This window comes from Polypterus senegalus, chromosome 10, assembly GCF_016835505.1.
Source record: "Polypterus senegalus isolate Bchr_013 chromosome 10, ASM1683550v1, whole genome shotgun sequence".
Lineage (NCBI taxonomy): Eukaryota > Metazoa > Chordata > Cladistia > Polypteriformes > Polypteridae > Polypterus > Polypterus senegalus.
In genome coordinates, this window is record NC_053163.1 from 7,798,754 (window position 1) to 7,870,842 (window position 72,089).

General features: G+C 43.3%; 3 protein-coding genes across 5 annotated transcripts; all 3 read left to right on the forward strand.

The window, feature by feature from the left end:
- Window positions 1-2,902: 2,902 nt before the first annotated feature.
- Window positions 2,903-25,726, forward strand: LOC120536656 (perforin-1-like). 2 transcript variants are annotated; one of them, XM_039765089.1, is made up of 4 exons: window positions 2,903-3,094; window positions 17,646-18,240; window positions 19,412-19,550; window positions 22,775-25,726. In XM_039765089.1, exons 2-4 carry the CDS (start codon window positions 17,693-17,695, stop codon window positions 23,855-23,857), a joined length of 1,770 nt encoding a protein of 589 aa, XP_039621023.1. In that variant the 5' UTR covers window positions 2,903-3,094; window positions 17,646-17,692; the 3' UTR covers window positions 23,858-25,726. The 2 variants fall into 2 exon arrangements, with proteins under 2 accessions (XP_039621023.1, XP_039621022.1); XM_039765088.1 differs by lacking the exon at window positions 2,903-3,094 and adding an exon at window positions 15,595-15,784.
- Window positions 25,727-30,011: 4,285 nt separating this feature from the next.
- LOC120536176 (perforin-1-like) lies at window positions 30,012-41,587 on the forward strand. 2 transcript variants are annotated; one of them, XM_039764502.1, is made up of 3 exons: window positions 30,012-30,084; window positions 36,747-37,311; window positions 40,040-41,587. In XM_039764502.1, exons 2-3 carry the CDS (start codon window positions 36,767-36,769, stop codon window positions 41,256-41,258), a joined length of 1,764 nt encoding a protein of 587 aa, XP_039620436.1. In that variant the 5' UTR covers window positions 30,012-30,084; window positions 36,747-36,766; the 3' UTR covers window positions 41,259-41,587. The 2 variants fall into 2 exon arrangements, with proteins under 2 accessions (XP_039620436.1, XP_039620437.1); XM_039764503.1 differs by lacking the exon at window positions 30,012-30,084 and having other exon boundaries at window positions 36,693-37,311.
- Window positions 41,588-47,523: 5,936 nt separating this feature from the next.
- On the forward strand, window positions 47,524-58,484 carry LOC120536657 (perforin-1-like). The gene is made up of 3 exons (XM_039765090.1): window positions 47,524-47,538; window positions 53,961-54,528; window positions 55,514-58,484. Exons 2-3 carry the CDS (start codon window positions 53,984-53,986, stop codon window positions 56,766-56,768), a joined length of 1,800 nt encoding a protein of 599 aa, XP_039621024.1. The 5' UTR covers window positions 47,524-47,538; window positions 53,961-53,983; the 3' UTR covers window positions 56,769-58,484.
- The last annotated feature ends 13,605 nt before the right edge of the window (window positions 58,485-72,089 follow it).

Here is a 72,089-nt window from a genome sequence, read left to right on the forward strand (position 1 = left end):
CACAACTGGCAGCCGCGTTTAAACAGGGAGCCATTCACAGACCACTTTAATACGCGCAAAGTAGTTGGGCGCACATGGCTAGTATCATTATAATTGTCCTCAGTATCTTTCAACCTTTAATCTATTCATGTAGGTATAATAATAATAATAATCCAGCCATCCGTCTCCCTAACCTGCTTGTCCAGGGCAGAATCGCGGGGGCAGCCGGAGCCTCTCCCAGGAATCATGGGGCACAAAGCAGGAACAACATCTGGATAATAATAATCTTCTAATAATAATAACATCCTAATTGTTGTCCTATGTATCTTTCAACCTTTAATCTATTCATATACGCTCAATAATAATAATAATAATCCATCCATCTTTTTAACCTTCTTTTCCAGGGCAGAATCGCGGGGGCAGCCGGAGCCTCTCCCAGCAAGTATCGGGCACAAGGCAAGAACAGCACCTGGATAATAATAATGTTTTAATAATAATAGCAATAATAATAATAATAATAACATCTTTATAATTGTCACTCAGTATCTTTCAACCTTTAATTTATTCATTTAGGTGCAATAATAATAATAATCCAGCTATCTTCCTAACCTGCTTGTCCAGGGCAGGATCATGAGGGTGGCAGGAGCCTCTCCCAGCGAGTATCGGGCACAAAGCAGGAACACCTTATTAACACCTGGGCAATAATAATGTTTTAATAATAATATAATCATCCTAATTGCCCTCAATATCTTTCAACCTTTAATCTATTCATATAGGTACAATAATAATCTTATCTATCTATCTTCCTAACCTGCTTGACCAGGGCAGGATTGTGAGGGCAACGGTAGCCTCTCCCAGCGAGTATCGGGCACAAGGCCGGAGTAACCCCTGGGTGGGCCACTAGTGATGTACTTTTACCGAATTCTTGGAGGATCCGCGAGTGTAACGCGTTGCCCTTTTATGTCATTACCTTGATGACGAAATGCACCGCACGCTCCTGGCGGGTAACAATGGCAACGAGATGAAGCAACTTCACGAAATGGTGACACACTACAAAACCAAGATGGCATCGAGAAAAGACGTGGAGATATTTCAGCTTCTTTAAACTGGGTGCAGTACGCTTTAAAATCCTTGAAACAAGAAACGCACAATCAAAACAGACGCCATAATAAGATCAGAAATAAATTTCCGTTCATCGTGTAAACTCGCGTGATGAACTTCAACCCCGTATTAGCAATTAATATATAATGGAACGACTAACGTAAATGTGTTACAGACAGTGCTGATTAATGTAAAGAAGTATATTTTAGCATAATGGAAATACATTTTAGAATTAAAGGTTCATACGATGCTGGGTGTGCTGCTGCAGCTCAGTAGAAGGTGACCTTTAGGCCAAGGCTTGCCAGGATGAAAGCGCAGCTTCTCATCAGCGTCAGGGAATCGCCATATTGTCTACACATATTATTAGCATGCATGGAGCCCTTGTGGGGAACATCATCAACATGAATTGGCAAAATGCATTTGGACGGGGTGGATAGCAGCAGCCAAGGGGTTCAAGAGAGATGGTAAATAGAAGAGGGGATGGGGGGCAGCTCTGTCTGGCTCCTTTGCTGATATGACCTACGTGGTGGCAGAGTACAGGATTTTTCAGTTTGTACCACTCATTAAAGTCCCCCGCTCCTCCTCCTCGGCACCAACCCGTCTCTACTAGTGCCTTTGTATTCCTTCATCTGCCTGCTGGCGATACAACCAACTATGAAAAGGTTCTGACATGATTCGCTGTTGTGTCTAAAGTCTGAGGTGTACACGCTAAACGGGAACGGCGCCAGTCCAGTTCCCCTTGAACATAATCCCACAACCCAACAAGGGGGTGCAACTCCCAATTCTAAAGATTCACAAACTGTGGTCTGCCGTAACCTCGACCTGCACTGACGGGAGCTTCTCCCTCCGAGATATGAGCTTTATGGAATTAAATACACGAAGCAAGTCCTAAGTATCCTCACCCCGCCGCCCCATTCCTCCCGAGGGGACTCGGCCCTATTCGGCAGAAAGATGACAGCATCGACCACCCCTGTGTGGTCCTGGTAAATGTTTAAAAAAAGTCGTTTTCACATGACTGTATATGTGTGCCTCACCTAGAGGTCCATGGGGGGCCTCAATCCCGCCTGGTCACATCCTAACACCGCTAACGTTGTGCGGGATGGCACATGTTAAATGTTATCAGTCAGTGCCACGCTGCGGTGCACCCGATTGTAATGCGGAAGGCAACAACATTCCGTAAAGTAGAACTGGACGTCCTAAACGGGAGCACTGGGTCCGTCCGTCCTTCCTCACAGCCCCCTTTCCAAAAGCAGAACTCACTTCGAGCTACATTATTTGTATGAAAATGTGCTAGAAATAAATGTTATTGTTGTTGTAATGAGGACAAGTAGAAAAGCTGGCAAAAATCAGAGAGCAGTGCTAATGGGAACAACCGGTAAAAAATGTGAACTGGCCGGTGATGGGAGGAACGTCTGATAATAATGAGGTCTTAAGAGGGGGGTCAGGAGGTGAAACGTAAATCAGTAAACGATGAAAGCTTCGTAACAGAGACATCCGTCCTCTTTTAGCAGAGACAATACAAAGTAAGAGTCCTAAAGAATAAGCTTGCGATTTCTCAAGTCAAATTTAGACATGAAATCAGGATCAAATATTTGATGTCTTCGTTTAGGGTGGCGCAGTGCTTAGTGCTGGCGCCCGGTCCTCCTCACCTCTCCTCTCCTGGGGGAAGGAGGGGGGTCACTTTATACCGAATTGTTCACCACAATGCAGCAGTGCAGAATGAGTTTGGTTGAAGTTCAAAACAGCGGGCAAAGTCTGACAGACCCCAACACGCCCCCCCTGCTGCCCGAACCGATAAACCGTTTCCTGACACCCCGACGCGTTCCAATGAAAACCTAACAATGAATCACTGAGCTGCGAGAGGTGACAAACTGAAGGTCTGACCACAGGTGCTGCTGTCATCATCCTGAAAATAACACGCCATGTTCCGGAAAGAGCGACCCTCTTTAATCGACCGCAGCGCACGGCTGATCGTCATTTTATGAATTTCAAAGCAGCGACCGTCGTCGGACTGGTAAGTGAGACGCTCGCTGAGCTCCTCTCGTTTTGACCTTTAGGTCCTGGTCATTGTCGCGAGATCGAACGGGGAACCTCCTGAAGGTTTGGGTTCAAGCGGTCAAACCGGACAGAAACGGCGATGTTTGAACCTCAAAGTCAGACGAATGTTTTATTTTCACTTGAGTCAGATGCGCGCCGATGGTGCAGACAGCCGCTGCAGAAAACGGATGGAGACCACATCAAGATGTCTGAACCTGCATCTCAATATGGACCCTCATACGTGATGCAGGATTTAAAGCACTGGCGCAAGGGTTACTGAGATGAAGACTACAATCCGTGCGACTGATGGGGGTGTCGGAGTGCTGCGCTAGTGACAGATTGAATGTTAACATCAAAGTCATTTAGTCGTATTTGTGGGCATCGAGATGCTGCCACGCGGCATTAGGACGATTTTCGACTGTCGTGCCCTCAATGGGGCTGGCGTGTTTTCCCGTTGTTCATGTGAATTGTATTCGGTTAATCCTGCTTCTTTTTAACATATATATATATATATATATATATATATATATATATATATATATATATATATATATATATATATATATATATATATACAGATAGATATATACACAGATATATATATACAGATATATATAATGTTAAAAGGAGCAGAATCAACAGGTATATATATATATATATATATATATATATATATATATATATATATTCTGTTAGGCTGATGGGCACTTCTAGGCTGGCACTGTTTGCCACGCTTTGATTGACAGGTGGCTTGTTCAGGGTGGTCTCTACATACCACCATTAATTGAATTCTTATATTCCTTTAGTAGCCTTCCCAAACACACACCTGAAGTGTCCATTTAACTCTGGTGGTCTTAACTGTGTGCCTTGTGCCCATTGCTTTGATAGTTCTACTTGAACTCTGAACTGAGTAAAGATAAAGAATCAGCAGCCATGAACTGCCCAGCGGCTGCCACTGCATGGAGTGTGAAAGCCACAATGTGTTAAAAATGGAGATTGTGACCAACTGTATTACAGCTTGAAGTGCTGAATGTGTGTGAAGAAGGACTTGACTGTTGATTTAAACTGATGCTACCTTGGAAGAGTGTTTGCTGAGAAAGGCACAATACAGGGGCGTAACTAGGACTGGGTATGTGCTGGTCACCAAAATAAATTAGGGTCTGCCTTGAGTGAAATTAAAACTGTCCACCGTTAATGAGAGCAGAATTACACCTAATAGAGTCACGGGAGGGCAGGCTGTAGCTGCCCCGTGACACTGCAATGAGGATGAGAATGCCTTTTATTGTCACTATCCACATGTACAATGAGATTAAAAGCAGCTCCTTCAGTGCAGACATATACAGTTTGTAGAAGACAACAAGTAAATAAACAGATGGTGCAAAAAGTTCTGTGATGCCATATACTGTACATATGGAAAGAATAATACCTACTGCACTATTGGGTTATTGCACATTATTTAAATATTTCACAATAATGATAATCAAGTGCAGTGAGTAGTGGATGTTGGACCCTGAGAGTAATGATATTGCACAGTTATTATCAGTACCATTTAGATATTGGATATTGCACAGTTGATGGACAGAAGGAAGTCCAGGGTTTGTGGAGTTAAACCGTGTAGTCAGTGCATGTGTGAGTTTAGAATGGTTATGGCTTTTGGGAACAAACTGTTCTTGAGTCTGTTTGTCCTCGTTGTGATGCACCTGTAGCGCCTCCCTGAGGTCAAACAGATCAGAGCCAGGGTGGCAGCTGTCCTGGATGATGCTTTTTGCTCTGCTGAGGCAGTGGGAGGTGTAAATGGAGAAGCAGGCTAAGAAGATGGATGGCGTTGTGGGTGTGAGAACCAGCATGAACCTCCTCATCCCGATATCAGGTAGGCAGGAATATAATAATAAATCCCGGCAAAACAACAAATATGCAGTCAAAGAGGTGGTCCCCCAGAGTCCAACCGACTCTGACACAATGGCCCACCTGTGCTGCTTATATTTAGGCCTCATGCATTACACAGTCTGGCTGGACTGAAATTCAGTGCGAGAGGGCTGAGAGGGTCCTTATTGTCACATCTGCACTGAACGTCTGACATGCACGTGTTAAACAAGCTAGTGACTCCCCACCACTTTCTGGTTGCATGATGAGTGATGTACAGAAATAAAGGTGCTATAATAGAACAGAGAGATGGACGGGAAAGGTGCTGCATAAAAGGCTTATAGGGTCATTACGGCCCATCTTACAGACTACAGTGAGATTCTGATTTGCTTGTGCTAATCGACATGCAGCACCTCACCACCCTCCAGAGCCGTGATTAGCGAGCAGATAGATGGATGTGCAAGGGACTTTATAATAAATACATACATAGATACATGTGAAAGGCACTATATAATACATAGATACATGTGAAAGGCACTATATAATACATAGATAGATGTGAAAGGCACTATATAATAGATACATACATGGATACATGTGAAAGGCTCTATATAATACATAGATAGATGTGAAAGGCATTATATAATACATAGATAGATGGGTAGATGTGAAAGGTGTTGTATAATAGGTTTCTTGGGATCATTATTGCCCCATGTACAGAGCACAGTGAAATTATAACTCGCATGTGCTAATGAACATACAATATGCTGTCACTCAGTAGAATTGTGTTTAGTGATAGAGAGATATGAAAGGCTGTATATTAGGGGTGTCAAACTCCAGGCCTGGAGGGCCGCAGTGCCTACAGGTTTTCATTCTAACCCCTTTCCTAATCAGTGACCAGTTTTCACTGCTAATTAATTTTTCCCCATCACTTTAATAGCCCTGTTTAGAAGAGTTCAGCCCTCTGAATTAATTCCTTTCTTCATAAAATGACAGCCAAGCAGAAATGAGATGTGAAACGAGCTGACAGATGAGCAGCTAAACTGGGGCTTCAAACTCGAACCAATTTCACTCCAGTGACTTTCTTAATGAGAAGCCAATTCTTGCTGTTAATTAAACTCGTTATTTGATTCCATAGCTTGTTGCTGCTCTCATTCTGCCACAGCACACATTTTGAAAACTGTTGTTTTTCTGTTCTTTCTAAGAGCACCAATGTCACTCGAGGCCTGGAGTTCACCATCCCTGGGCTATATGATAACTAGACAGGAAAGGTATCTATCTATCTATCTATCATATAGTGCCTTTCACATCTATCTATCTATCATATAGTGCCTTTCACATCTATCTATCTATCTATCTATTATATAGTGCCTTTCACATCTATCTATCTGTCTATCTATCATATAGTGCCTTTCACATCTATCTATCTATCTATCTGTTATATAGTGCCTTTCTCATCTATCTATCTATCTATCTATCTATCATATAGTGCCTTTCACATCTATCTATCTATCTATCTATCTATTATATAGTGCCTTTCTCATCTATCTATCTATCTATCTATTATATAGTGCCTTTCACATCTATCTATCTATCTATCTATCTATCTATCATATAGTGCCTTTCACATCTATCTATCTATCTATCTATCTGTTATATAGTGCCTTTCACATCTATCTATCTATCTATCTATCTATCTATCTATCTATCTATCTATCTATCATGTGACACCTTTTAATTCTATCATCTACTCTCTCTACATATAAAATCCTAAGCCTAAAAGAGCAGCAATTTTATGTGACGTTTTTATGTCACTTTTTTGTCACACTTTAAATCGGGCTTATTTCAAAACCTACATATATATATTTGGTATCATTCTTTTCAGAGTTTATCAAACTTTAATGTTATGTTGTTAGATTTTCAGATTTTTATTCCATTTTCAAATGATAAACTAAAATATCATGAAAGTCGTGGTTTTTATGTTTGATCGAGTAAACTTTCTTTCACAGGAACAAACTATTAAATAATAAAGATGTCTTCACAACGCCAATGTTTGTATGGCAGTGATTTAGTTATCTGAAGGTCGCGTTGCGATGACTCAATGCACACTTTAGTGATTTTTTCCTTTTATTTCAATGAGTCATGTTTTTTTTTTTTTTAATCTATAAGAATGTCAGTTAAAATGAACACATCGTTTACTTCGTCTCTTATAAACTCATAGTGGACCTCAGTTTAATAGGAATACTCCAATCGGTAAGAGAGTAAATATTTTATTCTCATTTCATGATTTTTACTCCATTAAATAATAATTAATTTTTTCTTTTACATATTTATAAAATTTTGTGATTTTTTTTTTTTGTACATTTACAGATTTTACTAATATTCTGGCTACAAATGGGGGTTGGGCACTGAAGGCGCCGGGGAGGGGGAGGGGAGCATTATTCTAATCATTATTATATTCTGTTATATAGTGCCTTTCACATCTCTCTCTCTGTCACATGCATCTGAATATCTGTGTAATATAGTAATATAAATAATAATTGAGGCTCATCGTGTGAGTAAACCTTTGATATTTTGAGCCTTATGAATCTGAACTTCTGTGCCACATTAAAGACCCTGCAGCTTGTTTTCTAGAATGTTCTTTCGTCTCCGCAGGCTCTCGCACACGTGATGTCTGTGGCTAATCTGAGGCCTTGACTCAGCAGATCTCTGTGGGTGGGTGAGTTCATTGTGCTTAGGACTGGTGTCTTCAGTTTGTTGGGTTGTCCTCTCGGTGTCCACCATGTTAGGTCCAACCAATGGCATAATCAGATTTTCATTTTTTTTTGCTATGGGGGTAATCAGGTACATGAATATTAATTTTCTCTCTGATCAATCAGTTGGAGTCTGTCATACATTTCAGACAGGAGGACATAAATGTCCTCCCAGCTATACCTTTGGGTCCACCTGTCTGGTAGCAAGTTGCCCGCAGTTTTGCCTTCTGAAGAGCTGAAGTTCTTTGTTCCTCAGGTTTTTCAGTCCATGCTGGCTCAATCGCGTCATGCAGTTCATCCAGTAGTTCAGGTTGCCAGCTTGCCGTCCCACTTGGCCTTTGGCGTGAATTGGGGGTCTCTGTCGGGTTCATGGAGTGTTCTTTGTGAAGGTTGGCGTCATTCATTTGAAGATGGGCACGCTGTGTACATTATGGGCTGCACATGGTCAACAACAGTGCTTAGGCATGTTGTGGCACTCAGAAGAGAGGGAGTTGATTTTCAGCTGCCCAAAGTGTGCAAAGAAAACATTCAGAATAGACCCCTGGCACATGACAGGATGGAGCACAGACATTCATGTGGTTTACTGCCAGGTCTGACCTGGGCAAAGATTACTCTAATCTTCAGGCATCCTGTTCTGGTGGTCACGTACCCTCTGGAGCCTCGCTGACTGCACTGGCCATCTGCTGGTGCCCGTCTGCTGGAAGGTCAGGCCTTTCTGCTCACTTAGACAAGTCTGGCCATCCTCCTCTGACCTCTCAATGGAGTGCAACCAGGACCACCTCAGGTGGGACCCACAACTCGTATACGTCAAGTGTCTTGCCCATTTCAGCGCCAGCAGGAACAAAAACTGAACTTCCTGAATGCATCTGCATGCTATAGAAATTAGATAGATATGGACGGTGCTGAGAAGATGAAAGCAAGGAGAAATGAAAGGTGCTCCATAAATTAAAGGAGATAATGAAAATGACAATATAGATCAAGATAGATAGATAGATAGATGTGAAAGGCTGTATGCAATAGATAGATAGATAGATACTGTATATAATGCATTTGTCATTCCAACATTTTGCAAATACAATACCAAATAGCATTTAGAGAAGCTCCATGTTTCTTACTATTTTGTCTGTTATTAAACTTAGTTATAGTCATTCTGATATTTATTTTTTAAAGAACTTCTGTAAAAAAAGACACATTTCCTATCTATCTATCAATCAATCAAATGGTTCAAGTGAGTCACTAGTGCCACTTCATGCACCTTTGCTATACACTCTGACCTGAGCAGAGATACGTCAAGAGACAAAATAATGTAGCAATTGACTGAGGCGCACTTCTTGTGGGCTACAAGGAACGTTCTGGAAGGCTGCCACACTAACTGCCTCTGTTCAGTGCTGTACCCACTAGAAATGCTGGCATATCTGTGGTTCAGTCTTAGCATATTAAGCTACACTGCTGGCAACAATTTCTGTGCAGTGCTGTACCCAATGCATCATAATATCTTAGAGCGGGTAAGGCAGTGTAAGGACGTCAAGCTACAGTACTGGGCATATTTCGGATGGTTGTCACACTAGAGACCCCGCTCAGTCCAAGTATGCCAACCCAATGGTGGGAACGTTCTGGAGGGTTACTACACTAGCTGCAACTGTTCAGTGGTGGCACCCCAAGCTACAGAAGTGTGATGTTTCTATCTATCTATCTATCTATCTAACACAGTTGGAAACCAATTAAGTGTAAATTTTGCACACAAGTTAGGAGGTTTTTCTTTACACAAAGAACCACAGACACATGGAATAAGTTACAAAGTAGTGTGCTGGAGTGTAGGACTTTAGAGACTTTCAAACTTTGACTTGATGTTACTTTGAACAATCTCGGGTGGACTAGTGTGTTGGACTGTATGTGCTAATGCTTGCAGTTAATATATTCAGTAAGAAATTAAAGAAACAGAGGACTCCTTACATAAAATTTGTACAAAATTAACAGAGCTCGAGTCAACAAAAAAATAAAATTTGAACAGCAATAGCTTACCATGGCCTTGAGAAATGGGTTAGTTATGGGGTGCTCTCCGGACCTGCTGGAGGTAGTGGTGAATCAATCTATGTAATTTTATGATTCTGTCAACTATACTAAAGTTAATATCTATCTATCTATCTATCTATCTAAGACATGCATTGCATTTATCATTTCAACAGATGGCGTATCACAAACATTTGTTGAATTGCATTTTATTACTACAAATGGTTGTGATGTGCCACTTGTTGTAATGACAAATGCAGTACATTTTATTGCTACTTTTAGGTGTACATCAAAAGCTTAGATTTCAAACCATCTTAGACGGGTAGCACAGCTAGTGGCAAATAAATGATTTATTCCGCCTCCATTTGTCCTTGAACAAAGAAAATGTTGTGTGTTGTACTTTTTTGACCCTATAAGCATAAGAAAGAAAGAGAGAGAGAGAAAGAAAGTAAGTGACAGGTGGATTGATTTGGGTGAAGCTCGGCGGATGTCACACTTGCTTCACTTTGACGTCTTTGTTTTGGTTTTTGATTTTCGTCTGAGTTTTCTAACTTTTCCTGAGTCCATCTCAGTTGTGACCCTGATTTGGCCCAGATGGACGCAGACCTGGCCTTGCGCCCACTATACCCCCCTCCCCTCCCCCACTCCCATGTCTCTCTGTCTCTTTCTCAGGCGCAGTTTCTCTTGAGGTGAGCAACTTTGGGAACGGCTTATCAGAAAAGCTCTGCTGTTCTTGGTTTCCGAGGGCGTTTTGCTGTGGGTTTCATCTGCTGTTTTATCTCGTGCTCATGAGGGTTTCTTTTTTTTTTTGTCTGTCTCTATTTTCTCACCTTTGGCTGTTGTACTTTTTTTGTTTACAGGAAGCTGCCTTTTCTTACAGAGCTCGGCGTTGATGGCTTACTAATTGGGTGGTTGCCACCATTAGAGGCCCGGTATGCTGCTCAGGCTCTTACGCTCGATTATTTATTTCCGAGTCCGTGAAGTCGTGTTCTGCGACTTGGACATCTCTCACCTCGGTGGCTCCACTGCTTGCAGCTTTTTGTTTAAATTTAATGTGCTATTTACAAAGTGAGACGCCAACCCTCTGTCTCCACTATTTAAGTTTGTCTATAAATGTGGCAGGTGGGTGGCACATTGGCATGCGGTGCTCGGACTTGTGAAGTTTAGATGCTCTCTTGAATATCCCCTGTAGCTCAAAGCCAGGCTGTGACATTCAAATCTTGACAGGAGTGGCACACAGTCAGGTGCCACCTCATTCCACCGCTGGCACCATTAACCGTAGAGTACTGGACAGAGGTCTGGCCAGCAGCACTGGGCTGGCATGCAGATGTTCGAGTCCAGTTCAAGGACCCCGTACTGGGAATTGGGGAAAGCTTATTTGGAAAGCCAAGTCGGATTCAATAGTTAAATGTTGAGAGTGGGTGAGTGATATGGGGGGCCACGGCTATAAGGAGAACACACTTGTTTTCAGAGGTGGGGGGGCATCCTGTTTGATGGGCTGCCTAATTTGTTTTTCTACAAAGTGAAGAAATATCTGATGGATGTTTTGTGACTATAATCTCTCTTTGGTTAAAAAGCCACAGTCAGAAATTTTATGCTGTTGTTCACCACAGCAGTTAAACCTCAATAAAGCAACGTCCTGCAAACCCATTCCCCCCCAACCACCCGTCCCCCCGAGCCATCAAGTCTGATTTGAACTGATAATACACTCGGAAGAAAATAATGCAATATGTTTACATTTTATTTGATTTTATTTAAAGAACAAAACCCAGTTAGGGGCGTTCCGGGCCAAGATATGAAGGAGGTTAAGCGAAACAATGATGGAGAGGCGTCAGGACAGAAGGGTTTAAGGGGAACCGGTACGATGGACCCCACCAAGAACAATATGGAGACACATAAGAGGAGATTCCGCACAAATATCAGAAAGCTTTTTCTTCATGCAAAGAGCCACTCAATGCATGGAATACATGAGCAAGTAGTGTGGTGGAGAGCAGGGGCCTCATGTATAAACGGTGCGTACGCACAGAAATGTTGCGTAAGAACTTTTCCACGTTCAAATCGCGATGTATAAAACCTACACTTGGCGTAAAGCCACGCACTTTTCCACGATACCTCATGCCTTGTCGTACGCAAGTTCTCCGCTCGGTTTTGCAAACTGGCGGCACCCAGCGTCAAAGCAATGGTACTGTTCTTGTGTGATTACTCATTATTTTCATGATGCGGCTTTATAAATACACAGAAACTAACTGCATATTGTTTATTAGTGTAATGCATCTGATTGTAATTAACTCGTAACAATATAATGGTCCAGGGAACAGCCATAGTATTCCAAATGCCATAACTGCTTTAGCGTTGTTACTCTCACTTCTTATTTCAGCTCCTCCCGTTAGGAGTTGCCACAGCAGATCATCTTTTTCCATATTACTCTCACTGCACGACTCGGAGTATTTATATCACTGTATCTGAGTGTGTATCACAGCAGCAGCTGATCGGAAAGAGAATTATCGGTATACGGCATTAAGCACATGCTGTCTCTGCCATGGCAAAACGTTTCAAAGCCTTTCCTGTACGGACCTCGCGGTTCAAAACAGTTTAATCCCAAGAACTTTAAATGCAGCCAATCAAGTGCTCCTTGTAGAACTGTTAGGACTTATAAGTACAATCACCCCACTGTAAACTTGCACTATAGTTATAATATCGCACAACCTGAGCCACTTTGTAAAGCGCGTATTTACATATGATGACAATATTATTTTAAGGTGAAATGCAGCAAAATATGTTTGTTAAATTATACAGATAAAACTTTAACTTCATTTAAATAATCTATATTCTTCACTGGGAGTGTCGTTAAGGATAGAATAATTAAACATGTACTACAAAGATATTTCAATGTTCTTTAAACGTTTTGAAGAATTGGCGCTAAGCTTACAGATGGCTTAACGTCTATTACAGAGCTGATTGTATGGCGATCGGTTACTTGGGGAAAGAAAAGCACTGACTGCAGTGACGGCTACGCCAATATATATTGAATATAAAACAGAAAGAGAAAATAACAACACAGCTAAAAACACAGCGACAAATTTCGGCAAAAGTTAAATGCTTGTGTCATGAGCACAAACGTTCTTTAACTCCTATCATCATGAAAATGACATCACGTATACATCTCAGTATTTTAGTTATTCAGAGAGCTGTAATATCACGAATGTAATGGACTCTGTGTCCAGTTGGAGGAAGAGAGCCAGTTTAAGAAGCAAGTAGTGATTCACACACATAGAGCACATAGAAAATCAAATACAAAACAAAGCATTTAACGTGCTACTTTAATTACGATGTGATTTTAGAAACTGGTTAATTAAACGATTTTAAGATGAAGTTTATAATGTTCTACTTTAATGACAAAATAAACTACGTGATTAAAGTGGAAATGTCGAGATTGAAGTTGACATTTCGTGCTTTTTCCTCACTGTGTGCCTTTTTTCTCTGTACCCTAATAAACTTTCATATGACACTCAGACAGTGGGCTTACAACTTGGCTTTCCACGGCGACTTTGATATTTGACTTCTTTTTTATTTCCGGCACTGTGCGATTTTGTGAATGTGAGCTTTCAAGTTTCTCCAACACGCTATGTCACTCGATCAACTTCCTTTTGTTGATTATACCACAGTTTATTTGAACAAATAGTATGTTTTTCCTTTGCCTCCACTTGGTATTCGCTGAAATTCTTATATTTTCCCCGTGCTTTTCCCATTGTCTTTTCACAGAAGGCTGCGCTTAAGGGCGATTTATATTGATTTGCATATTCAAATAGGCGTAATTCTGGGAGGATTTGGGGCGTTACATAATGCGCGTGCACGAGCGTTAGTTTTCACACTGATCGGGATTTATGTAGCGGAAGAACGTGGAAGTTGGAGTACGCACAGATTCCTGCATCTGGATTTTTCTGTGCGTAAGCACATTTCGGCTTTTGTGCTTACGCCATGTTATAGTGCGAGTTCTACGCACGGCGTTATACATGAGGCCCCAGGACTTTAGGGACCTGCAAAGCTCAGCTTGCTGTTATTTTGGAGAGCCAAAGTGAATGGGCTGTATTCTACTACCGATGCTCTTTAACGTTTTTCTTGAGAGCATCACAACCACGGTCCTCAAAGATCACCAGAGCACTGGAGGGCCCACCATTCCTTATGGGAAGATAAAACGATACGGTTATGCCACAAGATCTGAGAGCCTCCCCAAGACACTCCTGCAAGGAACAGACGAGGGAAAAATGAGAAGAGACAGTCAAAGAAAAAGTGGATGGACAACATCTCAGAGGATGTTTGCTGAAAGCCAAATGCTGGCTGAATTCTACCACTGATGCTCTATAACGTTTTTCTTGAGGGTATCATGACACGAAGATCACCACGGTACAGTTAGCATTGGTGGGCATACCATCCCAAACCTCCAATTTGAAGATTACATTGATAAACTAGTGGGTGGGAAGTGAAGCTGAGCTTGGCCACCTGGTGGTGCCTGGAGGATGCAGTTTCGAAGCATGGCATGAAGATCAACACGGAAGAGAGTGCATTGATAATGCACAGTGGAAAACCAGTCATAATGAAGATCTCGGCTCATGATCATGAGTTGTAGACCATTAGCCAGATCAGGTATCCAGGTTCTGCAATCCATCAAGAGGGTTCAATAACTTAAGTCATATCAGGGGCCGCACAGACAATAGCAGCCCAGGCAAAACTGAAGCCAAACTGGAGAGACAAGCAGATCAGCTTTAATGTCGCCTTAAGATTACAATCATTTTATACATATGTGAACCCGGGACCTCGATAGCATGAAATCCAAGCAGTGGAGATGAGGTGCTACAGAGTACTTCACCGACAAGAAGATCTGTGGCATCATCCAACAGCAATTGGTCAACTATGGAGACCCCCTCATCATTAGATAAAACGGTACGGTTGTGCCACAAGATCTAAGAGCCTCCCCAAGACACTCCTCCAAGGAACAGACAAGGGAAAAATGAGAAGAGACAGTTAAAGAAAAAAGTGGATGGACAACATCTTAGAGAAGACCCAGGTGATGTTTGCTCAAACCCAAATGCTGGCTGAATTCTACCACCGATGCTCTTTAACATTTTTCGTGAGGGTATCATGACTGATGCCCTGAAAGATCACGAGGGTATCATGAGAATTGGAGGGCGCATCATCCCAAACCTCCGATTTGAAGCTGACATGGATAAACTGGTGGAAAGAGAAGCTGAGCTTAGCCACCTGGTGAAGTGCCTGGAAGACGCAGCATCAAAGTATGATAGCATGAAGATCAACATGGAAGAGAGTACGTTGATGATGAACAGTGAAAAACCAATCATAATGAAGATCTCGGCTCATGATCATGAGTTGTAGACCATTCGCTAGATCAGGTATCCAGGTTCTACAAACCGTGAAGAGGGTTCAATAACTAAAGTCATATCCGGGGCTGCACAGACAATATCAGTCCTGACCAAACTGAAGAGACAAACAGATCAGCTTTGATGTCACTTTAAGATTACAATCATTGTATACGTATGTGAACCCGGGACCTCGACAACAGAACTGCAGTGAGAAGTTCAAGCAGTGGAATCGTTTTGGGGATTTTCTACTTCATCAGCGATGAGATTTGTTGCATGTCTTACTTGTGGTCAGCACTTATAGCATCCACAGGCTGACCTCAAGGTCTGATGGCCTATCCTGTCCCCAGATGGTGACATTTCATTTGGTGACTTTCTAGCAGTACACAGTAGAAATGAAGAAAAAAAATCAAAAAAGTGACCTGCAATACAAGGTGACCATCTAGAGAATGATACCTTTTCACTGAACTGAATCAAATTCTTATTTATATTTGAACATCCCTTCCAGTTTGGTGGATGAGCAGGCAGCACTGCCCTTGATTGGTCTTTCACTTCCATCGAAATTGCAAGAACGCTGGCAGACCGAAACATCTCATGGAGGCCAGATGATGAATTCTTCCCTAAATTGTGTTACTTCTTCAGAGCTAACGTTAAGTCCAAACCCAGGTAAGGAGGTCATATCCGTTGGTAGTGTTTGCTCAAATGTCCTCTTTAAGCCTTCGCCAGACTCTGTGGTCAGTTTATTTTTTCCAGCAACGCCAGGTCTCTATTCTTGAAGCTGAATGGCTGTAGGTGACGTTACCTTTAAAAACCGCATGAGTCATTCTTCTGCTTTGGTTGGCCACAAGAACAAGGTTTTTAGACCTATTAGGGGGTTCTAAAAGTCTGATACCTTCAGCAGTTTATTTGAGATGGGAAAGTCACATGACTTCTGCTGGTCTTCTGTTCTCTGTGGTCTGCTGTTTTATTTTTATCCTTCCACATCAAAGCAGAGTCAGGAATCATCAGGGCTGCTTTTAATTACTGGAAAGAGATGGTATCTAATTCCCCAATGCAGCTCTGCAGTGTTTCTCTGTTCCTTATCGTCTAAGTTTGTGTTTCAGTGTCCAGCCACATGAGGTTGAGTAGAAGGTGTGGGCGGTTGGAGGGAAGAGGGGATACAAATGTATTCACTTGGCTCATTTTTGGTTTCTTTATAACAACAACAGAAACCCCGTTAACGATCACCAGTCGAAAATTCACTCATGTGGTGTCCCCTCAATCAAAGCTCCTGGATTCAAAGTGCAGTATACTGCCATCTTTGACATTCGAGCTACAGGAGAATTCTGCTACTTCTAGTGAACAATCGGGCTTCTGACTGCGAGGACGTCTGCTTTTCACTGCAGGCTTACTCCACATCACCTTCACTACACCCACCCCTTCCCATCTGAGGTAATCCCGGAACAAACCCCGAGATTAGTCAACGGTCAGAAATTTACTCAGCTCATGAGTTTGTTTGCACTTTCAGTACTAACTGTTAAGCTTCTAGGCTACGAGGGATTCAATCCGAGCAGGAGATAAGAAGTTAAGATCTCGTGTTGGATTTGAAGTTCTCATCCAAAATTTTAGAAATTTTCCTGGATTGGGACTTTGTAGTCTGTCGGGTAGTCCTTTGATCCTATTTTTCAATCTGTGTCCATCTTCAGACACCACTTGTTTATCTCGAAGCGCATTACATTCAGTTTCTTGGACAACAGACATCATTCGGTGCAAGATGAGAGCATGTGCTTTGCTTCCTCCAGGTCAACCTTAATTACTTTGATTATATTCTCAGATTAGCTTGTTTTATTCTCTGTGGTTTTGTTCGTTTTTCCTAAGATTTCTTCCAACATAACATCGAGATTATTGCATGAACGTTCCACCAGATCCTTCATATCGGAGTTCACATCCAGTGGCTCTGAGACAAACAAATTTCTCCATAGTGACTTTGTGATGACCAAAACAGACGTGCTTTTTCACGACATTTACACCAAAATTTGTTTTTGCCGGTGATTTCACGAAACACCAAAGTCATGGAGGGAGGGGTTTGAAGTTTTTTTTTTGAGGTAGAAAACAAAGACAGTTGTTCCCTAAAGCCGCGTTCACACTTATGGGTTCTCTTTTTTTCTTTTCATGGCTGCCTTCCGGTAAAATAAATTCTATTTACTCCTCTCGTTCACATCACTGCGGCGGTTCAGTGTGTTTTTCCAGAACGTGACGTCACCATAACTTATCAACCATCCTTTTCTGTTTCTGGCTGTGGTTCAGTGGGGTCCTTCAGAACTGCCAGTAAATTATAGGCTCCACCCCCATGACCTTAAATTAGAGGATGTTACATTACCCCCGCCCCCCCCCCCTATATTCTTTGCAACCAGGTGAACTAAAATTATAGTAATTATTACGTCAAGTTATGCTATATTTATTCCCTCTTATTTTCATTAACGCCTGGTGGACCTGAATTGTTATGTCATATTAATTTAATTTTTTTCCCCTGTTATTTTCATTACAGTCTGCCATTTTCTCCCAGAAGTTTTCCAGGCAAGTTCATTTTCAGTGATGGCAGTGCCAGGGTCAGGTGGGTCTATCCTGCTGGCCTGGCTTTCCATTTTTCTTTGCTGCATCAACCACCTGGATGGTTGCACAACTGGCACACCCAACGAATGCAAAGAAGCTGACTTTGTGCCAGGGTACAACCTGGCGGGTGAAGGCTTTGATGTGGTCAAAATGCAGCGCAAAGGCTCCTATGTGATCAACACCAATGACTGGAAGAAAAAGGACCGTACCTGCACCATCTGCAAGAACAGCCTGATGGACAATGCCGTGCAGAAGCTGCCCCTTTCCATGGTCGACTGGCGGGTGGCTCCCTTGTGTAATAACAAGTTGTCCAGCACGGTCTATCAGTCAAGTGAAAGCCTGGTGAGCTCCAGCACCTCAAGCATAGAGAACAACTGGAAAGCTGAACTGAACATCAAGGTCAAACCTGAACTGGAAGGGCGTCTCATGATTGGGGGCACCCAGTCGAAACTTTCTGAGTATACGATGGAGAAGTCCAAGAATGACAAGTATGCCTTCACGAGCCATGAAGTGTCCTGCCGATATTACAGGTAATTAGATTCTCCATATTGAGAGTGAAAACCGTTGTGATCACGATGTCCCAGCATGCAGATGGTCTTGAGCCTCGTCTATTAAGCTGCACACCATTGAGTCGCAGTCAGATGGTATTTAGGGTCGTGGTACAATAGCTTTGGCAGGTACATTTTGAAGAATTCAACTGATTTTGGGAAAGACTACCTGACCGGTCTTGACTGTTTTTGGTCCATCCTTTGGCTACAGTTTTATTACACCTTTTTCTGTCCTTGGTGAGCAATACTTCAGTTCCTTCCCTGGTATTTCAACCCTTGATTTGTCCTTGTGTTGTTTCCTTTAGTTACACATCTCCTAGTTTATTTCTTAATAATTACCCCATCGGTTCTGCCAACTAGTTTAGGAGAATCCTCAAAGCAAGTGAGAAAATCAGGTGGACTGTGAGCTGAAAACATCGAGCAGCTGTTAAGAACTTATTTGAACCACATTGCATAATTTCTTTTCTACAAAATGAATTTTTACATCATCACAGCACAGATTTTTTTCCCATGGATACTACGGAAATGTATTTTAAAAAATTGCTTATTTTTTGTGTTCACCACCATGTTGTTTATAGCAACAACACCCATTGCTGATTCTGTGGCTCACATGTGACATGACACAAGAACACGTCACGTTAGAACAATAGAACCTTAGAAAAACTTTTGATGAGAGCTGGCTATTCAGCCCAAGAAGCTTGCCAGTCCTACCCACCTATTTCCCCCCAAAACAACATCAATTCAAATTCTGAATGTTCCTAGAGTCCTAATATCCAATGAACGACTTGATATCTTGTTCTATGTTCACCTATAGTTCTCTGTGTGAAGAAAAACTTCTTAATGTTTTTGTGAAATTTACCCTTAACAAGTTTCCAACTGTGAGCACATGTTCTTGTTGAACTCCGCCACTATATAGGATGGCGGCACAGTTAACAGATTCAACAAAATTTATCTAATAAAGGAAACACTTTGACAAAAAAAATGTAATAGAATTTAGGATCTTCCAGCTTAGCTTTCATCAAGAATCTAATCTCTGTTACTTGTTTTGACTTTGCTATTCTTATTTCTTTCAGTTATGTTACCAATCCTTGCTTATTTGATGATTCTTTACCACTCCCAATTTAAATCTTAACATCAATGTTCCCTTGAACAGTTACAGGGTGGTGGCAGAGCCAAAGCTTCACCCAGAATTCCAGCGTACACTGAGGAAGCTGCCGAAGGTTTTTGATGAAAAGAGCAAGAAAGCATATGAAAAAGTCATCGAAACGTTTGGCACACATTACATCAAACAGGTAGGTAAACTGGCGGAGGGCACCAGTGCCGAGCTCATGGCTGTCTAGACAGCATCGAGTTCAGCCTGTTGGTTATGTTTTTATAGAACGTATTTCTTTGTTACATGAATGGTGGCATGAGTGGACGCAGCGGCTCTTGGCTCTGTTTTGGTGCTTGGTTGTGCTAATGTGTGTGTATGTAATATGTGTGTTGTGTGCTAAGATGGATCCGTATAGTTGTACAGACTTAATCAGTATTTGGCGGACATTTCAGGCATTTTCGGGCAGTTACTAGCAGATTTGTAACATGCCACAGGATATAGCGAGATCTCCTGGGGCTCTTTTGATTGTTATCGGGTTCGAGAGATGGTGCAGATGGTGTCATGAGTTCAAGCAGAAGTGAGGATGCTGGGCAGGCTTACTGGGTACGCTAAGGAAGCAGCCACATAAACCCCTAATAACGAGCATCTTCCTCACAAATGCCTAATCCATCGTCCACAAATTAGATGATCTGGAATTATTGGCGGCCGCAAACCTCTGTGTTCGTGAATGTTGTGTGATAATTATTACAGAAACCTGGCTGTACCCGCTTATCCCAGACAATGTAGGGCAGCTGGCGGGCCACACCATCTTCCGCTTTGAGAAGAGAGGTTGGAGGTCTGCATGTTGTGGTAGATGGCCGGGGGAAGCCCTTTTGAGGAAAGGACCAGGGGAGTTGACCTATCGGCAGTAGTACCACCCCCGGGACACGAGAGGGCAGCTCCCCTGATTTACATCGGGGCCAGAGTTTGATGAATCCTGACAAAAATACTGTTTTTTGGAATTATGTCTGTATGTGTGTGCGTGTAAAAAAAGAAATGCAAGGAGATAGATGGATGATATTTGGCATGTGGTTCTTACACCAAAATTGTAGATCTGTGTTAACTTTTGGGCCAAATCCATCAACCAGAAGCAAGAGCGGGCTGGACCCATCCTTCAACGTGTGAGGTGACGAGGTCGGCCCACTCGGCCCATTATTCATTGTAATGAGTACGCGGCTCGCTACTCGCTATGAACCTATGATATGAACTCTGTTGCCAAACTTTATCTGTACACTGTTGTTTAGACACAACTTAAAATTTGACGACATGCCCTTAAATAAAATGTAATAAAAATTTAGTAACATGGCTTGCACGTTATTAGAGTACATGTCAAATGTCAATGTCATGTCCAAGTGCCAGTACCCTAGTAGGCTCGTAGCTTACACAGTTCGCTGTTTTTAGCCGCCACATCATCAACAATACCGTTAGTGTCAAGTTTGGCTAAAGGACATTTTTCTCCACCGACATCAACATGAGCGCCTCAAGATGTTCTTGCGTTGTTGTGCTTCTCAGGCGGCTTTTGATTCTCTTCAACACAGAGAATGATCTTTAGGCGGCCTAAAGCAAAGTAAGTGATTACAGGTATGAAAAGATTACTTTCAACTCGATAATCAAACTGCTCATTCACAATGGAATAAATGATAACCGAGGATATAATAAAAACCTCACATGACTGAAATGCTCCATTAATTTAAAGATAAACTATAAATGTTCCATCTTAATATGAAAAATTCCTATGCTTTATAACTATTTCCACACACTAATAATCGCAGCTAAAAACCACTAATTATCGCTTACGCTGATGACCAGAGAATAATAAAATACATAATCTAAACTAATTATTAGTGCCAAAGAATTTAAATTCTAGATATGAGATCAAATACATTGCAATAATGTATTGTCACGCTTGGGTCACAGAATTACACAGAAACACAGGAACTTTACTCAAACACTTCAAACAAACAGTTCTCTTTCAGAAGTAAAATCAGCTTCGTATGTAGTTAGTTCTCAATTAAAAGAATAGACAAACATCATAGGGGTGCACAACAGGAGCGGAACCCCCCAACAGGAGCAGAGGATATCTGCGAGAGGAAAGAGAAACAAAGCAATTTGCCAAGAGGACAGGTGCTGTTCAGGCTTTAAAGTATGCGAAGTACCGCGTGAGAAGGATATCACGCGACAGGGCAGCAGCACCAGTCCAGCAAGTAAGGGAGCAAAGTGAAGGTATTTATTCCCATTTTATCAGCGTTTAAGAGGGGGTTTAGGAGGAGCATCAGTGTCTTCTAGGGGTGCGTTCAGTCCCCCGGTTTACAGTATATGCTAACCAAAATGTAGCAGTGGGCAGCACGGTGGTGCAGTGGGTAGCGCTGTTGCCTCGCAGTTAGGAGACCCAGGTTCGCTTCCCGGGTCCTCCCTGTGTGGAGTCTGCATGTTCTCCCAGTGTCTACTCTGGTTTCCTCCCACAGTCCAAAGACATGCAGGTTAGGTGCATCGGTGATCCTAAACTGTCTCTAGTGTGTGCACCCTGCGGTGGGCTGGCACTCTGCCCAGGGTTTGTTTCCTGCCTTGCTCCCTGTGTTGGCTGGGATTGGCTCCGGCACACCCCCGTGGCCCTGTGGTTGGGATATAGCGGGTTGGATAATGGATGGAAATGTAGCGGTATCGAAACAGAAATCAGTAAAAGGCAGTTTTGACCAAATTTTTCACTGCAACTGACAACTAAAAGAACTTGATGATGTAATACGGTATATTATACAGGGCTACTGGACAAATAATGTTTAGTCAGTCAGTCATCCAACATGCTATAACCTAACACAAGGTCACGGGGTCTGCTGGAGCCAATCCCAGCCAACACAGGGCAGGAACAAATCCCAGGCAAGGCGCCACCCCACCGCAGATAATGTTTAGTTGTTTAGAAAATTAATTTTAATGTCAAACAGTAACCAGTACATCAAATTTATTTCATGAAACAGCCATCCCAAGTCCAGATCAGAGTCCGTGGCTCACCGGGCATTGCCGAAATACCCTAATGGCCAGTCCACCCCGACCCGAAGTGGTACTTTACCGTTTATTCATGCAGCTGCAGCGTCCTGTTTATTCACCTTTACTTCTATAATAATTGTTCAACACATTAATAATTTGATTTGGTGTTGATGGTAATATAAAAATATCCTTGCCTTGCGGTTTTCTCCTCAAATATCCATCCCCATATCTGAGTATATGAGAAAGTCGAGGGGAGTGGGAGGCCACTCGCGATTTTTCTGCCCTGCTATGCTGACCACCTTTGCCCCGTTTTTACTCAAATGTGTTTTCTGTCCCAAGCTTGGTGATGCTTCTGGTGGTCATTAAGTTCTTCCTCTTCTTCTGCCTTCCTCTCCACCCCAGGTTCAACTGGGAGGAAAGATCAGGAGCGTCACCTCCATTCAGACTTGTAAAGCTGCTTTAAAAGGTCTGAACGTGGACGACGTCAAAGACTGCCTGGATGCTGAAGCCTCCGCGACTGTCGGGGACAAGGTTAACATGAGAAGCGAAGTTCACCACTGCAAAGAGTCCAAAAAGAAAGGCGAATCCCAGCAGAGCTTCCACAACACCTTCAACGATCGTGAAACCCAAGTGTTTGGTGGCAAATTCTCCAGCCCCGACTTGCTCTTCTCCGCATCCACGGATCCCAGTGCTTATCAAGAGTGGCTCGAAAGCCTCAGGACCCAGCCAGACGTCATCGCCTACTCTCTGGAGCCCCTGTCCAGTCTGGTCCGCTTCAAAGGCCCCCTGAAAGAAAATCTACGACAAGCTGTGAGCCACTACGTCCTGGAGAATGCCCTCCTGAAGAACTGCTCGAGCGTTTGTGCGGTGGGAAGCAGAAGTCCGGCACGTGATTCATGCAACTGTGTCTGTCACAGCAACAATATGGTCAACTGCATGTGTTGTCCCACCCAAAAGGGTCTCGCTAAGATTACTGTGACTGTCAAGAGGGCGACTGGACTCTGGGGGGATTACCACAGTCAAACAGATGCCTTTGTAAAGGTTTTTCTGGACCAAAGGGTCGAAACGACTAATGTGATCATGGAAACAAATGACCCCAGGTGGAACCGCCAGTTCGACATGGGGTATGTTAATCTTGCAATGGTAGGCCAGCTGAAGTTTGAAGTTTGGGATGAAGATAACAAGTGGGATGATGACCTCCTGGGCAGCTGTACCGTGCCTCTTGAGCAGGGGCCGAAGGAGTCCCTCTGTACCCTGAACCACGGCTCTCTCTATTATTCATACAAGGTGGAGTGTGGGCCGAGCCTGGGGGGAGCGACATGCTCTGATTACATCGCCAGTCCCATGCACACCAACCTGAAGAAGATCTTCGTGTCTAGAAACTCTGTGCGGGTCCCCCAAAAGGTCCTCTTGTCAATGGGGGTCGGCTTCTTCAGCGCGGCTGCCAATGCCAGCACCAGCGTGACAGGGACGGAGGGCCATTGAAAGATCACAAAACAGAAGGCCATTTAGCAACCACTTCTTACTTCTTGTTTTACTCTTCATAAAACAAATCTGGAGCAGAAGATCAAATCTAAATGCGTGCTTAACAAATTAAACCCAGCTTGGAACGTACAGCCCTGGAGATCCAACTGAACGTCAGCCTCTTCATCTAATTGCTCTTCTGTGAAAGTTTCCTATTTGGGGGCCAAATTAGCCAGCGACTGTCTGCAGTAACAGGAGTGCAGCTGGCGGCATTTGAAATTTCTGAAACAGCCTGCAATGAGGACCACCAAACCTGCTCATTGAGGGGCAGGAGTGCAGTGGATGGAAAAAGCAACATCTTTGAGACAAATATAGGAATGAGTGACTGCCTGTTTCATGTTGTACTAATGAAATCTATCTATCTATTATATAGTGCCTTTTCTATCTATCTATTATATAGTGCCTTTTCTATCTATCTATTATATAGTGCCTTTCATATCTATCTGTCTATCTATCTCTGTTATATAGCACTGTACAAAAGTCTGAGCACGCTGTTTTTAGCGTCATCACGTTCACTGGTTATGCTTGAGCATGCGCAGGTGTTATTTTTGTATTTGATGCGCAGAAACGCTGGACTTCCAGGAGTCTGCACGTTGCTGCATTTGTGTTTTTTTTTTTTTATTTTTTATTTTTACTTCGTGTGCGTCTCTCTGATGTAAGTTAAACGCTTTGTTGTTAATTTTATTAGAAATATAAGAGTTTTTCTGCAAGTAATGATGAAGCTCTTAACGACATATTCAGGCAACCCTTTATGTGGTGTGAAAGTGTGTTCAGTTCAACGTTTAAAACTGTATAAAGTACACTCAGAAATGTTTTTTCTTTATTAAAATACTGGAGCTTTTCGAGAGCAGACTTGGTAGTGCCAGTTTAAGTAATGATGTTTTCGAGTCTACAGTGCTAACGCATCTGGAAACTTTTATTCAGCGCCTTTGCCAACGACGGCGCGTCATAGCGCTCTGTTAATGTCTACCGCCATCTACTGACCTTTTTAGGTATTACCAGTTTTTAGCATTCTGTGAGCTTTTACAGTATTTCTGTTTATTTTATGTTATTGTATTTATTCAGTTTTAGAAACCACACACACGCACATTTATCTGCATATAGATATTTAACTCTGCCATGCCATTGCAACGAATCCTTCCTTTGCAAAGTTCAGCAGTTAATTGAGTCATTCTACATTAATTCTGGTCTGCTTCTTCCTTCTTATCAGAGATGAGGATTTGGTGCCACATACACACCAGTTTGACACACGCACTGTTTAACTAGCACCTTTCTATTTTTTTCATATAGTACCTTTCACATTTATTTATTAAATCATATCTTCTGCATCTATTCATCAATTATATAGTGCCTTTCACATCTTTCTTTAATATGGTGTTTTTCACATCAATTTATGCTTATAATACAGCATCTCTCACACCTATTTGTTACACAGTTATCTGTTATATAGTGCCTTTCACATCTATTTATTTTATAGTGCCTTTCACATAACCATTTTACTTTTCTCTATCTAATCTGCATTTCATATGTTATAGAATTATTTATTTCATAGTGTCTTTTACCTGTCCATCATTCTGTCTTTTATGTAGCACATCTGAGTGTTCTATCTATCTATCTATCTATCCCTGCCGATTAGATAGATAGATATGAATTTTAATATATCTGTCTATCAAACAAACAACAGACACAGAAGAAATGATTATAGGTATAGTAACAAAGACAACTTCAATGGTTTATGTTTCCAAACATGGCTGAGCTTTTGAGTATATTCTGTTTTTATAACAGTATTTTTAAATATTATGTCTTAATAAAATTAATTCATATTTGAAAGATCTGTTTTGACTTTTTCTTTTTCACCATACGGTCCACAGTAAATCTGGCAATTAAACATTTATGGCCCTATCCTTAATAAATGATAGCCACAAAAAAGAGTCTCACAAGGTCAGTGTCAGTGGTTAAGGGGTGGCTGATGAAGCGATTTCTCACAGGGTCACCCTGCACACCAATCAGCCGGACCTTAAAACATGGGAGCACCCTACCCCAGCCCCCATACACTCACCTAAAGGATTATTAGGAACACCTGTTCAATTCAATTTCTCATTAATGCAATTATCTAATCAACCAATCACATGGCAGTTGCTTCACTGCATTTAGGGGTGTGGTCCTGGTCAAGACAATCTCCTGAACTCCAAACTGAATGTCAGAATGGCAAAGAAAGGTGATTTAAGCAATTTGGAGCGTGGCATGGTTGTTGGTGCCAGACGGGCCGGTCTGAGTATTTCACAATCTGCTCAGTTACTGGGATTTTTCACGCACAACCATTTGTTGGGTTTACAAAGAATGGTGTGAAAAGGGAAAAACATCCAGTATGCGGCAGTCCTGTGGGCGAAAATGCCTTGTTGATGCTAGAGGTCAGAGGAGAATGAATGGGCCGACTGATTCAAGCTGATAGAAGAGCAACTTTGACTGAAATTACCACTCGTTACAACCGAGGTATGCAGCAAAGCATTTGTGAAGCCACAACATGCACAACCTTGAGGCGGATGGGCTACAACAGCAGAAGACCCCACCGGGTACCACTCATCTCCACTACAAATAGGAGAAAGAGGCTACAATTTGCACGAGCTCACCAAAATTGGACAGTTGAAGACTGGAAAAATGTTGCCTGGTCTGATGAGTCTCGATTTCTGTTGAGACATTCAAATGGTAGAGTCAGAATTTGCCGTAAACAGAATGAGAACATGGATCCATCATGCCTTGTTACCACTGTGCAGGCTGCTGGTGGTGGTGTAATGGTGTGGGGGATGTTTTCTTGGCACACTTTAGGCCCCTTAGTGCCAATTGGGCATCGTTTAAATGCCATGGGCTACCTGAGCATTGTTTCTGACCATGTCCATCCCTTCATGACCACCATGTACCCATCCTCTGATGGCTACTTCCAGCAGGATAATGCAACATGTCACAAAGCTCGAATCATTTCAAATTGGTTTCTTGAATATGACAATGAGTTCACTGTACTAAAATGGCCCCCACAGTCACCAGATCTCAACCCAATAGAGCATCTTTGGGATGTGGTGGAACGGGAGCTTCGTGCCCTGGATGTGCATCCCACAAATCTCCATCAACTGCAAGATGCTATCCTATCAATATGGGCCAACATTTCTAAAGAATGCTTTCAGCACCTTATTGAATTAATGCCACGTAGAATTAAGGCAGTTCTGAAGGCGAAAGGGGGTCAAACACCGTATTAATATGGTGGTCCTAATAATCCTTTAGGTGAGTGTATTTTATATATATATATATATATATATATATATATATATATATATATATATACACCCACACACATATATATATATACACAAACACACACACACACATATATATATATCCATCCATCCATTCTCTTCCGCTTATCCGAGGTCGGGTCGCGGGGGCAGCAGCTTAAGCAGAGAGGCCCAGACTTACCTCTCCCCGCCACTTCTTCCAGCTCTTCCGGAGAATCCCAAGGCGTTCCCAGGCCAGCCGGGAGACATAGTCCCTGCAGCGTGTCCTGGGTCTTCCCCGGGGCCTCCTCCCGGTTGGACGTGCCCGGAAAACCTCACCAGGGAGGCGTCCAGGAGGCATCCTGATCAGATGCCCGAGCCACCTCATCTGACTCCTCTCGATGCGGAGGAGCAGCAGCTCTACTCTGAGCTTCTTCTGGATGACTGAGCTTCTCATCCTATCTTTAAGGGAAAGCCCAGACACCCTGCGGAGGAAACTCATTTCAGCCGCTTGTATTCGCGATCTCGTTCTTTCGGTCACTACCCATAGCTCATGACCATAGGTGAGGGTAGGAGCGTAGATCGACTGGTAAATTGAGAGCTTTGCCTTACGGCTCAGCTCCTTTTTCACCACGACAGACCGATGCAGAGCCCGCATCACTGCGGATGCCGCACCGATCCGCCTGTCGATCTCACGCTCCATTCTTCCCTCACTCGTGAACAAGACCCCGAGATACTTGAACTCCTCCACTTGGGGCAGGATCTCTCCCCCAACCCTGAGAGGGCACTCCACCCTTTTCCGCTGAGGACCATGCTCTCGGATTTGGAGGTGCTGATTCTCATCCCAGCCGCTTCACACTCAGCTGCGAACCGATCCAGAGAGAGCTGAAGATCACGGCCTGATGAAGCAAACAGGACAACATCATCTGCAAAAAGCAGTGACCCAATCCTGAGTCCACCAAACCGGACCCCTTCAACACCCTGGCTGCGCCTAGAAATTCTGTCCATAAAAGTTATGAACAGAATCGGTGACAAAGGGCAGCCCTGGCGGAGTCCAACTCTCACTGGAAACGGGCTCGACTTACTGCCGGCAATGCGGACCAAGCTCTGACACCGGTTGTACAGAGACCGAACAGCTCTTATCAGGGGTCCGTACCCCATACTCCCGGAGCACCCCCACAGGATTCCCCGAGGGACACGGTCGAATGCCTTTTCCAAGTCCACAAAACACATGTAGACCGGTTGGGCAAACTCCCATGCACCCTCCAGGACTCTGCTAAGGGTGAAGAGCTGGTCCACTGTTCCACGACCAGGACGGAAACCACACTGTTCCTCCTGAATCCGAGGTTCGACTATCCGACGGACCCTCCCGAATAGACCCCCGAATAGACTTTTCCAGGGAGGCTGAGGAGTGTGATCCCTCTATAGTTGGAACACACCCTCCGGTCCCCCTTTTTAAAGAGGGGGACCACCACCCCGGTCTGCCAATCCAGAGGCACTGTCCCGATGTCCATGCGATGTTGCAGAGACGTGTCAACCAAGACAGTCCTACAACATCCAGAGCCTTAAGGAACTCCGGGCGTATCTCATCCACCCCCGGGGCCCTGCCACCAAGGAGTTTTTTGACCACCTCGGTGAATTCAGTCCCAGAGATGGGAGAGCCCACCTCAGAGTCCCCAGGCTCTGCTTCCTCATTGGAAGGCATGTTAGTGGGATTGAGGAGGTCTTCGAAGTACTCCTCCCACCGACCCACAACGTCCTGAGTCGAGGTCAGCAGCGCACCATCCCCACCATATACGGTGTTGACACTGCACTGCTTCCCCCTCCTGAGACGCCGGACGGTGGACCAGAATCTCCTCGAAGCCGTCCGAAAGTCGTTCTCCATGGCCTCTCCAAACTCCTCCCACGCCCGAGTTTTTGCCTCAGCAACAACCGAAGCCGCGTTCCGCTTGGCCTGCCGGTACCTATCAGCTGCCTCCAGAGACCCACAGGACAAAAAAGTCCTATAGGACTCCTTCTTCAGCTTGACGGCATCCCTCACCGCCGGTGTCCACCAACGGGTTCGGGGATTGCCGCCACGACAGGCACCGACCACCTTGCGGCCACAGCTCCGGTCAGCCGCCTCAACAATAGAGGCACGGAACATGGCCCATTCGGATATATATACACATACACAAACACACTCACACATATATTTATGTGTATATATGTCTGGACAGATGGTGGTGTGGCTGATTTCCAGTTCTTTTTGGAGAGCTTTTTTAAAATCACTTCCCCGGGTGACAGGCATCAGTAAAAGTTCTTTCTAAAGGCCTCTGAGAGCTCTGCTGATGTAGACATGGTAGCCGCACACACTAAAATGGTTTGATAAGACGGGTTCACCCAGATGTTCTAATCTGAGTTTTAATTTGAGATTTTTCAGGTGGTGATACATGCAGGGCTGGACTTTCTGGGTTTTTTTCTCCACATGTGTATTGTGATGTTAATTTAAACTTTACAATGAACTACAAAATGTAAACTTAGCCTGATGTTTGCTCTCTTGTATCACCTTGACCTACACATTCTGCTTTAACGCAGATCAGATCTTGATATATCCATTTCATGGGGTGCATTTACTTTTTCACATGAGTGTATTTCGGATCACAGCCAGTAATGCACTGATGGAGGAGCTGACAGAAAGCTGTCTAAACCTCATCATGCAGTGAGGCTCGTGTGGCTGGCAGGCCGCTGCAGAGGTCCGGACCACCACCCATCTCTCTCTTCACACCATCTTGCCCCCCAAACTGTACTTCTCCTATTTGTGGGCTGAGCTCTTAGTGCCTCTTTCCTAACACTTCAAGAGTGCAAAATAAAAGTCAGCTTGAGAAGAGACAGCGGCCAACACTGCGCTTCACTCCTCGACCGCCGGCGGAGACGTTCCAGGTAAGGAAACGTTTATCTCAATTAACGGAAAAACAAGGAAACCTCAGAGAGCGGGTGGCATTTTGTGCATTTTCACAAAAATAAGACATTTTATCTGACAACATCTCTTTTTGCATCTCGGCTCATGGAAAGCGTAAGGCGCTGTACAAACACAGAGGGTCTTCCCTTAGATGTTTTCACGGCCCTTCAGGCACCCGGCGACGCTTTAAAGCAGTGATGGCGAACCTTTTAGAGACCGAGTGCCCAAACTGCAACCCAAAACCCACTTATTTATCACAAAGTGCGAACACAACAACAACAACATTTATTTCTATAGCACATTTTCATACAAATGATGGAGCTCAAAGTGCTTTACATGATGAAGAAAGAGAAAAAAGACAAAATAAATAAGAACTAAAATTAGGGAACACTTTTAACATAGGGGCGGCATGGTGGCACAGTGGGTAGTGCTGCTGCCTTGCAGTTAGGAGACTCAGGTTCGCTTCCCGGGACCTCCCTGTGTGGAGGTTGCATGTTCTCCCCGTGTCTGCGTGGGTTTCCTCCCACAGTCCAAAGACATGCAGGTTAGCACTGGTGATCCAAAATTGTCCCAAGTGTGTGCTGGATGTCTGGGGTTTGTTCCTGCCTTGTGCCCTGTGTTGGTTGGGACCCCTGTGACCCTGCAGTTAGGATATAGCGGGTTGGATAATGGATGGATAGATAATTAACATAGAATAAAAGTAAGGACCGATGGCCAGGGAGAAAAAACAAAAAAACAAAAAAAAACTCCAGACGGCTGGAGAAAAAAATAAAGTCTGCAGGGGTCCAGAGGCCACGAGACCGCCCAGCCAGCCCCCTGTAGGCATTCTACCTCACATAAATGAACTCAATCAGTCCTCATGGTATTAGTGATTCTCATGGAAGAACTTGATGATGACGGTCATGTGGACTTCTGGCCTTTAATCCATCAATGGAGGGACATCACGGTGCTTTGATCAGGTGGTGGTGGCGCAGAAAACTGGAAAAAGAACAGAAGAGAAAGTAGGGGTTAGTACAGATTTTGGAGCCACCATGAATAGTAATGACAATTAATTCAATATACAGAGCATCAGGATTAAATTAAAATGAGGTTATGAGAAAGTCATGTTACAGTAATGAGGTTTTAGCAGTGTTTTAAAGTGCTCCACTGTATCATCCTGATGAATTCCTATTGGCAGGCTATTCCAGATTTTAGGTGCATAACAGCAGAAGACCGCCTGCCTGCCTCACCACTTCTTTTAAGTTTAGCTCTTGGAATTCTAAGCAGACCCTCAATTGAAGATCTAAGGTTACGATTTGGAGTGTAAGGTGTCAGACATTCCGATATATAAGATGGAGCAGATTATTGAAGGCTTTGTAAAGCGTCAGCAGGATTTTAAAGTCAATTCTGAATGACACAGGTAACCAGTGTAGTGACGCTCAGACTGGGGTGATGTGCTCGGATTTTCTTTTCCTAGTTAAGATTCTAGCAGCTCCATTCTGCACTCGTTGTAACTGATTGATATCTTTTTCTGGTGGTCCTGAGAGGAGTGCTTTACAGTAATCACTGTATCACGACTGAGAACGAAAGCGTGAACTCAGTGTTATGAGAGGTCTAACTTTTGTTATATTTCTTAAGTGGAAAAATGCTGTCCTAGGGATCTGATTAATACAGGGTGAGGCAGAAAGGATGGATGTTTTTTACAAAATCACAAAATTGTTAATTTTTTCTTACAAAGAAATTTATTGAAAGATTTGAGTTCATATTGAAACAGCATTTGACAATTTGTAGGGATGGAAATGCAGGTCTAAATGCAAAATACGCCTTACCGAACGATTACTGAGGCCAGAGTCTTATTTTCAACAATTGATCGCCTACTAAACCCAGGTAGCTCAAAGGAATGCCTCCTAAGTGCTTCCAGTGAAACCTGTGAGGTTGTCGCTGTATTTTTCAATCAAAAATTAATGATATTAGAAATAACATAGTATATCTCCCCAACACTAAGGATCCTCCTAAACCCCAGCATCCTGTTATAAACAAATTAAACTCTTTCACTAGGATAGATTTACCTGATTTAAAGAAAATAATCTCTCAATTAAAACCCTCCACCTGCGTCCTTGACCCGATACCAACAAGGTTTTTCAAAGAAGTATCAGGCGTGCTAATTGATAATGTTCTGGACATAGTAAATTGTCACTAGATACGGGGTCTTCCCAGACTGTCTTAAGACTGCTGTAGTTAAACCCCTACTTAAGAAACATAATCTCGACCCCTCAGCTCTTGAAAATTTTAGACCCATCTCTAACCTGCCTTTCTTAAGTAAAGTTCTGGAGAAGGCAGTCATTATGCAGTTAAATGACCACCTAAATAAACCTGCTATTCTTGATAAATTTCAGTCAGGTTTTAGAACAAATCACAGCACAGAAACTGCACTTGTTAAAGTAGTAAATGACTTGCGGGTAAATGCAGACAGAGGCCATTTATCTGTTCTCATCCTCTTAGATCTGAGTGCTGCATTTGACACCATTGATCACAATATTCTTAGAAATGCCTTAGTCAATGGGTGGGCCTCTCTGGCAGGTCTTAAATTGGTTTGAATCCTACCTGACAGGGAGAAAATATTTTGTTAGTTGTGGGAATTACAACTCAAGACACATGATATCCATATGGTGTTCCACAAGGCTCTATCCTGGGTCCGCTGTTATTCTCAATCTACATGCTTCCGTTAGGTCAGATTATCTCAGGGCACAACGTGAGCTACCACAGCTATGCTGATGACACACAGCTGTACTTATCAATAGCACCTGATGACCCCGATTCTCTTGATTCACTAACACAATGTCTGACTGTATCTCAGAATGGATGAATAGTAACTTTCTCAAGTTAAATAAAGAGAAAACTGAAATCTTAGTGATCAGCAATAATGGATACAATGAGGCTATTAGAAATAAACTGGATACATTAGGATTAAAAGTCAAGACGGAGGTAAAAAGCTTAGGGTGATTGTTGACTGTAATCTGAATTTTAAATCACATATTAATCAGATCACTAGGACAGCATTTTTTCACTTAAGAAACATAAGTAAAGTTAGACCTCTTATATCACTGAAAGATGCTGAGAAATTAGTTCACGCGTTTGTTTTCAGTCGACTAGATTACTGTAACGCACTCCTCTCAGGACTACCCAAAAAAGACATAAATCACTTGCAACGAGTGCAGAATGCAGCTGCTAGAATCCTAACTAGGAAAAGAAAATCCGAACACATTTCTCCAGTTTTGATGTCACTACACTGGTTACCTGTGTCATTCAGGATTGACTTTAAAATTCTGCTTATGGTTTATAAAGCCTTAAATAATCTCGCCCCATCTTATATATCGGAATGTCTGACACCTTATATTCCAAATCGTAACCTCAGATCCTCAAATGAGTGTCTCCTTAGAATTCCAAGAACAAAACTTAAAAGAAGTGGTGAGGCGGCCTTCTGCTGCTATGCACCTAAAATCTGGAATAGCCTGCCAATAGGAATTCACCAGGCTGATACAGTAGAGCACTTTAAAACACTGCTGAAAACACATTACTTTAACATGGCCTTTCTATAACTTCAATTTAATTTAATTTAACTTAATCCTGATACTCTGTATGTTCAATTCTTCATAATAACTAGTCATGGTGGCTCTAAAATCCGTATTGACCCCTACTCTCTTTTCTGTTTCTTTTCCCGTTTCTTTGTGGTGGTGGCCTGCCACCTCCACCTACTCAAAGCTTCATGATGCTCCAACAATGATGGACGGATTAAAAGGCAGAAGTCTACGTGACCATCATCATCATCAAGTCCTTCCGTGAGAATCCTAAATCCAAAGAGGACTGTTTCATTTATGTTAGGTAGAATGCCCAGAGGGGACTGGGTGGTCTCATGGTCTGGAATCCCTACAGATTTTATTTTTCTCCAGCCGTCTGGAGTTTTTTTTTTTCTGTCCCCTGGCCATTGAACCTTACTCTTATTCGATGTTAATGTTGATTTATTTTGTTTTATAATTGTGTCTTTCATTTTTCTATTCTTTAATATGTAAAGCACTTTGAGCTACTGTTTGTATGAAAATGTGCTATAGAAATAAATGTTGTTGTTGTTACAAGTTCAGAAGAATGCTTCCGAGCAGATGGAGGGCTAGTCGTACGCTTTCCACATTTTCAGGGGTACGTGCCGATCGTGTAATCCCCGGCGGTCTTTTGTTCATTAGTGTACCTCGTGTACGAAGTGCTTTAACCCAACATAGGGTAGTGTTACGAGCGGGAACAGCTTTATTTCTGTGGATATTGAAATGGGAACGAAACTCACGCTGAACTGCGGTAATAGATTAGGTTGTTCTTGACAAAACAGTCATACGCAAAAATGTGGTGTTCTATCGTCCACGGCTCTATGGCTTCAACTAAAAAGAAAATAAAAAAATGCTAAGACTTGGCGAACCTAACGCCACCTACTGCACATCTGTCACTCCACCTAGTGGTGAGTTCTAGCCATTTCAAAGACGTCCGTGTATGTGATTTAAAATTTAGATCACAATCAACAGTTACCCCTAAATTCTTTACCTCCGTCTTGACTTTTAATCCTAATGCATCAAGTTTATTTCTAATAGCCTCATTATATCCATTATTGCCAATCACTAAACTTTTTCGTTTTCATTGAGAAGATGACTACGGGCGGCATGGTGGCACGGTGGGTAGCGCTGTCGCCTCTCAGTTAGGAGACCCGGGTTCACCTCCGGGGTCCTCCCTGCGTGGAGTTTGCATGTTCTCCCCGTGTCCGAGTGGGCTTCCTCCCACAGTCCAAAAACATGCAGGTGAGGTGCATTGGTGATCCTAAATTGTCCCGTGTGTGTGCCCTGCAGTGGGCTGGCGCCTTACCCGGGATTTGTTTCCTGCCTTGCACCCTGTGTTGGCTGGGACCCCCGTGAACCAGCAGTTAGGATATAGCGGGTGGGATAATGGATGGATGGATGGATGGATGGAAAATGAATAGTCACCCATTCAGAAACACAAGTAAAACATTGGGGTCAGTGAATCAAGAGAGTCGGGGTCATCAGGCGCTACTGATAAATACAGTTGTGTGTCACGGCAATTGAACCTGAATACTGAGGTTTTAGTTTTAGAAAACACAACTCATTCATTAACATCTTTTGTCTTAAAAGAAAAACACAATGACAGAGCTTTCAAGGGTACAAACAACTTTTCATTGAGAGGTAAAAGTTTGCATTTGATGTGCTTTTGAACAATGAATGTGATTTTCTTTTGCTGTTGTATGCATGCTGATCATTTGTCTAACCTTGGCTCATACTTTGTACGTTTGAGAGCAACACATGCAGCACTCAGGTCATCTGTTAGTCTGTTTCTGGTGTCAGATTTGATAGAATTGAAGCTGAAAACCGCTGCTCACAAGCAAAAGATGATCCAAACAAAGTAAGGGACGCAAACCCAAGTGCTTTCATTGACTTCAAATTATTTGACAGAGAATCCCACACTTTAAGGCAGTGGTTCTCAATCTGTGGGGTGTGAAGTAACAAAAAGGGGGGCGCAAAGATGTGAAAAAAAGAAAACAACAATCGAAAATATGAAAAATCGATCGATTGAAACCAAAACAAATGAACTTAAACTACATTGTGATACTAGAAAAATAAATATAGAGTTAGATAAATGTCGATAAAAGTTAAGTAGGTATAATAAAATATGCATCTATGATATATCATTAATTAAAAAAGAACAAATTGGTTAGTGGGCTCCTTTCAAAAAAACGTTAGGGGGCGCGATTACAACTGTTATGAAAACTCGGGTCGCAAATACATAAAGGTTGAGAAGTGCTGGGTTAAGGATTTCATTTTCAGAACTAACTGTGAAAATGAAGCACCCAACACCAGTCTCTCCCTAAAGCAAACATAGCTAACACTATTAGTTAACACTAACGAAATGGATATTCCCTGAATCATCAATCTGCTACACTCCAATCCCACCACGGGAATCACCTTCGCCACAGACGCACGTGAGCCGCCCGCCTTACCCCAGACAGGGGACGGAGGCAGCGCTCCCATTGGTCATGTGAGAAATGTCCGCAGGCGTACGTGCAGAAGGGAAGGGGAGCAGCCCAGACCCCTCGTCCCTCTGGCTTTCTAGTAACGAAGTCTGTGCTGGGATAACGACGACGGCGCGGGTGCCCACAGAGAGTGCCATAGGTTCGCCACCACGGCTTTGAAGTCTGTCGAGGCGCTTAGTCACTCTCAGACCTAAAGCTAGAGACAGCCACACTGATCCACGCCCCTCAGGGTGTCGAGGTATGAAGCATTACAAATGTATGGCGTGGGCCTAGCACATCTCGACACCTCACCTTTATCGAAAAGGCAGCATATTTACGAGACATCGGTAGACTGAGACTTAATAAGGACTAAGCCAAGTCTTAACCTCTGACGAGCGGAGGCTCTCGTGTGCACGGACTCTGTCAGAGTGTTCGGGTCCTCGAGGACCGTTTCTATAACAGGCCAGAACTAAGAATCCCTGGGTGTCTGGTGTCCCTGAAGAAATGTGACCACGCGATGTTTAAAATGTGGGTGTCCAGGGTCAGGCGATGGTCTTCATCCTGCGTCTCCTTGTGTGTCTCACTGCTCTTTTCTTTCTGCAGACTCTTTTCAACCGGACAACATGACTGGTCTGGGCTGGCAGGCGTTCTTCCTCTCCTCGTTTGTCATCTTCTTCATGCTCCCCGCCACAGCTACATCCTGCAAAATTGTCCCCATAAGTGAATGCAAGAATGCTGAATTTGTGCCCGGGTACAACCTGGGAGGTGAAGGTTTCGACATCATCACCATGGAGCGCAAAGGGGCCTACGTCATCAACATGGATATGGTGGACCGGGCCAATGGCACCTGCAAGTTGTGCACAAACACCTATCAAAATAGAGTCCAGCAGAAGCTGCCAGCTTCGATGGTGGACTGGCGCCCTCTGCCCCAGTGCCAGATGAAGGTCGCCAGCTCCATGTACGAGTCCAGCGAGTCTCTGGTGAACAACACTGGCTCCAGCATGACAAACAGCTGGAAGGTGGGACTGGAGATCACGGCAGATCCCAGGTTTCAGCCATCCATGATGCTTGGAGGGTCCCATTCCAGAGCGGCCAATTTTGCTATGGAAAAGTCAAAGAAAGATAAATACAGCTTTAGCAGTCAAGAGGTACACTGCGGCTTCTACAGGTAGGTAAATTAAAAAAATAAAAAAGAAGTACAAGAAGTGAGAGAAAAAGAAAGAGATCAGTAACAGACACTCGGGATTAATTTCAACAGAGTGCTTAGACAAAAACACTGCATGCAATATGGCAGGGAGAAGAAAAAGGAAACACGGCCGGTGCATGTTATGATATCCATCCATTTTCAAAACCCGCTTCAGCCTAAGAAGGGTCTCAGGGTTAATCTAATCTAATCTAACAAATAGGGAGACTCATCAACTCTGGAATCACAGGGCAGCTGAGCCAGCTAAAAAAACTGAGACCCTCGCTGGCCCGAATGTCACAAAAGATCAGGTTTGTCCAAAAGTACCAAATGGCGTGCAGTGCCACAGTCAGTAAAGTGAGAAACAAAATGGAACAGTTCTGTACATTAAAAACACCAAAGTACAACTGCTCAAGGCAAGAAACCACATAAACATGAACACCATACTTAAAAGAAACTGCAATGAGCAAGCTCCAGTTATTAGATGACAAAAGTCAAGCTCAAACACATGCAAATTTATATGTTAAGAGCAACAAATTGCTTATTCTTAGTAATCAACGTAGACTACAGCCTTAGCATGTGCAACACACTGCCTATTGAAATGTGTTTTGTAATTAATGGACTAACAGTGTGCATTGCATTTGCCATTCCAACAGGTCATAAGCAATAAACTACATTGCTACAAATGTTTGTTATGTGTCATCTGTTAGGACAGATAGATAGATAGATAGATAGATAGATAGATAGATAGATAGATAGATAGATAGATAGATAGATAGATAGATAGATAGATATGAAAGGCACTATATGATAGATAGATAGATATGAAAGGCACTATATAATAGATAGATAGAAAGATATGAAAGGCACTATATGACAGATAGATAGATAGATAGATAGATAGATAGATAGATAGATAGATAGATAGATAGATAGATAGATAGATAGATAGATAGGAGTGAAAGGCACTATATGACAGATAGATAGTTAGATTTGCTCATACAATACTACAGCTCCCCTCTAGTCACCCTTTCATATTCTTTCTTCAGGTCCACAAAGACACAATGCCACAAAGGCCTTCTCTCTACTTCTCCATCAACATCCTCAGACCAAACATCAGATCTGCGCTGCTCTTTTCTAGCATGAAAACGTTCTGCTGCTTGCTAATCATCACCTCCCTTCTTAATTGAGCTTCCACTACTCTTTCCCATAACTTCATGCTGTGGCTCATCAATTTTATCCCCCTGTAATTACTACCCTTATTCTTACTAATCGGCACCAGTACACTTCTTGTCCACTCCTCAGGTGTCCTCTCTCTTTCCAGGATTGCATTAAACAATCTCTGCTAAACACCTCCACACTTCCACATCTATACCAACGGATTTTCCATTTTTCATCCTCTTCATCGCTGTCCTTACTTCCTCCTTGCTAATCTGTTGCACTTCCTGATTCACTATCTCCACATCATCCATCCTCTTCTCTCTCTCGTTCTCTTCATTCATCAGCCTCTCAAAGTCCTCTTTTCATCTGCTCAACACACTCTCCTCGCTTGTGAGTTTGTTTCCATCTTTATCCTTCATCACCCTAACCTGCTGCTCATCTTTCCCAGCTCGGCCCCTCTGTAGCTCACCGCTCCTTTTCTCCTTCCTTAGTGTCCAACCTCTCATACAACTCATCATACGCCTTTTCTTTAGCCTTCGCCACCTCTCTCTTCACCTTGCGCCTTATCTCCTTATACTCTTGTCTACTTTCTTCATCTCTCTGACTATCCCACTTCTTCTTTGCCAACCTCTTCCTCTGTGTACTCTCCTGATCGTCCCCATTCCACCACCAAGTCTCTTTGCCCTCCTACCTCTGTCCAGATGTCACACCAGGTTCCCTTCTAGCTGTCTCCCTTACCACTTCTGCTGCAGTTGCCTGCTATATGGAATCTCTTCACTGCCACCTAGTGCCTGTCTTACCTCGTATCTCAATTCCACCCTACTGTCTTCCTTTTACAACTCCCACCAACATGTACTTTTGCTATGTGTATGGAAGGAACATCAAGAGAAATTCTTAGCAATGATGTTGACTTCCAATATGTTGCCCCGCAGGGCTACCTTGCAATTGCAAATATAGCAACAATAAACTATTCATCATCTTCATCATCACATGATGTGTACCACACATGACTACCTAACAGTAAAACATTGCAGGTCAATAACTTATTAAGTTACATGAAACGGAGGAATCACATCTTGTTGAAAAAGCGTGCCTTCTTCCTCCACAATCGGGCAGCATTTGTTTCAGAAATGCACACAAAACATGAGAACTTATCATTCCTGTAGGTCCAAATCACCCAGAACAACATTTTCAAAATCAATAAGTATTGTACACTGAGATCGTCTAGTAGGTTATGGAGAGTTCATGTCTACAAACTCACAACATGACAAACCACCACAGAATTGGTCCCATCTGCTTCAGGGAGGCTCAAAAAGTGAAAACTCTGAGCCGTTACCCTTGACCGCTCCATGTAACCAACTACAGAACATGAAAAGAAAAATAAACAGCAGTACAAAGTTCAATAAAACTTCAACACAGAGGTTAACAGCAGCAAAAACTAGAGATGAAGGTGCAAGGCACTACATACAAGAAGGTATGTATGAAGCAGGTCTTACTGATAATGGACTCCGAGCCATTGATCTAATGGATGTTTCTCTTCTGCACCTGGCAGGTACAGAGTGTCGTCCACCCCAGTTGTAAGTGAGGAATTCTCCCAGTCCTTCAAGGCTCTTCCTGATCAATACTCCAGTGTCACAAAGTCCCAGTACCGGGCTCTGATTGACATCTACGGTACCCACTTCATGAGGCAAGTGACCCTGGGGGGAAAGATTAAAAGCGTCACAGCCATTAAGACGTGTGAGGCTTCCATGAAAGGCCTGAGTGACACGGCCGTGAAGGACTGCCTGGACGTAGAGGCATCAGCCACCATCATGCAAGTGGCCAAAGTCAAGACTGAGGCTCATTTTTGTAAGGAGAAACTGGAAAAGCTGGGAAACTCACAAAGCTTCAGCGGCACATTCAGTGAGCGCCATTCGGAGGTAATCGGTGGGCAGATTGATGGAGGGGACCTCCTCTTCTCCTCCCAGTCAGATCCTGGTGCCTACAAGCAGTGGTTATCCTCTCTGAAGACAACTCCCGATGTCGTCTTATACTCTGTTGCACCCCTTCATCAGATCTTTCCCAAAGACGTCCGCAGTGGACAACTGAAGTCCGCTCTGAAAGATTACATCCTGGAGAACGCGCTTTTGAGAAGCTGCTCCAGCAAGTGTTCAGCCGGTTCACACACGAGTGCCAGGGAGCCCTGCAACTGCATGTGCCACGGCGACAATGCCGTAAAAGCCAACTGCTGTCCCGTTGAAAAGGGGCTGGCTAAATTGACCGTGAAAAACTTGAGGGCTACAGGCCTGTCTGGTGACATTTGGACTAAAACTGATGGGTCTGTAAAGGTTTCTTTTGGATCAAACATCAGACGCACCAAAGTCATTAATGAAAATAATAACCCTGTGTGGAGGGAGACCTTTTACTTTGATGACATCAAAATATCCATGGCTGACCAGCTCACATTTCAAGTTTATGATATGGACAGCAAATGGAACTCTGATCTGTTGGGAAAATGCTCTTTCCAAGTGAAAAGTGGAAATGTCAATGATATGTGCGCATTTACTCGTGGCACATTCTACTTCTCCTACTCGTTGCAGTGCGCCCCCAGTCTGGGTGGCCCACAGTGTGCCGACTATATCCCTTCTCCCATGAGCACAGAGCTGATGAAGAGCTATGTCTCCAGAAACGCCATCCGCATCCCAGAAAGTCTCCTGCCTCATCTCTACCGCGGTTATGTTCCATGGCCACAGCGGTCTTTCAATAGGACCAAAGAAAGTGAAGAACCCTGACTTGAGAAGGAAGAGTAAGACAAGAAAATATTTTTTTCCACCATGAAGTAAGTTCAGATCCATTGGCTGAAGCGTCAATTGTCATGATCATATGCTCTGTTACGAACGACCCTGAACTCCCCTCCTCTCACAAGCCATCTAAATTTCCTAAGCAGCATTTATGATATAGCAGCCAGATGACAGAAGTGGAGCACATCCATCAACGTGTGCTCAAGTATTGCGCTGTTAGCATGCCTTTTAAAGTTTGCCATTGTATTATTAATTTTTAGAATAGCAATCTTTCGTTCTCGGTTTGCTACTTCTTGTCATTTATTGATTATTTTTGATGCCTTGCCTGCTCTTGACTTTGATTTTCCTTTGCAAATAAATAAAGTGCTTTAAATTTCATAACCTCATGACCGTCAGACTTCTTTTCTTATGCCTCGTGTCTCTGCTATTAGCCAAATGGTTCAAGTGAGTCGCTAGTACCGCTTCATGCACCTTTGCTATGCACTGTGACCTAAGCAGAAAAGACGTCAAGAAGCAACATGATGTGTAATCAGCAATCGACAGAGGCACACTTCCAGTAGACTATGAGGAACATTCTGGAAGGCTGCCACACTAACTGCACTTTCCTCAATCCTGGTAATGATGGGCTACAATACTGCAAGGCTGCCACACAAGCTATTTCTGCGCAGTGCTGTACCCAATGCACCATAATATCTTAGAGCGGGTAAGGGACTGGACTAAAACTCCAAGGATGTCAAGCTACAGTATGGAGCGTGTTTTGGATGGTTGTCAGTCCCAGTATGCCAAGCCAATGGTAGGAATGTTCTGGAGGGTTACTACGCTAGCTGCCACTGTTCAGTTGTGGCACCCCAAGCTACAGAAGTGTGATGTTTCTGGAAGGCTTGTGAATCTGTCCTACTAGCTGAAGGATATTATGAAAGGTTTCGTCCTGGAGCATTAAACTTTTGAGGAGCTGCTCCAGAAGGTGTTTAAAAGGGTCTCACACACAAGTGTCAGAAAGCCCTGCACCTGTGTATTCCAGGGGTGGGCAAAGTCAGTCCTGGGGGGCCGCAGTTGCTGCAGGTTTTTGTTCCAACCCATTTATTATTATTATTATTATTATTATTAATTAATTAATTGCTTAAATAGAAAACAGTCCTTGCCAATAGTTTTACTTCATGGCTTATTGGTGCTTTAACTCTGCCATGTCAGGTCATTCTCATACCCTGGACCTTTTTTCCTTTCTAAGGCTATCATCAAAATTATATGATGAGTAATTCTCAGTCCTTCACTTTTTTTCTTTTCACTTTCCTTCCAAGTATTTAATTAAACCAAACAGAGCTTGATAAAGACACACAGGTGGAAATGGAAAGAAGAAGAAAAAATGGAGAACTGCTGGCCTCTTTTGTCATTTACATCTAACTGCTAATAAGAAGTAATTACAAACCAAGAATACAGCTGTTTAAGACTAAAATAAGTAATAGTCAGTCATCATCCAACCCGCTATATCCTAACTACAGGGTCACGGGGGTCTGCTGGAGCCAATCCCAGCCAACACAGGGCGCAAGGTAGGAAACAAACACCGGGCAGGGCGCCGGCCCAACACAGGGCAAAATAAGCAATAAGGGTCCAAAATCTTACCGAGTGAGACAACTAAAATGAAGCAGAAGTGTTACTTGAGCAATAAGTGCTTCTTATTAAGCATTTGGGTGGAACAAAAGCCTGAGACCACTGCGGCCCTCCAGGAACGACTTTGCCCACCCATGGTGTATACCATAGCGCTAATGTCGTAAACTGCTGTCTTGCCGACAAAGGGCTGGTGAAACTGGTCATGTGAACGATGAGGGCCACGGGCATTTATCGTTAAACAGGGGTCTCAAAAATTAGACTCGCCACAGTCATTGATAATGAGGATGATAACCCTGTCCGGAGGGAGACCTCCTACTTTAATAACATCAAGGCTTTCATGGCTAACAAGCTCACGTCTGAGATCTGCGATACGGACAGCAGTCGGAATTCTGGCCTGTTGGGAATGTGCTCTCCCTCACTGAAAAGGGGCATCATCAATATGATGTGCACTTCCGATTATGGCTCTTTCTATTTCTCTTCCACTGTGCAGTTTGCCTCAGGTTTGGGTGGTCCTCAGTGTGATGACTATATCCTATGAGCACAGAGCTGAAGAAGAGCTCCTGCTCCAGAAATGCCATCCACATCCTACAAAGTCTCCTACCACAGGTCTACCTCAGCTCTGTTCATTCAATTGAACTCAAGAATGTATTGACAAAGTCCTGAGATATCATATCTTTATTTTACATTGACATTACAAAAAGCATCATATGTGAAGCAAAGCTAAGTGTAACCATTGACATTCCTTATCAAACTGCCTGAAGAAGCTCAATTTATTCTGCTAGTCTACAATAAGATCAGCATTCTGAAAAGCTTGCTTTTCAGCCATATGTCTTCTTCCGTCTTCATGGATAAAGGCCCTGGTTTGATACTAGGGACAGATTTAGAAGGTGTGGATAGATGGGTAGGGAAATAAACTGCTTTGTGTGCTCCATTTGTTCATCCGCTCATTAAGTTCTTTCTATTTTAAACACTTTCAATTTGGTTTATTTAGGAATCCTTTCAGAGAACAGATAGGCTGAATGACAACAAGTAAAACTGAAATGGCATGATGCCCTAAAAATACGTGCTTCTTGTGCTTAAACAAGCCGTGGAAAAAAAGAAAGAAAGAAAGAAGTTAGTGACCATATTGTAGCTAGCAATAGAAGGTCCAGCTGTCACATCAAACATTGATGGACAATTAAATATCAAAATATCCTCAGACGCTCAGGGGCACCACTGGTTACTGATCAATCATCACTTCAAAGATCATAAAAGACCTTAACAATTCAAAACTGCTTAAGAATTTTAAATAGATAGATAGATAGATAGATAGATAGATAGATAGATAGATAGATATTTTAGTGTAGTTGGAAGGATTAGAAAGATAGATATATAGATAGATAGATAGATATGAAAGGCACTATATAACACATAGGTAGGTAGATAATCCGTACATCCAAGTCTTGATGTAAAATCAGGTGAAGGCCGAGGGCCATGAGGGTGCTGGATGGCTTTGCCTCTCCTCTGATTCTCCAGCTCTTTTGGCTCTTCAAGTGTTTGCTCTTCGCAGCTCTTTGTGATGATGACTACTACTGGTGTGAAGAGCTATTTTTCAGTTTTTTTTTAAACCACAACAGATACCTCAGATGTGTTGTTGTTGTCTTTCTTACTATGCCACAGAGAACATGTAGATTCATCACTGAGAGTTTTAGTAAAATGTGAGAATGTGAACTGTTAAAAGTTTTAAGAACAGATTTGCATGAGCCCTTCAGCAGCAGCAGCAGCTCACTGAGAGCTCTTCCACAGATGAGGAAGTTGTCTAACCTTTCGCCTTTATTTCTTGCTCATTTGCAGGCATCTTTCCTTTACTAGCATTGTAACTAATGAGCTTAAAGCCTAAACACATCTTGGGGTTCACCCCAACTTCCAGAATTCGACCAAAGGAGATGAGTCTATTTGCACACCACAGGCCCCATAAAGGACAGTCTGCCAATTTCTGTTTCGATACCGCTACATTTCCATTCATTATCCAACCCGATATATCCTAACTACAGGGTCACGGGGGTCCAAGCAGGGAGTAAGCAAACCCGGGTCTCCTAACTGTGAGGCAACAGTGCTACCCACTGTGCCACTGTGCCACCTACCAGGAGGAAGTCTTCATTCAAAACAGTCATTCAAATAAACATCTGATAACAATAGGAGTTGCTCTTCCTACCTTAACAGAGTCGCTTAAATAAAACCGCAGAAGTGTGACTGAAGCCGTGAGGGGTCTTGGGATGTTTCTTTAGGTCATCAAGCTGAGGTTATGTTTTTTGGTAGTCCGGTGCTATAGTTAGACTGACTAGAACTGAACTAATATAACTGTTAATTTAATAATTGAACTGTTTTAGCTTTTTTTCAGTATTTAACTTATGAAAGAAAGATTAAGGATGTGTTAAAATGATCTGTTACATGTTTTTTTCCCCCACTGATGGTTTGAATAACTGCTGCGTTTAAATAAAAAAAAAAAAATACCAGAGTCAAGCGAAGAGTTTACATATCTAATACATCATCAGTTAACACGTCAGACCACCCATCTGCCCTTTAGGCCACTAAGCACCAAGCTATTAGATTTCTACTGCCTTTCTTTTCCAATCTTAAATTGTTCAGATGTAGGAAGTAGAGAGAGAAATGTGGAAACTCCAAAGTAAAAACCGAACTGCGACCGACTGACCCGATAACAAAGGTCAAACACTGACCCCCAGAGGACAAATCCTGTAACGTCGGTCCAATCAAACACCACAGTGTCAACCAGACTGGGTGAGCACTTTGAAAACTTGTCCAGCTAGACTTCGGTTTACTTACTGCCCCCAAAACCTGCGCTTATTTTTTTACTCTCTGATAAAATTTTTAGTGATAATCATCAAGAAGAAGAAACTGTTAGGGCTAAGCAACAGAAAGTGAAGGTCAGAAAGAAGAAAAGAGGAAAAAAAGGAACATCAAAATAAGAGAAGACGTGGTCAACAGGCTTTCTGGAAATGTACTTGTGAAGGGAAATATGAAGAAAGAAAGAAAGAAAGAAAGAAAGAAAGAAAGAAAGAAAGAAAGAAAGAAAGAAAGAAAGATGTCTGACGGGGACCACCATGTACCAACAAGAATTCCCAGCAGTTACCTCAGACATGGATGGACATTCAGACGTCAAAATATCCTCAGCCGCTCAGGGATTCCACTGGTTATTCATCAGGGTTTATCATGAAAGACCTGAACAATTAAAAGGATAGGATGAGAAAGGCGCTATATGACAGTAAATAGGGTTGTAAGGCACAATATTCTAAATAGACAAAATGTATGTGCTTATATATTACAATTTATTATTTGGCTGGCATCTTTATCCATGGTGACTTGCTACATTGGCAATACCATTTGGTGACATTTACTTTGTATTTTCTTTCCATCCATTATCCAACCCGCTATATCCTAACTAAAGGGTCACCGGGGTCTGCTGGAACCAATACCAGCTACCACAGGGCGCAAAGTAGGAAACAAACCCCAGGCAGGGTGCCAGCCCACCACAGGGCACACACACACAAACACACACACCCACACTAGGGACAATTTAGGATCACCAATGCACCTAACCTGCATGTCTTTGGACTGTGGGAAGAAACCAGAGCAGACACGGGGAGAACATGCAAGCTCCATTCAGGGAGGACCCAGGAAGCGAACCCAGGTCTCCTTACCACTGCGCCACCGTGCCGCCCTCTTTGTATTTTCCTTTTTTGTATTTTCCATTGTCACATAATGTCCGTAGTGGGATTTTGGACCCTCATCCTCAGGGTTTGAAGTCCAAAGCCTTAACTGCAGAATTTTTGAGGGGTGGCTTAGTGGGCAAGGAAAGGAAGCAGTGGTGCTGGAAGTGGGCCAGGCTCAATAAGCGCCAGAGAGGAAATTATGGAGTGGCAGTGGCAATGCTGTGGACCACCCATTAGTGTATGGTATACAAGAGCAGCAGTAACGGTGCCACCATATCATTTCTTTGGGACATTAGTGATTACAGGAGACCCACCAGGAGGTGACAGAGAAGCTCGGGCTTTCTTAAATAAAGAGGGCAGCATCTCAAAAAGACTGGCAGGAGGGCACAGCCTGCCATCATTTCAGAAGTCTGGGAAGCCAACTCTTTCCTACTCAGGAGCCGTGGTGTGACCAGGTGAAGCCACTTCACTCGATTGTGGACTGTTGGCCGCAGCACTGGACGTCAAGCTGGGAGGTCACTGGTTCAGTCCTTGAATTTGGAGAAGCATTTTGTGAAATATCGATTGATCTGAAAATGCTTTTGAGTGCTCTCTTGGTCTCACTAGGCAGGGTCCATAGCCCTCGGGATGGCATCAATTTGATGGAACTCAGCACTGACATTTTATTTAAAAAGCTTAGGTGACAATAAGAGAGAAGTAAACTGTAAGGAGACCCTGGCCGGACACCACCTTACATCGTGCACTGAATCACAAGTGACTGCCCTGGATTCCTCGGCTCTGCTCCTTCCCCTTTCCTTCTCACCTCCACACTCGCACTGCAATCATCACAACCACAGGCTCAGCTCCCAGCGCCGCCTCCTAACACCTCTGGCAAACACCCGGGGAGTGGCATTATAAGAGTGGAGTGGCCAGCCCTGAGCTTCACTCGTCAACATCAGGCTGCCACCTTTCAGGTAAGGAAACGTTTCTGATTGTGATGCTCAAAGCGGCCAGAGGGACCGGGTATCGTTAGGTGCTCTTGGGTCCAGAGAGTTGTGTTTGAAGCTCTCCTGGAGTGGGGACATTTTATTCGCTTTGTAAGTTTCAGTTCGTAAAAAGGAGCATTAAATGTCTTAATGAAAAATGTGTAGGAATGGTACGATTACATGGGCAGACATCAGAGGAATGGAAACTGGAAAAGGGTATTGAACATTGAGAGAGCCTCGGGGCTCTACCATTAGACGTGGACACATTTGTTGGTACCCGTCCATGAAAAAATTGTCTCTGAAATAACTTGAAAATGGTAAAGGTCATTGACAGCCATCATTGTTTATTCTGTAGTTAATACAAAGTTACTTTAGAGTTTGGATTCAAAAGAATATCTCAAAAAATAACCCAAATACAAATGGCATGGACTATTATGATGGGACCTGCAACCTTTAAAGTCTGCAATCCTTGGAGCTCTCCATGAGACTTCTGCACCTGTCCACAGGTCGAGCAACCCACTCGTCTGGCTGGGTCAGGTTTTGAAGGGAGTCTTCTCTGGTTTCAGTTCTTTCCGTAGATGTTCCACAGGATTTGAATGAGGACACCTGGAAGGCCATTTCAGAATAGTCCAGTGTTTTGTTCTTAGCCATTCTTGGTGCTTTAGCTGTGTGTTTTGGCTCATTATCATGTTGGAGGGTCCATGACCTCTGACTGAGACAGAGCTTTCTGACACTGGGCAGTGCGTTTCACTCCAGAATGTCTCGATAAGTCTTGAGATTTCATCGTCCCCTGCACAGACTCAAAGCCCCACATGCCAGACGCAGAAAAGCAGCCCCGAAACAGAATGGAGCCTCCTCCATGTTTCACAGTAGCTGTGGTGTTCTTTTCTTTGAAAGCTTCATTGTGTCATCTGTAGACACAGAGCTGATGTGACTTGCCAAAAAGCTCCAGTTGTGTCTCATCTGTACAAATGACACTCTCCCAGAAGACATTGTGACTTGTCAATATACATTTTAACAAATTCCAGTGTGGCTTTTTTAAATGGAGTCCTCCTGGGTCTTCCATTGAGCCCACTGTCACTCAAAAAGCGACAGATGGTATGGTCAGACACCGATGGACCTTGACCTTGGAGTTCAGCTTGTATCTCTTCCAAAGTTATTCTTGGCATTTTGTCCACCATCCTCGTTGTTCTTCTGCCCATTCTGGGGTCGATGTTCCTCTCGAGAGGTTGTCTACAGTCCCATGGACCTTAAACTTCACCATAATATTTACAACTGTCGTCACAGGTCTTCTCACTTTTGCCTTTAACATGCCTGTCTAAAATTGTCTTTCTGATCTCCTCAGACAACTCTCTCCTTTACTTTCTCTGCTGCATGTTCAGTGTGGGACACCACACAGCAGGGTGACAACTTTGGAGATGAATTCAAGAAAACAGCCAGTTTGAAAATCCAGTACTTTAGGGTATGTTCTAGGGGTACCAACAAATGTGTTCAGGCCATTTTAGAAGATCTTTGTAGAATAAGCGACGCTTGATCTCTTATCACACTTGCTTTGCTTTACTTAAAGACATCTTAAAGGTTTGCAGCTACAGGGGGAACAATGGCTTCTTGGGAGGCATACAGCACCTTTTCAAGGAGCAGCAGTAAGGGGACAAACACATTTGTCCACGTCTGTGTACGTACTTATATATATATATCTTCTAGGGGGCTTCATCCCCTGCTTGCTTTGCTCACCAACCCCTTTCCCCCCCTTTGCCAGTGCCTGCTTCACGGAAACCCCCTCTTAAACGGTGATACAATAGGAAAACAATAAATTTTTCTTTAACTCCTCTTTGCTCGAGCAGCTCCTGGCGTGCTGCCGCTGCCCTCACGTGTGATCTGCAATTCACGCGCCTAGGCATCGTTGTGAAAAGGGGGACTGAGCGCACCCCAAGGAGATGCGGCCGCTCCTTCGAAACCCCCTCTTAAATGGTAATACAATGGGAAACAATTACAGTTTTTTTTTTTTTTACCTCCACTTTGCTCGATCAGCTGTTGGCTTGCTGCTGCCTCCGTACCACCTGATCTGCATTTTGTATGGCACTTTGAACGTTTAAAAGCCTGTACAGCACGTGAATATTCAATCTCTTTTCACTGTTCTGTTATTTCCCCTGAGTAATATTTTCAGATTGTTTGCGTGAATGCAATCTTTACTCTCATTTATGGAGACTTTCGAATTTTCCTGCTTCCATTATCTCTAACCTGCCTGTCTCTGTCTCTCTGTCTCTCTTCAAAAGATCACGTCTCATCCCCGGGAAAAAGTCTTGTCTCATCGTTTTTTTGTTTTTTTATAATAGATATATTTTATATATTTATATACTGGAGGGTGCATGGGAGTTTGCCCAACCAGTCTACATATGTTTTGTGGACTTGGAAAAAGCATTCAACCGTGTCCCTCGGGGAATCCTGTGGGGTTGCTCCGGGAGTATGGGGTACCGGACCGCCTGATAAGGGCTGTTCGGTCCCTGTACAACCAGTGTCAGAGCTTGGTCCGCATTGCCAGCAGTAAGTTGAACTCTTTTCCGGTAAGGGTTGGACTCCGCCAGGGTTGCCCATTGTCACCGATTCTGTTCCTAACTTTTATGGACAGAATTTCTAGGTGCAGTTGAAGGGGTCCGGTTTGGTGGGCTCAGGATTGGGTCACTGCTTTTTACAGATGATGTTGTCCTGTTTGCTTCATCGGGCCGTGATCTTCAGCTTTCTCTGGATCGGTTCGCAGCTGAGTGTGAAGCGGGTGGGATGAGAATCAGCACCTCAAAATCCGAGACCATAGTCCTCAGGGTTGGGAGCGAGATCCTGCCCCAAGTGGAGTATTTCAAGTATCTCGGGGTCTTGTTCACGAGTGAAGGAAGAATGCAGCGCGAGATCGACAGGCGGATCAGTGCAGCGTCCGCAGTGATGAGGGCTCTGCATCAGTCTGTCATGGAGAAAAAGGAGCTGAGCCGTAAGGCAAAGCTCTCAATTTACCAGTCGATCTACGTTCCTACCCTCACTTATGATCATGAGCTATGGGTAGTGACCAAAAGAACGAGATTGCGAATACAAGCGGATGAAATGAGTTTCCTCCGCAGGGTGTCTGGGCTTCCTTAAAGATAAGGTGAGAAGCTCAGAGTAGAGCTGCTGCTCCTCCACATCGAGAGGAGTCAGATGAGGTAGCTCGGGCATCTGATCAGGATACCTCCTGGACACCTCCCTGGTGAGGTTTTCCTGGCATGTCTAACCGGGAGGAGGCCCCGGGGAAGACCCAGGACACACTGGAGGGACTATGTCTCCCGGCTGGCCTGGGAACACTCGGGATTCCCCCAGAAGGGCTAGAAGAAGTGGCCGGGAAGAGGGAAGTCTGGGCATCTCTGCTCAAGCTGCTGCCCCTGCGACGCAACCCGACCCCGGATAAGCGGAAGAGGATAGATGGATGAATGGATAGATATACTGTATATATTACATGTATATCTCTGGGTTGGAAAATGACATGGCATTAATACGATATTTTCTGTTGTCATTACTGATAAATAACGTGAACCATAAAAAGGCAATTCAACACCTGAATCCACCCACATGTTAATACTTCTCATATCAAAACTATCACAATGGGTTACAAAATGTAACTTTGTTTTGTCACGTGAATCAATACAGGTGAATCTTTTCAGTGTTTTTCATGCCAAATTCATTTTAGAATTTCTCTATCACACGAGAATTTTAGGTGACTAAAATTAACAATAAACTTATACTGACGGTATATACTGTATAATTGCTGGGAGTGTCTCACCTAACAGGTAGAAGTCTACCATTGTCTGCCATCCTCTGCGATTTGCTTGTTGTTGTCCGATTCGAGATTACTGGGGGAAAAAGCCTGGAAAGTCAAGCAATCTAAACACGTTAATCCTCAATTTAACTTGAAAAAAATGACTTAAGGTCCTACAACGGACGGTCACTGAGACCCCTCGGCACCTTTATAAAGTGTTGCACCCGCAAAGCCTTTAGTATTGTGAAGCACAGCCTCTTTGTCCCACTTCCATCTGCCAGAAGGGTCTGTAGCATTCAAACTGGTTCTGGAAGGTTCTACCGCAGCTTTGACCACCATTTAGCAGTCCAGACCCAGAACTCTGTGCTGCGCCCCCATGCTCAGATCTGCTTCTAGTGACTTATTTCTGTGCAGTACAATTGTTACACTTGTTAAGACTGTTGTTTGCAGTCGCCATTGAACTGTTGGCTGTATACTTTTATAAACACATCACAGATAAAGGGGATTTTCTGAAAAGGACTTGAATAGAAAATGTCACTATATGCCGCTAATATGGTACTGTATATATCAGACCCACAAAATTCTGTGCCAGCAGTCCTAAAAGCATTAGCAGCTTTTCAAAAGATATCTGGACTGAGAATCAATTTGAATTAAAGCGTACCTTTTTAAGTGAATTTTCTAGCATGTAATATCGGACCGGACACCTTCTCATTTATCTTAGCAGATCATTTTAAATATCTAGGGGTAAATATTACAGTTAAATCTAAAGATCGTTTTCAACCAAATTTTGCTGTCTGTATGGAAAAAAATGAAACAAGACATGACTAGATGGCTGCGGTGGGCTGGTGTCCTGCCTGGGGTTTGTTTCCTGCCTTGTGCCCTGCGTTGGCTAGGATTGGCTCCAGCAGACCCCCGTGACCCTGTAGTTAGGATATAGCGGGTTGGATAATGGATGGACGGATGACTAGATGGTCTACCCTCCACCTTCCGTGAGTAGTGAGAATCTCTTATCCAGTTTCAAAGCATCCCCATATATATTAACAAATAATTTTTTTAAGAAATTAGAGTCCATCATAACTTCATTTATTTGGAATTCGAAACATCGGCTCATCCAAGTGGCAACTCTACAACAACCTAAAGTAGAAGGTGGCACGGCACTACCCAACTTTCAATTTTATTACTGAGCAACAAATATACAAGCTATAAAGAACTGGCCATCAACACCAATTGATGAATATCCACAGAACTGGTCTGCAATAGAAATACAGCCTTGCAGTACTTCTTTAAATTTCACGCTCTGTGCCCCAGTTAATACAAATTACCATCATTACACTAAAAATCCAGTCATCCAGTCCAGTCAGCCAACCTGCGACACAATGCATGGAGATGCCATTAGACTTAGATTCTCAGAAATCTCTCCTCCACCGCTCTCAGCAAGCTGTGTCACACCCCCTCCCAACTCTGGCTCCTCTTCTGGGTTTCCCATAGTCCTTTATATAGTTCTTGACCCGGAAGTGCTTCTCCTCTTCTGTTCACGTGATTTGTCAACACTTTTGGGTCAGATGGAGAATTACATTTTTCTTCTGCCTGGAAGTACTTCTCTCCTATTATCCCCGTGATTTGGGAGTACTTCTGCATGATATGGAAATTATAAAGCCTCATGTCTCCCGGCAGTGTCCCCTGGCGGCATCCACGGTACTCAGCAGGGCTGTGAAGCCGAACTGCAAAGTCCATGATGCCCTGCGGGAATCCGGGACATCGCTACGCTGCAGGAAACTCGCTATCTGACCCCTTAAGTGTCCCTGAATAGGTGCCTTCCCGAATCATTCTCCTCTTTTCGGGTATCTCGGCTGGGTTCTGTAGCTGATTGTCCACCACAACCCTCAAACTCAGCTGTAGTCAAGCATCCTTAGACACTCTGAGATCGAGGACTGGAGAGACACTCACTGCTCTCAAATGCCCGCATACATTCTGAAGATCAGCTGCAGTCAGGCACCCTCACAAACTCTGAGACCCAGTTGCATGAAGATGTTCTCAGCTCAAACACTTGGATCCAGGTGCTGATAGACACTCTTTAGGTCTCAGATGTTCTCATAACTTTCAGGCACTTTCATATGCAGAGCAGAGAGATTAGTCTATCATCTTGGGCAATCAGAAGCCATTTAGGGGCATGGTAGCAAAGATAACAAAGCATAAAAAAATACACAGAGCCATAAATCAAACCCTAACCCTTCTTGAAAATGCATCCTACTGACATGGACATAATGACTAAGCCTAACCTTAATGGCTTAGGGTGAGCTGTGTCACCCATCATCAGGGTCTGCTGTCAGAAAGTGAGTGCGGTGTTGGAGTCCTGGTATGAGGCATTCAGCTTTCGTGTTTCACCTAAGGAGTGTCTGAGACCAACTCTCTTCAGCTTCATCCTCTTTGAATAAGGGAGCTTCTGTACGGTGCTGACAGAAAAGGCAGATCAGAGAATATGCATACTAAAGTTACTCACAATGTCCATGAAAATGAAGGGTGATGATGAATTCAAAAGGATGTGAGGTGAAAAGGGGTCTGTGATGATCCCTAACTTCCATCCTGATTGAACACTCATGTCTGCTTTTCTGTATCTCCACTCTCACAGATTCAGCCCAACCACCTGACGAAATGGAGATGCGTCTGGTGTTGCTCTCCCTGGCTTCTTTGACCTTTGTCTTCTTCACTCGTCCTTTAAGGGTTGAAGCCTGCAGAATCGCCACCAGTAGTGAATGCGCCAAAGCTCAGTTTGTGCCCGGGCACAATCTGGGAGGTGAAGGTTTCAACATCGTCACCATGAAGCGCACAGGTGCCTACGTCATCAACATGGATAAGGTAGACAAGGCCAACGGTACTTGCATGTTGTGCACAAACACCCATGAAAAAAAAGTCCAGCAAAAGCTGCCTATTTCGATGGTGGATTGGCGTCCAGTTCCTCGGTGCAAGATGAGCGTTTACAGCAAGGTGTACGAGTCCAGTGAGTCTCTATTGAACAACACTGGCTCCAACATTAAAAACGACTGGAAGGTTGGCCTGGAGATAAAAGCCGATCCCAGGTTCCAGCCATCCTTGATGCTTGGAGGATCCCATTCCAGAGCTGCTAATTTTGCCATGGAGAAATCAAAGAAAGATAAATACAGCTTTGCCAAACACGAGGTACACTGCGAATTCTACAAGTAAGTGAAAAAATATATAAGGTAAAGAAAAAGAAAGAACAAAAACTTAAAATTAGAGGCTCAATCTGCCACATATGCATTCTCTCCAACCGACTTAAGCCAATTCAGAATTGCAGAGTTCAGCAGTCTTGAGACTAATGGAGTATGGTGGTGGGTGATTGGCAAACCATTTGTTCTTTTTGAACGACTCTTTTCAGTGAATGATTTGAGGGAGAGACAAGGAAGTGTATATTTCTGCATGGTGTTGTCAGTGTCTTTCATTTTGCTTATAGATGTTTAACACACATGCAGGAGAATCACATAAATCACGAGACTTGACTCATCTGATTCATGAACAAATCGCTACCCGAGAACCAGTAGAACAAACACGGTCATAACAATCTTTAGTCTAACGTTCATTTGTTTTGTGAATGAATCACTAGCCGAGAACCACTACAACAATCGCAGCCATAACGATCTTTAGTCTAGCGTTCCTTTGATTTGTGAACGAGTTACGAGCCAAGAACCAGTACAACAATTACGGTCATAACAATCTTTAGTCTAACGTTCATTTGATTAGGGACCGAATCACTACCTGAGAACCAGTACAACTATCATGGTCATAAAAATCATCAATCTAACGTTCATTTGTTTCATGAATGAATCACTAGCCGAAAACCAGTGCAATGATCACAGTCATAACGATCTTTAGTCTAACATTCATTTGATTTGCGAACGAATCATTGTGAGTTACACAATTCTCATCACTTGGATTTTGTAACAAATTTTTATCGATCCTAATCGTATGGTCCTCGAAAGCAACAATGCAAAATTTGGTGTAGATAAGTCAAAGGGTTTAGGATTGTACAGGGAACATACAGACAGACATTCATTCTATATTATATTATATTATATTATATTATATTATATTATATTATATTATATTATAGCTGAATATCATCCACAAGCCATTAGTCTAATGGATTCTTGCTTGTCTGATTGGCAGGTACAGAGTGCAGTCCACTCCAGTCGTGAGTGATGAGTTCTCCCAGTCCTTCAAGGCTCTTCCTAATCGATACTCCCGTGACACAAAGTCCCAGTACCGATCTATCATTGACATCTACGGCACCCACTTCATGAGACAAGTGTCCCTAGGTGGAAGGGTGAAGAGCATCACGGCTATCAAGACGTGCGAGGCTTCCTTGAATGGCCTGACTGACTCAGCTGTGAAGGACTGCCTTGACGTGGAGGCATCAGCTACCATCTTACAAATGGCCACAGTCAAGACCGAGGCTCATTTCTGTCGGGAGAAACTGAAAAAGCTGAAAAACTCTCAAAGCTTCAGTGCCACTTTCAATGAGCGCCACTCGGAGATCAGTGGAGGGGAAATGAATGTAGGGGACCTCCTCTTCTCCTCCACCTCAGATCCCAAAGCCTACAGTAATTGGTTTCCTAGTCTGAAGAGTACTCCTGACGTCATCTCCTACTCCCTCGCCCCTCTCCACAGACTTTTCCCTAAAGATCCCCGGAGCAAACATCTGAAGTCCGCTCTGAAAGATTACATCTTTGAGCACGCTGTTTTGAGGAGCTGCTCCAGCAAGTGTTCAGTTGGTTCACGTACGAGCGTCAGGGAGCCGTGCAACTGCGTATGCCATGGTGACAATGCCGTAAAAGCCAACTGCTGTCCTGTTGAAAAGGGGCTGGCTAAATTGACCGTGAAAAACATGAGGGCTACAGGCCTGTGGGGTGACTATTTTACCAAAACTGATGGTTCTGTGAAGGCTTCATATGGTGCAGAATTTCAACGTACTGCAGTCATCGACAACAATGACAACCCTGTGTGGAGAGATACATTCAACTTTGACAACATCAAGCTATCCATGACTAACAATCTCATATTTGAAGTCTATGATGCGGACTATAATTGGAACTCTGACCTGCTGGGAAAATGCACCATCTCATTGAAAAACGGGGACCACGATAGTTTGTGTGCCTTGAATCATGGCACTTTTTACTACTCCTACAAGGTGACGTGTGCCCCCAGTTTAGGTGGTGCAGAGTGTGACGAATATATTCCTTCTGGTATGAGCACCGAGCTGACAAAGAGTTACGTGTCCAGAAACGCCATCCACGTCCCGCTTAGTCTCTTGCCACAACTCTATCATGGCTATGTTCCGTGGCCATTGAATGGGACCCAAGAACATACAGTAAAGAACCCTGACTTGAGAATGAAGAACAAGACGATGTTTTCTCCAATATGAAGAGCTCCCAAATCCCAGAATCATTGGGGGTCAAGTGGCTCAAGAGTTAACCAATCACGAGCTCGGCACAATCAACCTGCTCTGCATCACAAGCAAGCCCCTCCCCTTACAAGCTTTAACCCCACCCCATCTTAATTTGTTAGGCAACACTTATGATTTCTCAGTCACATGATAGGAGTGAGAAATGCAGTGCCTGCAGAACGTACTCAGGCCCCTTCACTTGAGCAACACTCAGTAACCCCAAAAACAGGACTTCAGACCTTTTTGCAAATTTTAATAAAAACCTGAAATATCACATTGATACAAGTATGAAGACCCTTAATTAGTACTTCATTGAAGCCCCTTGTGGCAGCAATCCCAGCCTAAAGACATCAAGGGTCTGACGTGACAAACTTCACACACCTGGCCATGGGGATTTTCTGCCATTCACCTCTACAGATCTTCTCAAATTCAGTCAGGTTAGGTTGAGACCATCAGTGGACAGCTATTTACAGATCTCTTCAGAGATGTTCATTTGGGTTCACGTCTGATCTCCGACTTGGCCACTCAAGGACATTGACAGAGTTGACCCTAAGTCACTCCTGTGTTGTCTTTGCTTTGTCCAGTTTCAAAGTGAACCTTCTACTGAATCTGAGGTCCAGAACACTTAAAGAAGGTTTCTATCAAGGATATCTCAATCCTGACTAGTCTCCCACTCCCTGGCTTTGAAAAACAACCCAAACCATGATGCCACCCACATTGCACAGGTGATGACCAGTGCCTGGTTTCCTCCAGATGTGATGTCTAGAGTTGAGATCAATCCTTCCAGAGAATCTTATTTCTCATAGTCTGAATGTTCTTTAGATGCCCTTTTGTCCCTTTCAGGTGTCACTTGGCCACTCTGTCATAAAGCTCAGATTAGTTGCAGTGGTGGCTGTTCTTCTAGAAGTTTCTCCCATCTTTACTCAGGTCCTCCGGAGCTCAACCAGAGTGACCATTAGGTTCTTGGTCAACTCTCTTACCAAGTCCTTTTTCTGATTGCTCAGATTGGTTGAGTGGCCACCTCTAGGAGGCGCCCTGACTATTTCTGACATTCTTCCATTTAAAAACGATGGAAGTTCTTGGAAACTTTTAATGCTGCAGACATTTTCTGTAGCGTTTCCCAGATACAATTCTTTCTCTGAGCTCTGCGGCCAATTCCTTCAATGTTATGACTTGTTTTTGTGCTCTGATACACAATGTCGGCTTCTACAGACGTGTGTGCGCCTTTCCTAATCATGTCCGATCAACTGAATTGGCCACAGGTGGACTCCAGACAAGGTGTAGAAACATCTCAGTGATGCTCAAGAGCCAAAGTAACGGGTCTGAACACTTGTTTCAATAAGATATTTCAGTTTTTCACTTGTAATAAATGCTCAAAGCTTCCTAAAATCCTGTTTTCGCTTTGTCATTTTGGGGTATCGAGTGTTGTTGGACGAGGAGGAAAAAATGATTGAAATGATTTTAGCACAAAGCTGCAACATAACAAAACACAAAGAAAGTGAAATGGTCTGAATACTTTCTGAAGGCAAAGTAAAAACGGAGCACAGTCATTACCACGTGCTCAAGCATTGTGTGGTCAGCATACATCTCATTGCAGTTTGAACTTTTAGGTTAGTCATTTTGTGTATTTTACTTTACTGTTTCATTTATTTTACTGATTTTTGATCCCAGCCTGCTTTTGGTTTTGCTTTGTAGAAAATAAAGTGCTTAAAAATTCATTACCTCACTGTTGTCGACCTTCACATTTCTTATGCTTTGTGTGTCTTGATCACCGAAATGGTTCAACTGAATCTGCCAGATCATGAAGGCCTTGCCATTAGTGCTGCTTCCTGCTCCTTCAGTGTGCCCTCTGACCTGAGCAGAGAGATGTCCTAAAGAAATATGAAATGTTAATCAACAATCGACAGAGGTACCACTCACCAGTGCACTTACACTGGGCAACTAGGAACATTCTGGAAGGCTGGCAAAGTCACTGCTCAGTGTGACACCCACTGGATCCCCATTAGGGTAAGTGTGTAATGATGGGTAAGGGACTGGACTTTAACCCCAGCATTGCTAAGCTACCTTACTGGGAAAATGCTAGAAGGTTGACAGAGCAGAGCCAATGTTCAGTGAGCCAAGCCTATCTATCTATCATATAGTGCCTTTCCCATCTATATATCTTTTATATAGTTCCTTCTATCAATCTGTCATTACGAAGAGTAGCCTAGTGACTCAGTGGTTAGTGCTAATGGCGTACACATTTCTGGTCTCTGCCTGGGTGGACTTCACTTGTTTTCATTTGTTTCTGTTGATTTTTTGGGTGTTCCAGTTGTCTGCTTGCAGACTCCAACTGGTCCAGTGTAGTTAAACTGGGTGTGCTCCTTATTCAGAGTTTAATCCTCACCTGGTGCAATAGCTTCTGGGTGTTTACCCTGAACTGAACAAGCAGAATACAAATCATCACTCCACTTTAATGTGGAGAAGAAAATGCATCAATGAAGGAGCTGATGGAAAGCTATCAAAGCTGGGCAGCACTTGCACTCACCACCATGCAATGAATCACGAGTGGCAGGTAGTTCAGTGCAGAAGTTGGGACCACCACCCATCCCCCAGCAATCTCTTTGCACCATCTTGCCCCCCCACAGTGTATTTCTGCTAACCATGGGCTCAGCTCTTAGCACCTCCTTCCTAACACTCCAAGAAAAGCACCAAGAGTGCAAAATAAAAGTTAGCTTGAGAAGAGATAGCGGTCAACACTGCGCTTCACTCCTCGACCGCCGGCGGAGATGTTCCAGGTAAGGAAACGTTTATCTTGATTAACAGTTGAAAAAATGAATAAATATCAGTCAAGTCAAGTTGGGGAGCCTGCACTGGTACACTGCATTGCTGGACCCACCACACGGTGGAACAACTCGGGATCCCAGTTTGCAACCCCCCAGGCAGACACAGGGATCAGTCCCAACCCCCGGAAATGACCCTCTATCTGCCACAGCCAGGTGTTATATGGGTGACCCCTAGGCCTGGTCCAGCCACTCGGGTCCCCAACAATGAGGATCTTACTAGCCAGATCACCATCGGGGAAATGTGCCACATGGCCATAGTGCCGTAACTGACGCTCCCTCACAATGCAGGTCATGTGCCTCATTTGGGACTCCATGAGCAACACAAAGTCAAACCAATGGTACCCAAGGATTTTCCGGAGAGACACAGTACCAAAGGAGTCCCATCTTTGTCTCAGGTCACTGGATAGCGTCCATGTCTCGTAACCATATAGCAAGACAGGAAGCATCAGGACTCTAAAGACTTGGACCTTCGTCCTTTTGCAGATATCGGGAGCGCCACACACCCCTTTCTCTTTCTTCCTCTCCTTGTTTGTCGTCTTCTTCATGCTCCCTGCCACTGCTAAATCCTGCAAAATTGTCCCCATTACTGAATGCAACAGTGCTGAATTTGTGCCGGGGCTCAACCTGGGACGTGAAGGTTTCAACATCATCATCATTGTTCAACAGCACAAAGGGGCCTACGTCATCAACATGGAAATGGAAATCTGTCAGTGGAGCAGGACGGTGACAGCAGTCTGTCGCTGAAGCTGCTCCTCTGTCTGGAGATGATCCTGTTCAGTGGATTCTCCATGATTGACAGGAGTCTGCTCAGCGCCCGTTGCTCTGCCACAGATGTTAAACTGTCCAGCTCCGTGCCTACAATAGAGCCTGCCATCCTCACCAGTTTGTCCAGGCGTGAGGTGCCCCTCTTCTTTATGCTGCCTCCCCAGTGCACCACAAGAGGGCGCTCGCCACAACCGTCTGATAGAACATCTGCAGCATCTTTTTACAGATGTTGAAGGACGCCAGCCTTCTAAGGACGTATAGTCGGCTCTGACCTTTCTTACACAGGGCATCAGTATTGGCAGTCCAGTCCAGTTTATCATCCAGCTGCACTCCCAGGTATTTACTGGTCTGCACCTTCTGCACAGTCACCTCTGATGATCACGGGGTCCATGAGGGGCCTGGTCCTCCTAAAATCCACCACCTGCTCCTTGGTTTTGCTGGTGTTCAGGTGTAGGTGGTTTGAGTCGCACCATTTAACAAAGTCCTTGATTAGTTTCCTATACTCCTCCTCCTGCCCACTCCTGATGCAGCCCACCATAGCAGTGTCGTCAGTGAACTTTTGTAGTCTTTAGGTAAGGAGACGCCTGCCTTCTTTAGCACAGAAACAATACAGCGATGGCCCTTTCTGGAACCTTAGTGACAGACTGAGCTGCTCAGCACAAGTCTTAAGTGACTTCATCTGGCCCCACAGGTTTTTCTGTGTTTAGCCTCTTCGGTCGTTAGATTTTACAGTATAAACAACGGTTCTGTCTTCAATGTAATTATTATTGCTTTTATACTTTTATGCATTCTTGTTCCTATTTCCATGCTGTTTTATTATTTATTTCATGAGATTTAAGACAGAATAGACTAGACTTTCACGAGTGCACATTGTGCTCATGTAAAGTGGCATTGGGTGAGGCTTGTGTGATCTCACCTAAAGCACCAGAAGACTCAAAACCACTGCTGAGGGCACCGACTACCATAAAAGTACAGACGGAGCAGATGCTGCACTTTAATAAAACTCTTCAGAAAGGCAGAGTACGTGAGAATCTAACACATGGACCATGTAAGGTTTTAGCACTGACTGGACTTCTGTTCAGAGGTTGCCAGCTAATGTTAACGCCATCCTACACGCGTTACAGGGTTGGCACCCTCGTAAAATTAAACATGAAGCAGTGAAGCTCTGTGGCTACATCAAATAGAGGAAAAAACCAAAGAGAAGTCTTCTACATTTGACACAGTCTTGTTTAACAATGTGGTCACTGCTTATTAAATGGTTAAAATCTCTTTTTAGTTTTCTGATGAATCGTCTTGATTTGTCATAGTAAACAGACTGCTTTTATTCAGGAATTTTTTGGAAAAAATTAGTTATCAAAATAAAGACACTAATAAAAAGAGGTGAAATATGACAACCTACTATATAATAAAATACTCAAGTCTGGGGGGGTCCCGTGTTCCTCCGAGCAATCTGATTGGTCAGTTTTGCTTTGGTGATGCGATCGAAGGTGTAAGAGCGAGTGTGAGTGCGACAAACTTACTTACGCTGAGAGTCACCATAAAAGACAGGAAGTATAAAACCAGACAGGATTTGAGAAAGACGCCTCAAAAATAATGATGGAGTCTGAGCAGCAGGTTTAATGGAAATGCGATCAAGACAGGGAGTGTGAGAGACACACGAGGAAGAGTTAAGGTGTAGGAGGCCCGCAGAGAGTCACCTTCAAAGACGACAAATATTAAAGGAGGCGAGAAACATGCCTTGAAAATAATGGCAGAACCAGAGAAGCAGGCATTACAGGAAGGTGATTAAGAGAGGAAGTCTGTGAGTGTGAGACACACAAGAAGGTGAACAGGAATCGGAGGCACGCCGAGAGTCGTCTTCAAAGATGGGAAGTATAAAAATGGACAGGAGGTGAGAAAGATGCCTCAAAAATAAGGACGGAGTCTGAGAAGCAGGCTTTACAAGATTGTGATCGAGAGAGGAAGTGTGAGTGAGGAACACGGGAGGAGGAATAAAGGTGTAGGAGGCACACTGACAGTCACCATATAAAATAGACAGGAGGCGAGAAAGACACCTTGAAATAATGACAGTCTGAAGAGCAGGCGTATGGGAACACAATCAAGAGAGGGAGTGCCAGGCATGACAGGTTCAGATGCATGAGGACAGACGGTGAAGGGGCACATAGGGCAAGAGATAGCACCAAGACGTTTTTCACCAAGAACCCTTATCGACGAGTATAGATGGGATTCAAGAGGCTGGGAGTAGGAGTTGGGATGAGCGTTCCATTCACTGCACCTGCAATGCCAGGTATGCCTGGAATGGCATAGAAACAAATTTTAGTGGCACGGAAGGCATCCCCTCCTGCTAAACACTGCATGTAGTTGCGTGCATGCACAGATTTGAACCCAGAGGCCTTGCTGAAGCCATGTGCGTCACTGATAGTCTACAAGAATTCACCAGTGGCGTGAAAACTGGGAGCTGTCAGAAGCTGCGCAGTGGGACTGAGGGAAACATTCTGATGTGTTTCTCTTTCCATTTTATCCAGCAAAAGACTAAGGAGGGTCATTATTTCACCCCTATTTCTCCACTACAGGGGTTCTCAAACTTGGTCCTGGGGGACCCCTGTGGCTGCAGGTTTTTGTTCCAACCAGCCTCTGTTTTTAATTGACTCCTGGGCTAATTAAGTGAACTGTTGTTTCCCAGATTCTCTGTTTTGGGAACAATATACAAATTAGAAAACAAAGTTTGGTAAAAAAACAAAAAAAAAACAAAAGTATTAAGATGTACTACGCAGTTATATGTATTTTTTTCTTTCTAACAGTATTGTCATCTTGATTGTCATTCTTCTTTTCTAGGTGTTCCAATTGTTTAATTAATCCGTTATTTGCTACTTTGTGGGGCTGACGCTAAAGTAGTTGCAGCCTTTCACGACTGAGTGTTGTTTGCTTGGGTTTCTGCTCTGCTTGTTTTTAATTGTCATTATTAAGATTCCATGAAGGGAGCAAACTGCACAGAGAAAGGGCGAAATCTAAGAAAAAGAGAGTTAAGCATTGAAATCCATAGCAAAAACAAATATTTCTAAGTTTCTTATAAATGTAAAACTCCTGCTGCTGTGCTTTTCTGAATGTAGAATAAAAGATAAATAATCCCAGCTAATTTAAATGAGATCAGTGCTATCGGGTGTTGTCACTGATTAGGAATCTGGTTGCAACAAAAACCTGCAGCCACAGGACCGAGTTTGAGAACCCCTGCTCTACTAAATTGTTGATTACAGAGATGATCCGAGAGGAGCAATTAAGACAAGTGACTTGCTGTCTCAGATGGCATCTCTGGTTCTGTGCCACAATTCTCTGCCTTTGTTGCTGCTGGTAGTGAGGGGCAATGCACCTCACCGATAGGAGACCCGAGCTCGCTTCCCGGGTCCTCCCTGTGTGGAGAGCGTTTTGAGTAGTAAGAAAAGCGCTGTATAAATGTAAAGAATTATTAGCACTTTAATGGATACGACTGATGACATAGTGAGATTGATTGGTGAAGTCATTATATGCTCAAATTGTCAACGTGTTCCTCCCAATCACATCCCCTCAGCTCTCTTTATCAGTCCCACCATGGGTGATGAAGTTTCCCAGTAGTAATATTGAATTGTTAAGACATTCAGGCAGATAATCATTTTTGTTTTGTATTTGGACCATGTACAGTAAACAATCACTAGACAATTACTTCAAAATGGATATCAAGATAAGGAGACTCCAACTGTACAGTTTGCTCAGTGACTCCCTCCTTTACACTCCATGATGTGTGCCCCATGCTGCAGTTCCTTATTAGAAGAGACCTTGGACTGAGAGTCATTAGTCCTATAAGTAATATTATTACATTATTTTCAGTCATGAAGGGATAAAGGGCTTGAGGATTTGGAGCCAGGAGGTAATAATAATAATAATAATTACAATAAAAATAAATTGGAAGTAATTAAACACATAAATAAATCATAAGAACAAACAACCAAGGCATAAGAAAGACAAGAAAAGGAAACTGCATGTCACAGATCTACTGTAAGCAGAAGGGTGGGTATAAGAGAGGCAGAGGGGCAACCTGGAAGGAAACAATTCAGGGCAAAAGACATGGCAAGTGCCCGACCTATAAACTGGACCCTCCTTATAAAGAAAGAATGACCCCATGGATCAATGGAAGAAAGATAAAAGATTTTCTGAATGACTTAGGGTTGTATTCAGTCCTGTGCTAGGATGAAGGGGGCATGGCAAAACAACTGGCAGTGGAAGGGCTGCCTTGAAGGCATGAGCTTTTGACGAGCACACCCATGATGCAGTGCACCAGAGACCAATTTAAAACACTATTACAAAATAAGGGCTGCCCCTGATTTAGTAAGTGACCCTAAAACAGAGTTAAAATCCACAAAGTTTAGAATTGGGGGTAACAGTGAGGAACAAACTCACTCAGATGGATAACATGAAAGAGCAGATCACAGAGAGAAATGAATTATCAGAGTGTTGTGTGGTGCTTGGAGGTAGGCAAGTTGGTAGACCACCCCACCTGGTAAGTAGAGTTGCAAACTTGCACAGGAGAAGCTACAGGTTTTATTGTTTAATTTGCTTTTTGTGATCCAATTTGTTTATCTCCCCTTATGTTTTCTGTATTTAATAAACGTTCCTTTCTTTATATTTTTCAGTCTACCATTATTCTGGGTGAAAAGTTACTATACTGTAATTCCACCAACCCTTACAAAGAACAGAAAGGCTGAAATCCAACATATAAATTTTAAGTGGTGTGATAAGCTGTAAAATCCAAATGACATTATAATAGAGATGAAAGACACTTTGTATTAAATATGAAGTTTACTATATAAAATATACAGTAGATAGTAAAGGACTATAATATACAGTGTGAAAGGCGATAGATAGATAGATATTAATCTTAGTACAGTTGACAGAGTCATAAAATTACATAGATCGATTCACCACTACCTCCAGCAGGTCCAGAAAGCACCCCATAACTAACCCATTTCTCAAGGCTATTGCTGCTCAAATTTAATTTTTGTAATGACTCGAGGTCTGTTAATTTATTACAAATTGTATGTAAGGGGTCCTCTGTTTCTTTAATTTCTTATTGAATATACTAACTGCAGACATTAACACATTCAGCCCAACATGCTAGTCAACCCGAGATTTTCCAAAGTAACCTCAAGTCAAAGTTTGAAAGTTTCTAAAGTCCTACACTCTAGCACACTACTTTGTAACTTATTCCATGTGTCTGTGGTTCTTTGTGTAAAGAAAAATCTCCTAACTTTTGTGCAAAATTTACACTTAATGGGTTTCCAATTGTGCTCCCATATTGTGATCCTAACAATTACTTCTGAATGCTCTGAAATCATTTCAGTTTTTTTTTTTTAATAGATAGATAGATAAATCGATCTGCGTTTCCTCTGAGTCTTTAGCTCTGTAGGCTCCTCAAGTACACTAAGCAGCTCTGTGTTCAAGCCTGTGGTGATGACTACTCATGAACAGCTGAAACAATGAGCTCAGCTGCCTTTAGCAGTTTTTTTTTTAACTTCCACAGATAGATCTGATGTGTTATCTTTCTCATTGTGCTACAGAGAACTTGCAGATTCAATACACACAGGGTTTTGGTTAAAATGTGAGAATGTGAGTGTGAGCTGTTAAAAATTTTAGAAAGGAAAATCTGCATCAGCCGTTCAGCAGCAGCTCACTAAGCTGCATTTCCACAGATGTGCAGGTTCCTTGCTAATGGTGAATAATGAACATAAAACAAATTTGGGGTCCATTTCAGCTTCCAAAACTCGACCAGAAGATAACAGTTTATGTACCCGCCATAGACACTTTCATTGGCAAACTGCTTCTGTTATGTGGGAACCTTCATATGTTCGACATCACATAAACATCCTATGAAGATGCTAACAGGTTTCACTACCTTAATGGATTCACCTCCCCAAACTGGAGAATTGTGAGAGGCACCTTGCAGGTTTCTGGGATGTTTATGTAGGCCAGTAAGCGGATTTTATGTTTTTCCTATTCCAGCAAAAGACTGCAAAGCTTCCTAGCCATGGGTGATGATGACTCAGGTCATGCTTTCAGTAACAGACTCTGGCAGACATGATGTGAGGTTATCGTGCAAATTATCTTTGTCAGCAACCACTGGCCTTTCATTATCAATGCTCATCAATTTATGAGCCATTCATTCTTCAATCAACTTTTACGGTATACTGTAAAATAAATTCAATAGGCAGAAATGCCACACATTTGTTTAGGAAGCAATTACTGTCACACTGCATTAGCATAAAAACATACATCATATACGTATTCATTATTCCAGGTCTGTTGATCAGTTATAGTAGCCATGGGTCAGTCTATCAAAGTACCTGCTGTGGAACGTGGCCCGGACACAGACAGACGGACATCGTTTTGTCACACAACACACACATTTATTATGTACAATTATTCACAGTTTAGTCCGTGCACAAACCCAGTGCCTCCAGCACCAATCCCCCAAAGTCCAGGCCTCACAGTCCAGTGCCTGTCTTCTGGCCGCCTCCACTCCTCTCTCTCTCCAGACTCCCGTCCACTTCCACCCGACTCCAGTCATCGAATGGGCTCCAGCTGCTCCTCGACACTCCTCCGCGGACACTCCCCTGTGTGGCGGAAGTGCCGGCTGCGCACTCGGAAGCCCTCTGGGTGTCCCCAGTCTTCTTTCCCTCAGCACTTCTGCCACACCAGGAAGTGCTGGGGGAAAGAAGACAGGGTCCAGGGCTCTTCATGCACCGGGGCACCCCCTAGCAGTGACCACTGGTCCCTACAGGGTTGAGCTTCCAAGCTCTGCACCCGTGGTCCCCAGTGCAATCAGGGCGGTCGCCCCCTCGTGGTCTGGAAGAGGCATAAGCGCTCCTACGGTCCTCCTGGGCGTCCCGGCTGAGTACCACCCCCGGCTGTCAGCCACACTGCCTTTGACTGCCACCGAAGCCACAAAGCAACGGACCCTGTAGGTGGGCTGGGCCAGGTTGGGTCCCATGGGTAAAGGCCTGACCACCAGGTACTCACCACTGAGCCAAGCCACTCCAGGGCCTTATTCTTCTTCCATTATGGCCTCCCAGCCAGGGAGGATATCCCCCTCCATCCTAGTCAGAATGCCAGTCCATTCTTTATGGCACTTACAACACATATATAATTATACTTTGTATACACACACACGCACATTACATATACAAACCGGATTCCAAAAAAGTTGGGATACTATACAAATCGTGAATAAAAACTGAATGCAATAATATGGAGGTGCCAACTTCTAATATTTTATTCAGAATAGAAAATAAATCACGGAACAAAAGTTTAAACTGAGAAAATGTATAATTTTAAGGGAAAAATATGTTGATTCAGAATTTCATGGTGTCAACAAATCCCAAAAAAGTTGGGACAAGGCCATTTTTGGCTTCTTCTTTGCACTGTAGAGTTTCAACTGTTTGTATGAAAATGTGCTATATAAATAAATGTTGTTGTTGTTGTTGTTATTTTCCCCACTGTGTGGCATCTCCCCTTCTTCTTACAACACTCAACAGACGTCTGGGGACTGAGGAGACCAGTTTGTCAAGTTTAGAAATAGGAATGCTCTCCCATTCTTGTCTAATACAGGCCTCTAACTGTTCAATCGTCTTGGGCCTTCTTTGTCGCACCTTCCTCTTTATGATGCGCCAAATGTTCTCTATAGGTGAAAGATCTGGACTGCAGACTGGCCATTTCAGTACCCGGATCCTTCTCCTACGCAGCCATGATGTTGTGATTGATGCAGAATGTGGTCTGGCATTATCTTGTTGAAAATGCAGGGTCTTCCCTGAAAGAGATGACGTCTGGATGGGAGCATATGTTGTTCTAGAACCTGAATATATTTTTCTGCATTGATGGTGCCTTTCCAGACATGCAAGCTGCCCATGCCACACGCACTCATGCAACCCCATACCATCAGAGATGCAGGCTTCTGAACTGAGCGTTGATAACAACTTGGGTTGTCCTTGTCCTCTTTGGTCCGGATGACATGGCGTCCCAGATTTCCAAAAAGAACTTTGAATCGTGACTCGTCTGACCACAGAACAGTCTTCCATTTTGCCACACTCCATTTTAAATGATCCCTGGCCCAGTGACAACGCCTGAGCTTGTGGATCTTGCATAGAAATGGCTTCTTCTTTGCACTGTAGAGTTTCAGCTGGCAACGGCGGATGGCACGGTGGATTGTGTTCACTGACAATGGTTTCTGGAAGTATTCCTGAGCCCATTCTGTGATTTCCTTTACAGTAGCATTCCTGTTTGTGGTGCAGTATTGTTTAAGGGCCCGGAGATCACGGGCATCCAGTATGGTTTTACGGCCTTGACCCTTACGCACAGAGATTGTTCCAGATTCTCTGAATCTTCGGATGATGTTATGCACAGTTGATGATGATTGATGCAAAGTCTTTGCAATTTTTCGCTGGGTAACACCTTTCTGATTTTGCTCCACTATCTTTCTGCGCAACATTGTGGGAATTGGTGATCCTCTACCCATCTTGGCTTCTGAGAGACACTGCCACTCTGAGAAGCTCTTTTTATACCCAATAATGTTGCCAATTGACCTAATTAGTGTTTATTGGTCTTCCAGCTCTCCGTTATGCTCAAATTTACTTTTTCCAGCCTCTTATTGCTACTTGTCCCAACTTTTTTGGGATTTATTGACACCGTGAAATTTTGAATCAACATATTTTTCCTTTAAAATGATACATTTACTCGGATTAAACATTTGATCTGTCATCTACGTTCTATTACAAATAAAATATTGACATTTGCCATCTCCACATCATTGCATTCAGTTTTTATTCACAATTTGTTTAGTGTCCCAACTTTTTTGGAATCCGGTTTGTACATATAAAGTGCTGTGAGGGTTTGATAGTTGTTAGGATTCAGTAACCCTAAGACCTATGGATAAAAATTGTCCCTGAATCTACCGGTGTGAGTGCCAACATTCCAGAAGAAAGGAGTGAGAAAAGCAGCTTTGCAAGATGGTAGAGGTCTTTAATAACCAAACACAGTGGGTTTTGTGTACGTCCTCAACAGAAGGCAGCTGGGTGTCGGCCATATTCTGTACGGTCTATACCAGGGGTCCTCAATCCCAGTCCTGGAGAGCCGCAGTGGCTGCAGGTTTTTGTTCTGACCTGGTTCCTTAATTAGAAAGCAATTCTTGCCAATAAAGCACTAAGAAGCTATGAAATTAAATTAACTCTGCTATGTCAGCTCATTCTCATATCCTAGATTTTCTTTCCCTTTCTATCATGCAAATGATTTGAAGGCTAAAATGGACGAGTAATTCTCAGTCCTTCACTTTTTTCTCTTCATTTTTCTTCCAAGTGTTTAATTAAACCCAATAGTGCAGATAAATACACACAGGTGTAAATGTAAATAAGCTAAATGGAGAAATGCTGCTCTCTCTTGTCATTTGCATGTTATTGATAATAAGGAGCAATTCAAATATCTGTTTAAGACAAAATTAAGCAATAAGGGCTCAAAATCACTAAAGTGAAGCAGAAGTGTTACTTTAGCAATTAGTGCTTTTTATTAAGCAACTGGGTTGGAGCAAAAACCTGCAGCCACTGCGACTCTCCAGGACCACCGTGATTGAGGACCCCTGGTCTATACCGTTCTCTGCAGCATTTTATGACGCTGAGCCGAGCAGGTGCCGTACCAGGATATTACAGCAAGGATGAAGCTACCCCTGCCGAGATGGATGTCACTCACCTATTGTTTGCTCATCCGGAAGGGGACACATTATCAGGGGTATGTCAAGCGCACTGTACTTTCACAACATGTCCCAAGTTGTTTGTGTAGTGTAGTCTTCTGTTTAGTCATTTGTAAAAGTGGAGAGAAAAAAAATAATGGGGAGGGTGGGAGTGTGAACGAAAATGAGAACAGATAACCACATCTTCAAAATATGATTGTTATCTGCTTATTATCGGTCACTTCCTCATCAACTCTGATGCCGAGATAAACAGAAAGGAGGTAAACTGCTGTCATCAACAGAACACAGTTTGTGTTACATCCTTTCATGTTGAGATCAGGCTTTTCGGGGAGCCCACCAATAGTTCAAATACATTTAAATGTGGACTCATTAAGTTGGGCTGCACCGACACAATTGTTTAACTAATAAGCTACCATGCTAAATTCATCCAGCCATTATGATTTTCCCAACAGCACGACTTGGGCATGGATGGATAGGGTGGGCACCCTCATTTATGCAGCACCAATTTAGAATCTCAAATGAACCTTAAATGTACTCTTCTCTAATATAATATTGTAAACTTTACTTCATCTAAGTCATGGTTGTAGGGGTCATTGTAGAGGTCAGGGCCCACCCCAGCAGCATTAGGAGTAGTAAATGACTGCCAGTGGGGTACCAGTTGACTCCAGGAGGGGGTCTGCTATCCCTGAGAATATTCTCGGCAGAGTGTAGCTTTTTAACTAAACTGATTTTATATATACAGTATATATTTTCATAGGTCTAAATCGCAATCTGATTATTTGAATGGTCGTGTGGTGGGTCTGGCAACGGGCTATCAGCGCATCTTCCCAACCTCTACCTACCAGGCAACGCTTGTGGTTGGTCGGCCAGTCCTCTCAGTTGCAAGAAGCAGATCCTAGATACGCGATACAGTGCCTGTCAAATCATACAAAGAGTACACGGCCTGTGTTTCACCCTAATTGCGGCTTAGCAGGTCTACGCATTTTGATCAGCATCTTGCAACCAAAAACATTACCTGGTAGGTAGCCATCCAACAATCAAACTGAAATTCAGACGTATGAGTGTAATACTCCAATCTTCACGCTGCCAAATATGCAAACCAGCTGCTGGGGCGCAACATCAGAGGCCTAGCCTCAGGCGATGACGTCCTAGGTTCAATCCCCGTAAGAGGAAACAAAGGTGGGTATGCCTCAATCAGAGTGAAACACGTGTTGTATATACTTTGTATTAATTGGCAGGTACTGTATCATATTATATATATATATATATATATATATATATATATATATATATATAATAAAATATATTGATTATATATAATAATATAATAAATAATATAAATAATTAAATATAATACAATGTGGCAACACTTTAGGTACTGCAATTATGCAGCATTTACTCTTGTGCAACAAGATCTCACCAACACTTCTTTTGGTCTTCACAACACTTCTAAAACGTCAGTGAATCTGCTATTCATCTCTGTGCAGCACAGCATATTGACACAATAGCCAAATGACTTGTTAATATGAAGGATTCTCAAAACTTAAACTAAATATGTAACATCAAAAGAAATGCACCTCACTTAAGCCACCTCAGACCACTGCAGAGGGACATTTTGTTAGTGGATGACATCACAGAGATGACTTAACACTGTACTGATGCTTTGTAAGTGTTATGAAGACCCAAACAGGTGTTTGACAGATAGATACGAAAGGCACTATATAATGATAGATAGATCGAGATAGATAGATATGAAAGGCACTATATAATAGACTAGCCATGTGTGCCCAACTACAGTACGTTGCGCGTGTTAAAGTTGTCTGTGAAGGGCTCCCTGTTTAAACGCGGCTGCCAGTCGTAAACTGGGCCCTTTGTTGCACAGCATTATGATTTTTTATAAGGGAAACAAAATTACAAAAGAAAAACCCTGGACATTGATTCGATAGG

Coding starts and splice junctions, on each gene's coding strand:
- LOC120536656 (XM_039765088.1), top strand. CDS start 15,724: ATGATGAATTCTTCCCTAAATTGTGTTACTTCTTCAGAGCTAACGTTA. Junction 15,785..17,645: donor AACGTTAAGTCCAAACCCAG/GTAAGGAGGTCA, acceptor TTTTCATTACAG/TCTGCCATTTTCTCCCAGAA. Junction 19,551..22,774: donor GCACACATTACATCAAACAG/GTAGGTAAACTG, acceptor TCTCCACCCCAG/GTTCAACTGGGAGGAAAGAT.
- LOC120536176 (XM_039764502.1), top strand. CDS start 36,767: ATGACTGGTCTGGGCTGGCAGGCGTTCTTCCTCTCCTCGTTTGTCATC. Junction 37,312..40,039: donor GTACACTGCGGCTTCTACAG/GTAGGTAAATTA, acceptor TGCACCTGGCAG/GTACAGAGTGTCGTCCACCC.
- LOC120536657 (XM_039765090.1), top strand. CDS start 53,984: ATGGAGATGCGTCTGGTGTTGCTCTCCCTGGCTTCTTTGACCTTTGTC. Junction 54,529..55,513: donor GTACACTGCGAATTCTACAA/GTAAGTGAAAAA, acceptor TCTGATTGGCAG/GTACAGAGTGCAGTCCACTC.